The sequence below is a fragment of the Chelonus insularis genome, unplaced genomic scaffold, assembly GCF_013357705.1.
Source record: "Chelonus insularis isolate UGA/USDA-ARS -01 unplaced genomic scaffold, ASM1335770v1 contig_117_pilon, whole genome shotgun sequence".
NCBI lineage: Eukaryota > Metazoa > Arthropoda > Insecta > Hymenoptera > Braconidae > Chelonus > Chelonus insularis.
In genome coordinates this window covers 134163-190641 of record NW_023276358.1, presented here as the reverse complement: position 1 = coordinate 190641, position 56479 = coordinate 134163, and the positions used below count along the sequence as shown (strand labels likewise).

Sequence of the window (56479 nt, the reverse complement as noted above, 5' to 3'; positions counted from 1 at the left end):
TCTCCATGGACGAGTGAATATCAAGATACTATTGGTGGAACAGCTGAAAAAATTCTTAAAATTCAATTACATTCACATAAAAGGCACAAGATGATTAATAATCATAAAGCTACATAAATTTACATTAGCTTTATACACATTATTGACACTCAGATTTCTTTAATTACAATTATTATTTATAACATGGTAATTAACTACTTTTTGAAATGTATATAAACTCATTCAGGTAAACACCAATATTCATGTAAATATTTCAAGATCCATCAATTTTGTTTCTGATGAATTAACAATCATATATAAAAATTATCCAAGTCAAAATATTGGTCCTACTTTTATTCTTGTATTTAGCTCTGTGCATCATATTTATACTTGTTAAATTCTCTTTTCATTCTACTTTCATTGAGTAACCTTTATAAACGATATCCGATAATTTTTCTGTGTTATAGATCTGCTTCAGACCTTGATGTTATAACAGAGGATTTTACGGTAGCACGAATATTGATATAGCAATTTTACCTGCTACATTGTATATTTGAATGTTCATCAATAAAATTATTAGTAAGATCATTCGTAAGAACATGACTTCTGCAGTATTTGATGGAAAATGATCAATTAGATATAGAAGGGTACCTTATGACCTAAAGTATTCAAGAAAATTTTCAATTAATCTATTATCCTAGTGTATTGGAGGACGGAGCACGAGACAAAGTAAGTGTAAAAGTAAAAAAGAGGTAAACTTAGCATGTGTGCTAACTGCTAGTTTTAGCACTTGATTAACTATGTAAATGGACAACAGGATATCATGATATTTTTTCAACAGATTACGATTGTAATTTCACTCGAAGTTCAAAGAAGATTGGATATTTATCAATAATCACAATTCTTTTGATATTTTTCTACAAGCTCTTTTCTTTACGACAAAAATTATCGAAAAAATGAGGCACAAATTAATAACAGCAATATGGAAATATTGTTCGTGAAACAAAGAGATACTATGTCAACTCAATATACAACACACTGGTAGCAAGCATAGAATTACACCCGTGTGATCTCTCGCTCTTATTTTCTTGCAACTAAATGTTGGAAGGACAGCAGTTTTAAAATAAGCCCCCACGGACGACACACACAGTGATAGCAATGCTAAAAGATTCTACTCATACACTCCCCCTTATTTACGACAGTCGTTGATTATGGATCGTACTTGTTAGATACGTTTGAGTGCGTCTTCTAATTTTAATTTTTAAATTTTACCCAATTAAACATGATTAATGTGATAATAATTTAAATACTCTTTAAGATGAGTTGTTTAGATTAATAAAAGTACAAATTGTGCCATAACACCGCCAACATCATGAAATCAGTGTATATATATAGAATCGTCATAATCATTTTCACTAACTTTTACATTTGATATCAATATGTCGATGAATTTTTACCGGTATATAAAATAACTTAACTTCTTCATGTTTTAGAATAATTAAATAGCATATCTAAGATGCTATTTACAAACATTATCGTGAAACTTTGATTGAATACTTAAAATGTTAGTGGAACATAATATGGTCATGAATGAATTCATCTCTTGGAATACCTTTCATGTTAAATGCAAGAAAAATTTCATTTTAACAGATGGTCGATCATCAGTATTGTGATAGAAAAATGATTATTAAATAATATTGAAGTATTTTCTGGAAAACATTGATAGTCTACCTCGACTTTGAAAATTTTTGATCTCAAAAAACTCTTGTCATCATGATTAATAACAGAATTTTTGAATATATTCAGTGAGACTAAAAATGAAAGTGAATAAGTTTTAGTAAGAAAGGTGAAAAATATAGATATTATTATTCAATCAATAGTGTTATTTATTACCTAGCATCACGTGCTCCAAATAAGCAATACCCTTTATGTACAAGCATAAAGTACTGGAAATAATTTTTTAAGTTCATGGGAATTCAAACGACTGAACAATTGATTGGGACGTGCCACCAGATTATCGGTAAGATTTGAAAACAGTTATCAATTATTTAACATTTAGGATAAAGAAAAATAAAGACATCCTGGAAGATAGTATTTGAAGATTGATGAAGAAGTTTCCAAGGATTTGATAAAACATGCAAATGAAGAATAATCTTTCTATTGAATCTATGAAGAGTATTAAAATAACCACAAATCACATTGATTTTTGTCAATTCGTTGCCGTCTTTCACGATACTTGTGCTCGAAATAAACTGCTGTCGAAAGAGTAAGATTGACTTCACTGAGGTTAGTTTTGAAATGCACCAACCGAAAATCAAATATATTTCTGTATTGACAAATTTATTGAAATCAAAATCGTGTTTCCTCTTAAAAATGTATAGAAGTCTTGAAATAGTAATTATTTATTCAGTACTATTATGTCTCAGGTTCGTTTTACAATATGAAACCATTCTTGCTGATGATTTCATCGTCTACGTTACATGAAGGAACATATACAGTAATATTTGGCTGGCCATGTATATAACTTAGGCATTTTATGGAATGTCTAGTTATTTTTTATGACATATAAAGTATCAAGTCATGATTTGCGTGAAAGTTTATAACCTTGCAAAATAATATTTATGTTTCAATTATTAATATAAACAGACCGTCACATTTTTTTCAATGCCCTGTGCAGAGCATGTTTTAAATCCAATATTGTCGTTTCTTCTTTGGTAATCTTGGTACAGGCATAATTATAGTGGTTTTTCGAATCTTTTACATATCACTTATTCTTCATAATTATTTCGCTTAATCATTATTTAATTCCACATTAATTCCAATGTCAAATCACTAAATTTGTCGATTTTTTTGTCAATAACTGTAGACATGATTGAGCTCGTACTCTACAGGTACTTTCCAATTCATTCAGTTTGCTTCTAAAGCTGAAATTCATTGTAAGATCTTAATTATTTCGGTTATTATAGGATTGTAAAGATATTGACTTCGCATATACATGAATTAGAAGTAAAGGAACTGAAGTTTAAGATTGATTGAAAGAAAGAAAATCAGAAAACTTACCAGGTTATTTGGTAAAATAGATAGACAGTTGTTGATTAATTTCATCCAAGTCCTGTGATAGTAATTTTTTAATGTATTGATGAAGTCTTTTAGATAATACACCTGTCTTCTACCAGGTCTAATTCATGAATCTTCATGGCTAGATTTTAACAAAGAACTATCGTCAGGTAATTAGTTGAATTCATTTGGTAGAATTTTTTTGTCAGGAGAAGAATAGTCATTACTGTCTAGCTTGATGCTCAAACGAATTTCGAGTCTTTTCCTAAGATTTCTGTAAGAGTCAGAATCCGGCTCCACTTGGATAACTTTTTTAACGATATTAAATGTTAAAACAGCTCTAGAATAAGGAAGATCAAGCTTATCTTCAGGATAAGCAGGATTTTTAGCTTCTCTCAATAAGGATTAATCGAAGGATTCCTTCTTTACATCCATAGGTTGAATAGTTCTTAGTTCAATCAATTTTGGGTATTTTCTATCAGTAGTTCCATGATGATTTCAAAACTTTACACATTTCGGTGAGCCTTTCTTGCAATTCTTTTTGATGTTATCATTGTCTCTTCATTGTTTATATCTCGTATTAACCTTTGCATTGTTTAAGCTTACGTCTAAATTTGTGACATTGGTAATCAATTTTAACTGGACGAATATGTATCCATACATTGTATCTACAGAAGTATAAAATGATATGGCCTGGTGTTAATTGAGCTTTCAATATAACTAAAACATTATTGGAAGGTACTTACTCAAATTCTCTATCCTCATCTTGAACTTTTTTATTTAATCTTATAGTATTAATTGTCTTGGTTCAATTCCTTGGAGTAGGTGAGTCAGTTTGCAAGCTTAGCATTATCTTAGATGGTTTTGAATTCAACTTTACCAAGGAGGTAAACTTCCTTAGCATTTTTTGTGATCGTCACTACCCTAATAGCTACAGGGATATAAACTACTGTAAGTCTGACTTTTCTTTAGCAGACTTACATTGAACTACTAGGATAGCTTCTTTTACATCAGCTGGCATGTTTCCTTGGTTACCCTGAAACATCTACTTCGCCAGCAGTCAACTTAAATTCATTTTGGAGTTTTTTTTTTGGAAAATAAGCTTTACAAACATTTTCATTGGTGTAAACGAAGTTCACGAATGATTTATGATTGATTAAGTATCATGTGTACGCATACTTTAAAATCAATTTTAAAAAAATGCTATTCGTATGAGGGTAACGACATTAGTATCATACCTAAAAAGAATTAAATTTTCATTTTTTTACTACTTTTGATTTCGTCATATTTTACAATATTATTAATGATGGCAGATTATTCATTATTATTCAAAAAAGATTATAAAAAATAGAGAAAATCGCAAGAATAAACTTTAATCAACTGTCGATAAAATATCAATCTGTCTGACTAAAACGACTGGATGCTGAAGGTGTGTTTTACTCTTTGAGGTTAGTAAGAATTGCTGTACGTTTTTCATTCGATAGAGAAGTAAAGTTTGCTGTGAAGAGGGATATATTTTTAGATCTTGAACATCTCGAATGAACTTGATCAAAGAATAATTTTTATCATAGATTTCATGGTAATTAAAAGTAAAATTAAATAAAGGAATTGAGCTAGAGATGAACTTACGGGATCTTGATGTCTTTTTAGGTTTACTCAGTTAGAATTTTTACCCGGGTATTAAAAATATTTAAAAAGTTTGTCAAAATATATTTTTTTCAACCTTTATCTTCAAGTAAACATGTAGCTTTTTTAGAAAGTTAGTCTTTATAAAGGGATACATATGTAAATATACTCTCTTAAACTTAATCAATGAAAACTATTGCAAATCAGTGAATATTCATTGATATCCAGTGCCAATCCAATGACTGATTCTTTCAGTGATAGGATTGGCACTAGCAATCTGTGAATTGATTGAATATTCACTGATTCACAGTAGTTTTCACTATTGTTACAAGTTTGAAAACAAATGACATTTTTTTCATTTGAGTAAATAAAATGATTTTAATCAAATCTTTATAATTTCAAAGAAATATTCCATTGCCACTATTTGAAATTTTGATAATCGAATGAAATATTTTTTGTATGAAGTACATTTTTTTCTCAGTGTAGAATTGTCATAAATTATAGAGTGTGTTTTGCAATTTATAGAATTTATTCAATGATATTCAAGAAATTTGTATAACAATAGTTCTACCAGAAGAATAAAAAGGAAATAAATTTGAGTAGAGAATGGAGTTTTACCCATCAACTCAGAGAAATGTCAATCTCAATCAAAGAATTTATTTGACACTTAAAAATAAAAATTTAGCAAAAAATACAATCATTTCATAATATATTGCAATATTTTGTAATTATTAAATTTAATTTCAAATAATGTAATGATTTATAATGGTTGATGTCCATTTTACAATCAATTCAAGATTCTATCATTTTGTGGAACTGAAAATTTATGCTATAATTAGTGTATTCATTGCATTGTAAATATTTAATGATATTAAAAATATGTTTATTAGAATAGAAAAAATTTCATGATTAGAAAAAAATTTATTTTTCAATGAGAAATGTAAAATTCTTACTATTTTTGAATCAGTCATGCACTTTTGCACCAATGTTTCATTATAAGATAAGTTTATTCGAAAAGTGGCAGTAGAATACGATAGAAATGAAAATGAAAAAAAATCCAGACTTAGAATTAGAAGTAGATTCTAATAGTCTATTTTTATTTATACAACCATTGAGCGTTGTGAAAGAATCGTTGGGTGGATGGACGCCGTATTGTCTGGCAGAAAAGCTTTATGTTATCGAAATATACGCATGCTTGATTCTATCCACGTCAAATTCAAGGGAATTGCTTTCAGAATCTCGAATCTTTTTAGTTGAAGGATATTACTCACCTTTTTTTTTATCAGAAATCTCGATAAGAATTTGAAAAATTTATAGCAATTTGTGTCACCGAAGGATTACATTAAAAGTGGTCTTGAATGTTGATAATTCTAAAGTTAAGCCAAATTTTGTTGTAATATAGAAATAAAAAATTTCATATAATTTTTTTTCTATATATTATCATATTTATTTTCTTCTTTTATTTAGAAATGCAAAGCTATTTTTATTCATTGTTTTTTACTTTTGAATTAATTCAAATATTATTCAATCTTCATGAAATCTTCTTACACTTTATGAATTGTCCTTAAAGCTTATTATACTCTCATTTTAATATTCAATTTTCAATAAGATAATATTTCTCTAAAGACTTTGGAAAAAATTCCTCCACAAAATTAAACTTTTTTTTCTCTTAGAAAACTTTTATATTAATATTAAAAATGTCTGACAATAAGTATTAAAAATTATACATTGAATATTTTATAAAATATTTATATTAATTATTACATCAGTGACTTATAAATAAATGTATCTTTAAGTTTAAGATTAAAATTGAGTCAAGCTTTTTATTTAAATATAAATCTAAATAAAATTTATTTACTAGAATAAAAATTAATATAGTAAATAATATTCATTGCTCATGGTATTATTATTATTGAAAAATTTTTAATTTATAAATCAATAATTTATTAATTAAAATTCTAATGAGTAATTAAAATTCTTGTTACACATCTAAATGTGTTACATATGATGTCATCCATTTGATTAAAATTATAGTCACTATTTACACATTTAAATGTGTAACAACAACAATGCACTTGGATTTACAGTGAACTTGATAAAAATTTGTTACTTCGTGATATGTCAGAAACAATATTTCGAGTTTTATTTGTATTTATCGTGAATTTTTATTCACATTCTGTATTTATTTTGTCATTATTTTCTAGGAAAATTTATATTTGTTAATCAAAATAATTTAAGTCCATCGAAGAAGATGAAATTTTCTATGATGGATGTATTTATATACAAAAATTAAAAATAAATAACACTTCAATTAAAAGTTATTATTTAATATATTTTAATCCTAAATTAAATTGTCCATGAAATGACAATCTTAATTAATCTGTTCTTACACTAATTAAAATAATATCATTATTTCTTTCCAAGTATTTGAAACCTTCTATTTATCTTCACTCAACTAAACCTCAATATTATGAATAACAGTTTTGTCATTGCTAAATCAAGTCCTCTTTAGAACCATTTTAGACTTTTTGAGCTGGTGTGTATGCTCCACTTGAACACTTTATTCCTTCTTACCCAAAGAGCTGATAAGAGTCAAAAGAGAAGCAACAGCATTGTCGATGACGACGTAAATGTTGACGACTACGGAACCAAAGTAATGGTACGCGGGATGAGGCATGAGAGCAGAAAGAATAATTTTAGATACAGCGTCTACGAAGTCGAGACGCCCTGAAAGCAGTAGTCGCGTACCTTAGGCAGCTTCCACCTTGCCGGCTCGCGAGAAAAAGACGCGATAAATTTTTATTGACTTTTCTATAGTGACTATTCTTTTATTGAAATATTTCTATTTATATTCGAACTCAAATCATCATCATTCTTTTGTGAGAAAGTGAAAATTCCAAACCAAATTACCAAAGTAGTGTAAATTATATTTTTGGATCATAAATATTTATTGCAGTGAATTTTGGGCAACGATGAACTGATAATCTTGAAAAAAAGAAAACGTTGTAAGAATATTTCAATGATTACAGATTGACGTCAGCTGAAATTTATAATTGCTTCATACCAATTAATCAGTCTAATTAAAATACTTGAAGAAAAAAATCTCTCTCCAATCTTTGGTACAGTTACTTTAGTTACAGGAATCGCGTGGATAATCAGATCGATGCCTGATACAAAAATAGATATTTGAAGAATCACTGTTTAAGTCTTTCCTCCTCCAACTTTTCAGACTGATCTCAACGCATAAAAATAAAAAATAAAGTATTGCCTCCAGCAAGTAGCTCAGAACCAACTGTCGACTCATGTCGTAGTGATCACGTTGGATAATCTGGGCTTGTTCACAGTATTTTAAGTAAACTTTGGTGCTACATCGAGTGTCACGTAGTAAGTTGTCACGTGGGATTAGTATCAACAGATGCATGAGTGAAACACGTGATTGTTCAAATATTTGGCACGTTGATAGTAGCGTTTGCCGGTTCATGGTATTGTTTATTATTACGTGGTTGCGGCAGAAGAACCGCGAAAGTGGTGCGCGTGATGAAAAAGGACAGGGACGCCGCTATGGCGGAACGTTCTAGTGGTGCAAAACGTAGATCACGGCGTGATAGCAGTGACACTAGCTCACGTCGTGAAACACCGGCTTCATCTCGAGAACGTCGAAAGCGTTCAAATAAACCCATCAAGGAACGATGGCTTCTCACTCGGAAGACATGGAGATACATGACAGATGCTGGACGTCGTCTAATTCCAGATGGTGCTTGTAATCGTTTAGAGGATATTCCAAAGATCGAACAATATTTTCAAGAAGTTTGTCAGAAAGAGCCAAAATTTCTCTTATGGAGAAAAGCATCGTACCCTGGTACTTTAGGTTTTAGAACTCACAGGCATAGAAGGATCATCAAAGGAGGTAGTTGTAAAATAAAAGCAAGCTCTGCAGATGAAGCAGATGAGTCCAAAAGTTCCAGTTATTTGTTTTATCCAACAGCATCTGGAGGTCGTTTTGATATTTGTAAAGCCAAAAGAGATTGGTTTCTATCATCTGGAAGTACACCAACAACACCTGTAGCACGAAAAAAAACTACTCAAGAAGATTTTGAAACTAAAATCCTAGCTGATATGTTGCAGAAATATTTGAATATGCAATCAGAAACTGTCACAACGTCGGAAAATGCTAAAGTAAAAAATACATCTGATCAAACAGCTTCAAAACTTCCATTTGATTATGAAAATTTAGTAAAAAAATTACAACAGCATCTAGAATTAATCATGATCGAAGACAAGCCGGAAGCATCAAGAAATGTTGCGAAAGATCCGAATAAATTGGGAGAAAACTCTGCATCAAGTATGCTTCCTTATCGTGGAGATTACGTTCATAAATCACTTGTGGAAACTTTAAGTCGTCACTATGCTAAATCATCGAATCGAGAACATGCGATATCTTCAATTCTAACTGATAGGAAACTTTTAGAAAAGCTGTATTTTGACTTGAGATGTACTAGAGGATTCAGAGGAACCAGGACAACTGGTGCTTATACATCACCACCTCATTCATGGAATCTTCGTAGTCATTATAATCAAAAAGAAATTGATCATGATTGGTTACCTTCAAAACGTGATATTGTTTCTCCACCACCATTAATAGCAGTTCAAAAACCGAGCACTGATAGAAGTTTTGCTGATGTTATTGTCCAAACAGACCCGTTGACGAAACAAATATTAGACTTATTTTCAACAGAAAAAGAAAAAGAAGAAAGTGGTTCTAAAGACAGCGGAAAAAGTTCAAGACGGCGAAGTAGTGTTGAAATTGATGATGTATCACCATCTGTCAGTGATACTATTAAGAGATATTTGAGAATGGCTCGGAAGAAGTCTGTTGACATTGATAAAACTGATAGATTCAAGAGAGTCAATTATGATCGAAATTTGAGATACATTAAAGCTAAAGGAGAAATCGATGTACCTGGAGAAACTTGTGATAATAATAAAGCTTCTCAAACTGATGATAATTGGATCCATAGTTTAAGGGAATCTGCTTTAATTTCTAATGAAGGATTCGATAATTTATCGGATGCTGATACAACCTCTCCTATAAGTAGAAACGCCAGCTCAAGAAGTAGTATTGATGCAGGTCTTGGTTATGAAGAACCTCCTAGTACTCCAAAACATCATCAATCCTTTCTTTCCCAACTTCTTCATGGTACTAATCCCCATAAGGATAAACCTCATTCTGCTCCTGCATCACCTGCACTTAACTCTTCAAATTCCGCAGGTGGAACAGCAATGCAGAAGAGCAAGTCTTCAAGCAGTGTTGTCCATCATGGTAGTCGATTGGTTGCTAAAAAAATCTGGAGGTCCAGGAGTAAAAGTACATCTAGAGTTAATCAGCCTTCGGTATGGACACCCCAGGTAAGAAAAGCTATTCTAATATTTATTATCAGAAAGTGATCTTAAATTAACAAGATTAGAATGACTTGCATGCTTAGGTATAGAGTAAGAAAATAATTTACTAATAACAGTAGAATATTTTACTTTGTTTGTGCAGTGTACTTTAGATATTCTAAATTACAGGGTAATTATTATTCAATCTTTCTTTCTGTATAGAGAAGATAATTAATTACAACTACTAAATAAAATAATTAATTGCCTTCAATTCTATCAGCAGTTAAGCTGACAAAAAAAATTATTAACCCAAAGAAAAACAATTTTTTCAATCACCCCATTATTGCGACCCTAAAATGTTTTATCACTTGAGAGGTATTCATGTATGCTCGTCAGGGAAAGTGTCTTTTATCTTCTGAAATTCTTCTCTTCATCTTGTCATGTTGAATGATGGCAACCAATTTACTCTTCCAAAAAATTACTTTCTTACTGACTAACTTTAACTTATCATTCTTTTCTCTTTCATTAAAATTTTTTGCAATAAATATCTCAAATTTTAGAGTAAATTGGGATATTTATAAAAATAAAATGAATGAAAACAATATTGCACAATATTGAAATAGACATACATATGTAGGAGTGATGATTAATAAAAAATTTTATTTCAACAGGGAAAATGCACGTGGGCTGGAACAGGTGGACGTCGTGTCACTCTCCAAGATATTCCTCTACGAGTGTTATCTGAAGTTGAGCAAAAAGTACTTTGCAAGGTTGCTGTAGCCAAACTTCAAGCTCTCAATCTTGGCGTTCATATAAGACCACCAAGTGGTAAATAAATTAAAGAGTTCATTTATAATATCATTCATATTAATAATTTTATCACTTTCATCATCAATTATTTTATATTTAATAATCAAAAACTTACACCAACATATCATACTCAATTTTTGACCTAATGTTTAAACTTTTAAAAATATCTTCACTAAATTTACATAAGAAATAGACTTTAAATACATTTATTTTCCAGAAACATTAGGCTCAAGCTCAGTATCTAATAAACCTAAAAGAAGAGCGTATCTACTCAAAAGGAAAGCATTGACAACAGGATTTTTTGAGAATAAGACGAAAGAAGATAAATATAAGGGTAAGTGTTATTGCGATCATATATTATGTGACATATATGGATTCTGTTGAGTATTTCTGTGTCAAGCACCAAAAATTAGGAATTAAGTTGAAGATGTAATAATAATGACGATATGATAATTGATTATTTTTAATCAATCATTCCACTGCATATTACTTGGAACACAAATTATAGAAAATATTATTAATACTGGTGTGATAAAAAAAAATAGTAGGAATGCTTAACAGGGGTCATATAATGAACAATTGAATTTCTTTACATCATGTGTATGTGGATATGATATATTTCTTATAAGTAACACCCAATTTATTTGTATTCGAGTGGGATAGTATTAGTTAGCGCATATGCAGCGTATTTTGTAGCATTCTAATGTCTAGTAATAGCTTCTGATACTATTTATACGTTGTATTCTTACAAATAGTCTAAAATCATAACGATAATAGTTATTTTAAGCGTTTCATGGATAAACATAAAGTTTTTTACAGTCACAGTATTTTTTTTATTCAAAATTATTTATTGAAAATAAATAAATAATATATTTTTCAAGCTTTAGTTAAGTAATACACGGCATATTGTCATCTGATCTTATTTATACTAGACCAAAAATTTCTAAGATAAGTTTATTTTGAGATTTATACTCATTTTGATTGTTTTCATTAATTGCATAATTTATACAAGTTGGCTTATGTTTTTTTTTTGTTTATCAAATAATGAGCTTACTCTCGATATTATTATCATCATTAATCATTATTTATTAATCTTATTAAATCATATAAATCTTCAATATGTTTGATTTAGTGTTTATTTTACTTGAAATAAAATTTTTAATAATACAGTCGACTCTCATTAATTCGAAACTCGAGGGACTCTTAAAATATTACGAATTATCGAGTGTTTGAAATATCAAATGGTTTGAAATATAAAAGAATTTTGTAGGGAACTTGTGATAACTTTGAATTATAGAGAGGTTTGAATTAATGAGAGTCGACTGTTTAAATAACTATTTGCTGAAAACTTAAATTCACTTGTGTAAGTTTTTAGCAATTTTTATTTTTAAAATTAATAATTATTTAATTAAAAAATGTTGACATTGATTTTATAACAAAAGTTTTTTTACTCCAAAAAGTGTACTGCAAGATATTTTGCTTCCTAGAACTAAAAATTATGTTTCGTATTAAATTTTTTTATTTTTAATAAAATATTGACTCAATAAATTTGATAAAATCTTGATTTATAAAAATGTAATAACAAATTATTAATGGAATCAATTTTAACTAGCCTTTTTCCTAATTTACTAGTCAAATTGATTGAAAAAATTATCTTCACACTTTTAAATAATAATGATCACTATCTTTGAGTGAAGTCACAATTAATCTTTAATATTTTCAATATTTTAATTATGAAAACAACTAATTATTAAGCAACTAATATATTTTGTAGTGAAATACATCTAACAATGAAACATGGTCATCAGATGTTCCACTAGAAAAATAAAGAATTATCTGTTACCAATCATTGCTAATTAAGATCAAAGCATAAACTTCTATTCTAACAATATTCCAATCATTGATGTGAAGCTGATGGTGAAAAGTAAATACCTATTATCAAAAAAAAAAGAATTTTATACAAAATAAAATAAAGCAATTCCTATTGGCTGGGTGCAAGTTGTTGAAAGGAAGAATTAGTGCTAAGTGTCACTTAAATACATAATCTTATGGGAACTTTTAATATTCCTGCTGACCAATTCAACTAATTTCGCTCCATAAGATCCAACATAGAGAGTCCAACAAAATGAGGACAGCATCAATCTTGCACCCAGCAAATAAGAGTACCAAGTAAAAGTATTTTCAAATTTACTGTCGTCATGTCTATTTCTACTCACTACAATAACCAAAAAGCTTATATAGAAGCAATTATTGAGAGCTTACTTAACAATTAAGAGTTTATCTGGTACTGAAGAATATAACTTCTGATCATTAAAAATATTAACAATTATTTTTTTTTTTTAGTTTAAATGATAATATATCTAATGTTTTGAAGTTTTCAAAGTCACTTGCAATCATTTGTGAGCCATCGTCTATGTGTGTACGTAGACATTGTTTTGGAATGATTACTTAAAAACAAGTTGAGACATTACTTCGAGAAACTTTGAAGGTCGATGTGGATAGACGATGATTTCGTCAAGCTGCTATTTTATTTAACCCTTTGAAATTGTATTGCTAAAGGAATTTTCCTATGCCATATAATTTTTTTTTATTGAATATATTTAACTTTAATTGAGATAGTATAAATAGGATGTGTCTAAAGAATTTTACATATAAAATTAAAGTTTTTTTACTCTAAAATTTATTTAGCAATCATTGTTTGATAAAGAATAGATAGAAAACAATTGTTTGATAATTTTTTTTAATAAAATAAATTAAAGTAAAATGAAAAATATACTATTAGGTGGGTGCAAGATAAAATCTTGCATTATTAATTAATAAAATAAAAAAAGAGTTATTATAGTAAGACAATGGTAAATCTTTGGTTCTTTTTATTTATTTATTTATTTCTTATTATTATAAACAAAGCCAACAGTTAGTAATCATTAATAGGATCACATAGCACCAAACGGTAATGTAAAATAAAAAGTAAAATATTCAAACAAATGCATTGTGTGTGACGAGAACTTAATAACAGAAATTAAAAAAAAATTGAATAATAAAAGGAAACATGTCATTTATTAAGCAATATTTTTGCTTGCCATAATTAAATATTATATATTGGAATTAAAAATTCTTAATAATAATTTAAAACAATTAATCATGATTACATACATACTATTGATAGTAATCAGTTAAGATTATTAATAATAATAAAATATGATTTAATTAAATCCTGTTGTTACTTTGATTGACAAGTAAGATAAAAATGTAATGAAAATCAGAATTTAATCTTTTAAATTAAATTTATATAATAAAAATTTTCAAATATGCGTTAAATTATTTAAAGAAAATTTTATTGAAGAATTTTCTGCAATAAATGTAGTTCGTAAATTGACGACATTCATAATAATTGAATATAGTTAACTCTAATTCCTTGACGTGAGCGAAATAATTTTTCATATGTGTAGAATGCAACTACGTTTCTTTCGGCCCTGAGAAATTTTCGTTAACATCATCGTTCGGACTGGTATGAGACACAATTACGTAGTCTAAATTTAGTAACGGGGTAGTCGGTGGCGTTGCATATTTCCGCATATACTGGGTTTATTTGCGATCGAAGTGCCCGGGTATGCACCCTCAAATTCTATTTTTTGCATACCCCCTTCCTCTTTTCAACATAAAAGTGGGAAGCACTTCTCTAATACCCTACGTCAATCGAAGTATCTTTGCCAAGAGGTCACTCACTTTGCAGATTTTCGTAACAGAAACTGAAAAGAATACTTTTCTATATTTAAAAATTATAATTAACTACAATCATATAAAATAATATTATTTAATTAGTTATTTTTGTCATGTCTTTATTTTATCACCATTTTCATTATTATTTTTACTATTAATACTAGCAAATAGTAGGGGGAGTATCAGCATTGTGATTTCTATTAGTAATCTGGAATAAAACTTTTCTCTTTTTCCTTTCAAGCTATGGAGCCTTTCAAGCCATTCGTAATACTACATGGTGTATATCAAGTTAAACATATAAGAAATACTCATTCACGTGGCCCAGATCGAGTTCTATAATCGGATCTAAGTACACGGAGAAAAAATTCCGTTAATTTTTATTTAAAAATCCATACAAAAATTACCGTGCTGCTCAAGAATGTGAGTTCAAACTTACTGAAAAGTAAAAAGTAATGATCAACATACAAAAATTATAAGTTACATAAGAAAATGTATCATTCAGTTTTTTGAAAATTACTTTGGCAGCACCAGAAAATTTAGTGTTCCACAGCACCTGAAAATTTAGTAACGTTAGCTGTGATAACTACGTAACCGACAAACAATTTTATTTAAGTTTAGTGATAATTTTTTTGGTTATATAAACAAATAAATAAATAAATTAGGTTCATTGATAATTAACTTTCTTAACTAATTAATTCGTTGGAATGAAATACGGCACACGTTTTACAATACTGCCCCCCCCTATCCCTACGATCGGGATCTTACGCAGAAAACCTGTGTCGTCGATACAACCACCCGGCTCTCCGAAGAGATCTTCCTCTCCCGCTCACGGTGGCCCGAGAAAAATCATATAAATGACTTTTGTCTCGGCCGGGACTCGAACCCGCGACCCATCGTGTGTCAAGCTGACGCTTACCCATGAGTCCACCGCGTCAATCCGTTTAAGCTTATCATAAATTGTTAAGATATAACGTGTTGCCGCCAATATTGAATCGTAACGAAAAATATGAATGTCATCTTTGTTTACAATATGGAAAAAGTAACTATAGCACTGAGGGTGTTCACACAATCAAAAACAAAAGCCGTAAGATGTACGCATGCGTACAAACCAATTTTTAACTTATTATGATGTTAGTATGCACGCGTACGTCTTAAATTGTACGTTTTACGGCTTATGTTTTTGATTGTGTGAACGGTCTTACAATACAAAGAAAGATTGTGTTGGACCGATAATTCGAAGATTCCCGACCCAGCACGGAAACTCTCGAGAATAGAAAAAATTATAGGAGAGCACCCGAATTTTTCCTACCACACGGATCATAATAAATTATATACAGATTCTCATTTTTTTCTAGTCACTTACTAATTTTTGTTTAAAGTTTGAATAAAAATTAATATTTATCGAATATTACCGTGCTGCATAAGAATTTTTACTTTTACTCTTCTTAATAAATATTGAATCTATAATAAAAATTTTAAAAGGATTACTAATTTTTCTTTGAAGGTTGTCTTAATTTTTTAGGGAATTGACATTTGCGCGTGGATTGTTGTGCTGAGCACGGTAATTTTTATTGGAATTTTTTCTCCGTGTAGGGACATCGTTATCCGTAAACCCAAGCTCTTGTAGGCCTATATTCTATCATTTATTTACTTAAATTTACCATTATTTCTTCTAATAAGAAATTGCCAAGATTATTTTAGCAGACGCTTTTATTGGCAAATGAGGAATAATATCATTTAGCGTGGTATTGTATGATATTTGGTGATATTAACAAATAAAATGATGATTTTAAAGTAAAGAAAGAAATAGAATAATATTTTTTTGACTTTTACTTATAGAAATATGTAGAATATTTAATATATTATTTAATATTTTTCTGTATGCAATATAATGGCATTTGAATACTTTACAATTTTTTATGCTATCATTTTAAAGAACAAAAAAAAATTTTCAATTTTAACGTTTTTTTTCTATAAAGAAAATCAAATTATATGTTTAATTTACTAACAGAGTAGTTTCGATATTTTTAAAGATTACAAAATGATTGTATATCATATATATTTATACATGCTATTTTTTCTTAGATCATGTAATTTTAACTGATCTCTAAAATCACGTTGACTGGAGCAAAAAAAAAATGTAAAGATAATGGAATCTCAGTTGTAAACCAAGTGGTATGTGATAATCATTCCATGTTCAAAAGTTGTAATTTTCCAAAATGAGTAAATATTATGATATTTATTATAGATGACATATTTTCATTTCAACAATAATGGATAAGGTAATGGAAAAGGTAATTCCATAGCAATATAAAATGATGCATTTCATAGATGATCCGGTTATCATTGGGATCGTTGTCTGAATTGTATTCAATCACTGAATCAGTGAAAATTACTGCGAATCAGTGAATATTCACTGATTGCCAGTGCCAATCTTATCACTGAGTGAATCAGTCATTGGATTGGCACTGGATATCAGTGAATATTCACTGATTCGCAATAGTTTTTAATGATTCAGTTTAAGAAAGTAGGAACACGGTATTGGAGTTCCAGTTACTATTGAACATATCTTGAACTCTAGTCATTAATTCCCTCATCAAGAGAGTCAGAATCCTTCTTAAATAAACTGTCTGTCGTATAAAGACGAAAGTGGATTCATGGACCTGAGGTCTGTCCATCTAGAAAAAAAAATCCATTTATGAAAAAATAATATTAACGGTCGATTCAGCTTAAGAGAGTACACAATTTACTAAACAAGTGGTTTTATAAACAACACACTCGTGATTTGTAAATTCAAAAATAAACATAATTAATCGACAATCACTGCTGATTATGTATGAGCAATCACCTAGGTAAAAGTCTATTTAGTACAACCTAGCACCCGTATATAAAATCTATCCAAAATATAAAAACTAGCCGAGTCTAACTTTATTCCAGATAAATTTCTACCTGGACAACCATTCTTGTTTAGATTCTTGAAACAGTATCATAATTTTTCAAAGATTTGTCTTATGCTAGTCTAGAGATACATCTTGATCTCTCTGACTTCGAAAAACTGTACACATCAATTATCAGAGTAATCATATTTCATACAATCATACATACAGTCTAAATGTCTGACCTGATTCACATGACCTAGCACAGATTTTTATCATAAGTCATTCGATTCCTAGCAAGACTTGATTTGGGATCATTATTTTATCAGCAGAAAAATAAGGATTTATAGAAACTGCGTTGACAATAGTTATAAAACTTGTAAGGTGTTGATAACTTATAATATTTGAAAGAAATAAATATATAAAAATTGCAGATTCCTTGGGAGGCCTTGTTTTTGGGATTCCAATATCACAATGCCTAGAGAATGACAGATTAGCCAGAATAGCCGCTGGAGATGTAGCTGACATAGGCAGTTTATCTAGAAGCAGTAGACATGGCAGTAGAACTAGCTTTTCTAGTCTTATTGAAACGCCTACCGCAGCTGTTTCCAAAATAGATGATGTAAGTATTGTCTCATATTTTCTTACTAATTAATTATTATTGTACACTTGTGCTCCAGGAATAATCGTATTCGTTACAATAGGCAATAACTGATTAATGTTCAGACAATATGTCTGCTAAAATTCGATTAGAGACATTAAACCAGCCTTATGTTTGATTTAATATAATAAATTTGATAAGTATGGAAATTTTACTGTTATTTGCAAAATCATTAAATAGAAAATTTCTAATTAATTGGTAAGTTAAATATATGTTGAAAAACTTCGATGATTAAATATCCATCGTATGAAAATGAGAATAATAAAAATATATAATCAAAATATTTGCACTGAGATATGCTTAGATACTTTGACATAATAGTTTGATCAAAGATAATTTTTCTGAGCTGGGCTTCAGAAATATCTCATGCTTATTGGATTGAACGTCATCTGGAATAAGGAATTTCATGTAAATTTATCAAATATGTATAACTTATTTTATCTTATGGTTCAAAATTTGGACTATTATTTAAATTCCCACTGAAATAACCAGACATTTTTGCATAGATATAGAAAAACAAAAATAAAAATTGGAAATAAATTGAGTCTAGTAAAAAATATGAAGGATATTGAAAAACACTTCTAGAGACAAATATATAAATAAATAGCATGGTGGGTCTGAGACTACTAATATAAAAACAGCTGAATCCCTCAACTGTTTTAGTATGTCTACGCCTAAACTACGTCAACTATCGTGGAATGATCCTAAGATATTTAATACTTTGTAATAACACGAAAACTACTAGGAAAGGTCAGGGTTTATGATATTACAAAATTATAAAACGTCAGCAATATATACATATGTAATTAATGACCTACTATTTGAAAAGCTTAATCTAGAATAAGAACCGTTCGAATGGTATGGATTATAACATATTTGGTAATTATTTAGTTTAGGTTGCATACGTCTGATTTTCTTGGAATTTTAGCATGTTGTAGAGAAAATTATGCTGATTAATTTGATATGTATTGTAAAATATTTGTATGTCGCCATCTAATGACTATTAGACTAACGACAGTTTGTTAGTTAACGACGATTGCTTGACGATTAGATTGTTTATAGCAACGAGGGGAGAGTTTGTTTATCTCCAGTTTTTGACTGAGACTTGAGTGAACCGCACGGATTCTTTCTTTCTAATTAATTGCTGTCAATCTTTAATAAACATTTTTCTTTATTCATTAATTTTCCGAAGTTGTTATTTGGTCTTATTTTACAATATATAGGGCGCGGAAAATATTCCTTCACATACTTTTTCAAGGTTTGAAAGTTAGATAAAAACATGCATTAGATTTTATCTCAGTAGCACTTTATTCGATCATAATGATGTCATCACGCAAGAATTTGCACAACACATCGATTTCTTTGTTTACATTTCTTTGTTATTGTCTGCTTCTATGATTTGTTTCAAAATTTTAGTCAAAAATTTCGAAATATGATAAATATTTCATCAGTTGAAATATTGAAGCGAATATGATCACACAATATCAATTTTTGGAGCTCGCTGGTGATCGTAATAAATTAATCGATTTTTTAATTGATCAAAAAGTGCTAAGAGGTGAAATTTTTTTATTTAAAGGATATTATTCATATTCAAATAGAATTGAAGCATTTATGAAAGAAATTTCACGAATGTATCCGATAGAAATTGATGATTATTTGTACTACTAAATAAATTATTATTGTTGGAAAATAATTTGTGTCATTATATTAGTCGTAACTAATTATATTTAATGTTGGAGAGGATTGAGGGTGAGGCGGGGGTGTTAAAAAGCTGGTCTAAATTTTTAACAGCCCCCACCCTCAATCCTCTCCAACATCAAGTATTTGCAAAATACCAACTATTCAAGATAGTGTACATTTCCCAATTTTCAAACCTCAAAAACTATGTGAAGGAATGTTTTCCGCGCCCAACATATATATATATATATATATATATTCTTATTCAGCATAAAAAACTGTATAACATACTAAAATTTCAAGGAAATCGGGCATATGAAACCTAAACTAAATAATTACCGCATTCTCAATGCACTGTAAATCCCAGTTTTCCAAAATGCATTATTTTAATGCGGATAAGTGTGTTAAATATGACGGCACCCATTTGATTAACATTGTAGTCACTTTTTACACACTTAGAAATGTGTTAAAAGTGACTACAACAGTTTTCCAGTGGACGTCTGTGTGTGCATACGTGCGTTCGGAATTATTTTTCACCTTGATTATCTCGAGAACAAAAAATGATATCGACGTGGGACCAATTGCATTCGACCCATAACGTCAACTATTTCAGAATTGCTGAGGTGTTTTAATAGGGCAATAACACATGATGGTAAATACAACTATGTCGATTTTTCTCAGTGCACACACACACACACACGCACAAGAATTCTCCTAAAAACCATAACATCCGACCCCAAGGATTTGCACTTTGATAAATTGAGCCCATTACAATAATTTCCTACTGATAAGTTAACAATGAAAATTATGAAATGAAGATAATCAAGTTGAAATTTTATTACAATTTATTATACTACATAAAATGAAATTATAAAATTACAGCATAATTACGATGCAAGATTCATTTTCTAAATATCATCCTGACACAATAGAGTTAAATTTAGAAATTAAATTGTACTGTAATTTAAAAAAAAAATTGAGGAAATAAGTAATGAAATTGGAGTCGGTGTAAAAATTATTTTTTTATGAATTATGAATTCTTCATCAATATCTTTCTCTTTGTCTATCAATGAAGAAGAATCTTCTTCAAAAGATTACTTAATAAAATAAAATACCAAGATCATAAGAAGATTATCTTCTCTGCATTATCATAAATCATCTTGATCTGAAAAAGAACTTTTAAATGACATATTTGACGTCAAAAATGCCTTCTTTTTTGTAATGTCATTAACATGACGTCAACGATATGGTTCGGTAAATTTTATTAATGCAATCCTCTTATTCTGACAAATTATTTTTCTTTATATTTTGATGTATTAATAATGCATAAAACTAATCAGTATATTCAATTATGAAAGAAGTTAATACCACTTATAACTAATTGAGTAAAATCAATTCTTTCGAATTCATCAAAGTCATTTATACTGATAAAAAGAAATTAAAAAAAAAGAGTTGTTTATATTTATTTTTTGTTGATTGATTTAATCAAATGGAATAAAGTGTAATGAATGAAATCGTTAAAAAAGTGAAGACTTACGTGGAATAGTTGATAGAATAAAAAGAATTTTACGTCATTTCTGACGTGACTGAAATCAAATTAAAACCCAGCTGTAACGAAAACGTCACGTGAGTAATAAGGGAAATAGACGAGTTCATAAATGACGTCATACATCGGCTAAATTAAGAATAGAATAGGGTCGAAAAGAAGCTATCATGATTTGTTGAATTAATTTATCTTTACTTTTGTAATGGCTTTGATTTTGTGCGAAAATTAATTGTGTTTGATAACTTTATTAAAAATAGGATATATGTCAAAATATAGGCCAATTTAATAATTAATTTATTTATAAAAAATTAATTTATATTTATATAAATTATTCATTTATTTATATTTAAAAGCTATTCTTAAATTAGAAGATGAACCACAATAAACTATATAGCATTAAATATATTTGTATATGCAGCAAGATTACTTTTGTCTCCTTAACATTTTCTCGTTCTTTATCAATTGTAATTTTAATTCTTAACATTTTTTTATTTGTAATATAAACTAAATCTCGAAATTTTTTTAATCTCATTTCACTTGTATTTATAGAAAGAAATAATTTATTAACTTATAAATTTTTTTTGTATTTAATAAATAATCAGATTAATTTAAATCTTTACTCTTAAGTTCTTAAAAAATCTAATCTCCTTTAATGGATGATAATGGGGTGTGATTAGAAAACATTTTATTATTGGATAATAATTTTTGATAGAAATAATGTACTTTACATAAGAGAGTTTTATAAAAATGATAAAACAACAGCAGAGGAAATGTTTTATTATGATAAATATTTTTTATTTCGAAAGCCAAATGTAATGTACTGAGATGATAGGACACTTTGCTCAGAGATTCAGAATAAAAATGCAAATAATTCTCTATCTCTTTCTCGGGAAAAGTCTAATCTATTGACATAGTATGAATTTTTTTTTAAAAGTGAATTATCTTAAAGAAGTTATTAAATTCACATTTAAACAAGTTAGATAATAAAAAAAGCATATTTTCATTAAGAGTATTTTTTTATTCCAAAAACCACTAGTTTTATTTATTAATATCAACAATTATTTTACTATCAATGAATATTTTTTTTTTATTTTACTAACTCAATAATTTCTTGATCATAAATAAATATTTCTTTCATAATAAACCAATTTTATTTATATTAAAAAGAATTATTATTTACTACTTTTATAGTATTCCCACCTTGAAACGTGTGGAAATACTAGAAAATGATTTGTGCCACTGTGAACTATATGCTAAAGAGCACATATCACTTCTAAAAAATTTAAATAAACTTAAAGTGTCGAACCAACTAAATGTTCAACTTTTGTTAAAGGCACCCAACATTCTTGCTTGGGTAAACATTGCTAAATACCTCAATGATTGTAAAATTCGTTTGTAACTACTGATTCATTTGTTAATATGGTCTAATTACAATATCTATATATTTAAGTTAAGGCTAAATATATGAATGTATGTACTTGTTAATATCGTACAGGTGAAATAAACCTATTAGGTAAAGTGCAAGTTATTTATCTCAATTTTCTTTTCAATTTTAGAATGGATCGTGTGAATCTCTGTCATCGAAGGGTGGTATTCTATCAAATACTGACCCGGGTGGGTCAGAGTTGAGTGACAGTGGTGATGGAAGACCTCCAAACGAGTGGGATGCTGTACCTGTGATTGTCCGACAATGTATAAAACACCTAGAACTCAAGGGCTTGAGAACATTAGGAATTTTTCGAGTTTCACCTTCAAAAAAAAGAGTTAGACAAGTGAGTCATTATACTATCTATTACATAATTGTGTTAACCTTGACATCGTTATCACCAATAAATTCCCATCTAATGTGTTCATTTTCCAATTGCTTTCTCTTTTTGGAGTAAATTATACGGTTCCAGCTACTTTCGTGAGTATTATCTATAATAATTATTATCATTTTATCAGTTATTCAAAAGTTGTGTCATTGATTTTGAGACATTCAAATTATTGATAAAATTATATAATCCTAGGCAATTGAAGAAATATAAAACAAAAGATTTTTAGTAAATATTATTATTATTATTATTATTATTATTACAGTTGAAACAATTACTTTTTATTTTGCAATTTTGAAAATAAAGTTATTTTTTTCAATGGAAAGAAAATAATCAATAAAAAGTATCATTTGTGGTCATAAATTTTACTGGCAATTACAGTAATGAAGCATTGTATAACATCAATATTTTTTATCATCATTATACCTTAAAATTGTTAAAACTAATTACTGCACTGATGTTCAATAATCCATTTTTTTTTCTTTCTTTTAAATATCTTCATAATTTTTTGCAGCATGTATGTTCAGCTCTGCTTAATAAGTAAAGGAAAAATTAATAATTTATGAATGAAAAATTTCACATATTATCTAATTTTTTCTCAAAAGAAGATTTGACTTAAATTCATTAAGCAGAATTACAAATCTTATTAAAAAATTTTCAACAAAATCTTAATCAGCTTAATGAGTTCAGGATTATCTTATGTCCTATATTGATCGTTTTGTACATACGTACCTTTTTCTGTTGAAACGAACTCTCAAAACTCCCACGCATTATTACATCTACAGTTTCAAAGTGTGTTGAAAGTATTTACAATATTAATCAAATAAATAATTTCATATTTACACATACTAACTGTGTTAACATAAAATAGCTTCAAAAGTCGAAGTTTGCAATGTAGAGTTCATTTTTTAGTATTCAAACAAACAAATCCTATAATTTCGCATAATAGCATCTGTAGAAAATTAAAATTCATAAACTAGGTTCAGTAAATCAAAATCAGATTAAAGGTTCTACTCTGATAGCTATTAAAGCAACAGCATAAGTCAGCCGGTTTGTGTTCTATAAGCTTCTCAATGGTCTGATCCTTGTTGAAAAGATAAGCAGCAAGTACGTTTGAATGATTGTTGATTTTATGTTTAGAATCAATGCTTAGTTGGTTTATTACACTCTTGACTGTATATCTCTGGAACATATCCACATGTAGATCGTTGAGTATAGTGATGCTAGAAGTATAGCTTGGAGAACAATGACCAATACCTTGAATAACTTTGATTAATAACTTTAGATAATTCTGATGTATGAATTGTTGATGATGGCTCATAGCAGGATTTCATAGGTTTAAATTGATTTTATTGAATATTAAAGATTTGAAAATAACATAAACCTTCTTAATGAATGGCAAATCAATGTTAATAATTATCATTATTTATATTTATAATTTACTGAAATGTATGTTTAAAAAATTGATTTTCAGTTGAGAGAAAACTTTGATTGTGGACGAGAAAGAAAAATCGAACCCGACCAATGTCCTCATGATGTAGCAACACTTCTTAAGGAATATTTTCGAGATCTTCCAGACCCTCTTCTCTGCCGAGATTTATATCAAGCTTTTGTACATACTCAGAGTAAGGAAATAAACGATATTTTTGTGTAATTTTTAAAAGTTAATAATCAACATTCAAATCAGGTATTCAATTTAATAGAAATACGTAACAGAAGATTACAACAAGAAGCACTTCAACATCTTATTCAATTGCTTCCGACTCCAAACCGAGAAACTCTTTGGGCTTTGTTGAACTTCTTATCTGAAGTTGCTGCTAATAGTGATGATGTAAGAACTGAAACTGGTGAATGGCTTCCTGGCAATAAAATGGATGCGACTAATTTAGCCACGGTATAAAAAAATTAATATTTATGCATGATGTTATGTTATTGGAAAATTAATGGGAATTATTTCATGGAAATATGTTAATAGACTTAAGAAACTCATGAACCAAGTTTCAAGTTTATATCAAATAATATTTGATGCATTGGTCATTTATTGAGCATTTCACTCTATGAGGTATCACACTCAGGATGACACAATGCATAATACTTTATTTTTTACGAATATATATTGTTATAATTATAATCTAAAATTGATTCAATACGTCACATATTAATTAACTACTCATTAGGGTGTTATTTGTTTCATGAAATAATTTTAATAATTGTGCCCTATCACACTTGAATAAGTTATTATGTTTTCAGTCATACGAAAATAAATTTATTCAACATTAAATTAATTGTATATATTCAATAATATAATTTAAATTATTGACTTTTGACATATACATATTTGATAAATATTCTTCATTAATAATGATTACCTGCAGGTAAAATTATGATGAAAAATCATAATTTTCTAATGATTTTTCTTAAATAATTTGGTTAAATATTATGAGATTTATTGAAAAAGATGACAATATTAGAAGTTAAAATGAAACTTTCTTTTATATCAAGGTATTCGCTCCAAATATTCTTCACTGTGTCAAGCCAGGACAAACAAGATCTGAAGTATCAGCAGACAGAGCAGAGGAAAGAATTGACGTGATAAATGTAGTCCGTGCATTATTAGAAAACTCATCAAGTTTATTCATGATCCCAGCTGCACTTCTTGATGAACTTTATCTCCACATGATGGATACTCATCCAGTAGAACTTGACCTTGCTCTTTCTCGACGAGCTGAAGAGTGAGTATTGATGATTACTTTTTCATTTAATAATTATTTAATTCTTTTTTTTAATTCTAATTACAAGGTTATGACCTCGTTCGATTCATTTTTAATTGTTACTGTTTATATAAAAAAAAAATATATATTTCTGGTGAAAAATATGCCATGATTATATTTTTACCATCCCTAGTAGAAAGAGTGGCTTATATCTGGCTCAACATGCCAATTTTGATTTTTACTGGGAATGTGAGATATTTAACAAAAAAATAGAGACAATAAACATTGTTTATTTTCTCATTGTCAAGTTAAACATTACTAAAAGATATGAATTATAGTTGAGGCTCAGATAAAAACATAGGCATTTTAAAATTTCTAGTTTCCACAGAAAGAAAAAAAATCTCAAGTCTATCTCATGGGTTACTATTTGATTTTAAAATCATAAATATTAATAAATAGATAACAAATTGAAATTTTTTCATCCATAAATCATCTTCACAATTTTTCGAAATTGATTGTATTATTTTTCTTCTTTATATCATTTATTGAGATTTTTGTTTTTGTAGAAAATAATATCATTCAGTTTAAAAAAAAATACCAATTAAATGAGAAATATTAGATGCAATATTTTCTATCAGAGATAGAGATTGAATAAGAAATTTAAAAATAAAATTGAATCCGCAGGCAATGTGTAGACGAGGCTGATCCATTCAGTGAACCAGAAATATTTTCCGAAGAATCTAATGTTTCATCGATTCCTCAAACAACAAAAAAAATATGGTCACGTGAGGAATGTTTACATCAGATGGCAGGTATAGGTGGTGATATAGGGCCAAAGCCAAGAAGACCAAAAAGGCCGGGATCTAGACGAAAAGAGGATGGAAGAAGTAATAGTGTAGATAGTGGATCAAGTGAAGATCCAACTGACTCACGGAGGAGATCATCTCCAATGGTTATCACAGCTAGTCTCACAATCCCTATGTCTGGAGCATTCACGCTAAATCTCGATGATCCAGATATTCCTTACATTGAAGAACAGCCTAAACAGCCAGCTGCACCTCCAAGAAGACAAAGACAAAGATCTATTTCTGGATGTAGTGAAGGTAAGGCATATTATTTTCTACATAAATAAACAACTACTAGTTAGACCTGTACAAAAACTTTACGAAAAAAAATAAATATCAAGAACTAACTGTTATAATTGTCGAGAAAATCAATTTGAAAATAGATTGTACAGTCATAAATATAAAAAAAAAATATATAAAATGTATTTATTTTCTATAAAACTTCTTGGTAAACAATATTGGAGGTCAAAATAATTTTATCTATCACAACTTGTTTTTCTGTTTTTCTGATCGAAATAGTTAAATTTTCAAATCTTCTCTCTTGACAAAGCTATGTATAACTGTCCCTAAGTAAAGACTAAGGTTGACCAAAAGCTGATGTTTGTTCTAACATTGGCCATTGAGTCTTGTTGATGGTCATAGAAAATACTATAGTTATTGTTAAAATGGCACTTAGGTGGAAGACATGGCAGTGACAGTGCAGTTGGTTCATCTGCTACCCTTTCCGGAGATCAACCCCCCAGTTCTCCTCCTTCATGGGCATCATCACCACCAGCGAGTCCTGATAGCGCTGTCACCGCAGTTTCATATATTCCTGACCAGCAAGCTGTTCTTCAACGTGTGCTATTTACAACTTCTAGTGAAATTCGAGAAATATCGAGATCAATGAGTCAAGAAGCACCAAAAGCAACTTTATCATCAGCTTATACTCCAAGTATAACTAGCATAGGCAATGCTGTATTAAGGTACGAAGTGATAAGACAACTCGCATGAAAAAATTTCGTTCCCCAAAGGTTCCCCAGCTTTCCCTTCGTGAGATTATGGGGATCGTTGGGAAACGAAATTTTTTTTTTTGAAAATTTTTTCTACTTGCAAGAACAATATACATAATGGAAAAAATAAAAAATAATGATATGTTGGCGAAAAACTGTAAGATATAAAAATGGGGATAACTTCTATGCTAATGATGCTACGGGGTTGATCGAGGGCTCAAATGAAAGATCTGGACGAGAGGAAAGGAGCCGATATAGTGAAAATCATAATTGGAGCATAATTTATGCTAAAATTAAAGCAATTTCCCATTTTACCCCATTTTAAGAGTGAAATAATGGATTTTTCATATTTTGGACTGGATTCCGCATTTCTAGGCATTGAGAGGAAGAGAATGAGTGGTCAAACTTGAAAATCGGACAACTTTGATTTTTCGACCCCAAAAAATGGCAAGTGGTACCCCTTTCCATTTTTTTAGGCCAAAAAATAAAAGTACTCCGATTTTCAAGTTTGACCACTCATTCTCTTCCTCTCAATGCCTAGAAATGCGAAATCGGGACACAGCCCGGGAAAATTCAGTTTAACACCCTCAAAAAGGGGTAAAATTGGATACACATTACGAATCATCATCCCCTTGATTTTAAACCCTTATAACTCATGAACGGACTGTCCAATAACCATTTTTAGGGATGTTTTAGAAACATTAAAATCTGAGCTATCTAACGATATCCATAGATTTATCGAAAAAAATTTCTTTCACCCTTAAAATTGCTAAAATATAAAAAAAAACACATTTTTTTAGGAGTTTGCCTACTATTTTGGCAATTTTGAGGGTGAAATAAATTTTTTAAACATTTTTTATGAATATGTATTTTTAGCTTAGATTCTGAAGTTTCCAAATACCTCCTTAGAATCATCGCTCGATAACTTGTATGCGAGTTACAGAGGTCTAAAGTCGAAGTAAGAGCAAAAAAATCATCTACTTTCGACTTTGGATCCTTATAACTCATGGAAAAATAATCCGACAATGAATTTCGACAGGTATTAGGTAGAAACTTCAGAATCTAAGCTAAAAATACATATTCATAAAAAATGTTTAAAAAATTTATTTCACCCTCAAAATTGCCAAAATAGTAGGCAAACTCCTAAAAAAATGTGTTTTTTTTTATATTTTAGCAATTTTAAGGGTGAAAGAAATTTTTTTCGATAAATCTATGGATATCGTTAGATAGCTCAGATTTTAATGTTTCTAAAACATCCCTAAAAATGGTTATTGGACAGTCCGTTCATGAGTTATAAGGGTTTAAAATCAAGGGGATGATGATTCGTAATGTGTATCCAATTTTACCCCTTTTTGAGGGTGTTAAACTGAATTTTCCCGGGCTGTGTCTCGATTTCGCATTTCTAGGCATTGAGAGGAAGAGAATGAGTGGTCAAACTTGAAAATCGGAGTACTTTTATTTTTTGGCCTAAAAAAATGGAAAGGGGTACCACTTGCCATTTTTTGGGGTCGAAAAATCAAAGTTGTCCGATTTTCAAGTTTGACCACTCATTCTCTTCCTCTCAATGCCTAGAAATGCGGAATCTAGTCCAAAATATGAAAAATCCATTATTTCACTCTTAAAATGGGGTAAAATGGGAAATTGCTTTAATTTTAGCATAAATTATGCTCCAATTATGATTTTCACTATATCGGCTCCTTTCCTCTCGTCCAGATCTTTCATTTGAGCCCTCGATCAACCCCGTAGCATCATTAGCATAGAAGTTATCCCCATTTTTATATCTTACAGTTTTTCGTCAATATAGTTCAAAATAGTTTTGAATCATTCATCCATCAGGCAAGAAGAACTTAGAATAGGATAAAATTGAATAAAATTCAAAACTAAATATTAAATCATTTTTAGATCCAAAACAGCTGACATAGAGAGGATGTTACGCATTTCTAAAGCTGATAATAATCGGCAAAAGAATAGTGGATCATCATCATCAACAACAACACCAACAACATCATCAACAACTTCTAGTGATAATAAAAAATATACTAAACGAAGATATACCGACTCGAGGCATCAAACTCGCCATATTCCAGATGCTGAAAGCTTAGTGAATAAATCGTCAGCAGTCTCATCGAGTTCTTCAGTAGTATCGAATTCTTCAAGTCAGCGAAGTAGCACAGCTGCAGCAACAGCACCAGTTTGGAAACGTCGAGAAATCATTTCCTCAGCACCCAAAGAACAACAACGTTATTTTTAACAGTTACCTATTACAAAATTAACATGAAATTCGTGAATACACTATAAAAAAAAATATTGCTGCAGTAACAAAACATTTTATTATTACAAATAAAGGCTTTTAACCACACCTCACTTTTATCATAATACAAAATGTGATACTGTAGATGCGCTTATAACAATACTTTGTATAATTACAACAGCAATATTTTTCTTTCAGTGTAATTTATCCATGAAGAAAAGTTCGAAATTACTAGATAACCGTCCTTGTACTTTAATAATTGAAGAAATACCTATAGGTTTGTTGATCTCTTCGTCATTGTGACGAACTTTCAAATTTTAGACTTTTAAGCTATAAAATTATGAATAATAGATCACTAAAAAAAATACAATCAAAACAATCAATGAACTTTTGGGTTCATTTATTACTGTAAAGCAATATTTGAATCTCCTCCAGGTGAGGAGCTATTTATTGTGTGCCAAAGAGATATCTTTATCTAATTAAGTTTTTAATGCGTAAAATAAAAAAAATAAATAATTTTTATATCAACAATTATATTTGTCGTTTCTTTCTTACCTTAAATATTCTTAAAGTTTTATTAATTACTTTGTTATTGATACCAATTATTGACACCTTTCAGTGAAAGAAGAAGGAGAGAAAGATAATTTCAAAATATTGGTATGCTTCATACTTACACTTACAATCTTAATCTATTGATGAGAGTATTAATAATAAAGTTTACATTATGTTTAATTACAAGTATCATAAAAAAATTGTGCAATTGAAAAATATTTCCCTAAATAATTATGATAGTACATGGAAACAAAAGTTAATAACATTACATATAACATCATTCTTTTTATTAATTATTTCAGTTTATATTTAAATATACTGCATTCACTTTTATCTACATAAATTAATGAAAAAAATAGACATTAATATAAACGATATCGATAAAATTATATAATGTTAGATCAAGTTCTTAATTTTTTTATCCAGAATCGTCTTAAAAATAACAAAAAATACATAAGTATCAATTCGTACACTTAAAAGAATAAAACATCATCAAAGTACATTTTTTCAATTGAATTATGATACAACACGTGCAATACTTGTTCCTAAATATTTTTCAAATGATTTTTTATTTATATTTACGTATCTTCAAATTATAATGATCTCTTTTTATCATTTCTGTTAAAAAAATATAATTTTGTTTACAAACTCATCTATAATTCCATGAATTACTCATTAATTATTAATGATAAATTCAAAAATAAACACCAATAAATATCGATATGTTTGTATTACAAGCTAATCTTCATTAATTTTTGAAATAACAGCAACAATTAAATTTTGGATGCATTTAAAAAAATTTATTAATTAAAGAAATCTTTTAAATATTTAACAATATTGGAAATATTTAAAGTAAATTCGCTTTAGACAATGATATTTAAACTTTTTATTGATAATTATATAAACCTACATTCATTAAAAAGTACTAACGAGACCTGCTCCAATAATCCCCGATAATAGAAAAGCAAAATACTGGCTATACTGTAACAAATAATCGGGATTGACTGATATAAGAGATTTATTATAAACGATTATGATAAAGTTATTGATCCATTGATAACAAGAACAACTCTTTATACCTATCACGATAATTATAATATAAATTAACATTTATATTCATCACTTGATTTACAATTATTTAAACAATTGAGAAATAATTTATTTTCCTAATCTTTGTGCACACGAATAAAATAATATAAGCTTTGATAGACATTATTTATTCAGTATTTTTTATTTAAACACAAAAGACATACAAAACAATTTCATATATATATATATATTTATCTTTTACACTATTTCATACTTAGCTGCCTGAGGGCTGGACGGATAATTGTTTTAATATCAATAATAATTGATGCCCTACATTTCTACAGTTTTCCTATATTTTATAAGATAGAAAATTGGTCTATAAAAAGAAAAATAATTTCAAAAATGATTCCTACTAATATTTGGAATATTCTCTCATTAATAACAAAGTGTGAGTACTTTTTGAGTCAACTTATATAAATTTCTAAATAATTTTTTCATAATTTCTTTTTCTTTAGTATTTTGTCGTAATTTATATAAGATTTGATTCAAATAAATATATCCTATCATATAATACAGTGTCAGTAAAGAATAGAAACTTTTAAACTATGTTTACAAATTTTCTTGATTATATCTTTTATAGACTCACACTGTATTACAATATATAATCTTTTAATTTGCAATAAAATTTGTTATTTTTTGCATTCATATTTATTTATATTCTATTTATATATATGATGAATTGTAATGTCATTGACAAGTATTAATTGTTGAATGCCAACAAATAAAATATAGAAATTATCCTGCTTTTTTTTTTATCACAACGTTTTGATTAGTTCCATCTTCAATACATTCTGTTCAGATGTATTGACAATTTTTTTATGCAAAGTTGGTAAAATATTTAAAAAAAAAAAACACACTATTATCATTATTTTTAAATATAACAATGTGTTCTATAATATTTATCATATAGATGTATATAAAAAAATAATATCATTTTTATACTTCTGTAGAATGCGTTTGAATCCTGACTTTTTTTTGTGATCCATTTCTTGATAGAGTAGGACTGTGCGATGAAAAACCTGGATTCTGAATACCTAAAGGTTTTGGCTTCTTTAATGAACTTCTTAAAGGTGATGTGGTGCTTCCAATACTTCCAGACGTTGTTACTGATGCCATGGAACCATTCCTAATACTGCTAGCATATGGCTTTCCACTTGCATCAGTCATAGATATGTTGCCACCTTTAAAGAATAATTTATTCAATTAATATTTTATAGCTATGAACAATTATTAGCTTTAAAACTAAACTATTAAATCCAAATTCGTTGATTTTTTGTAAACTGTTTCTATCAACAATTATTCCTATCTGTGCTGTTTTAATGTACTTCAATTTGTAGTTAACATTGATACTTAAATAGTAGGAAATAGTATTATAGAAAGATGCAGTAGTATATCATGTACATCTTCTTTCTTGCCTTTCTTAATTTTTTTAACCTAGTAAACTCCTTTTTAATATTATAAGTGTAGCATGAAGTCATATTTATTTAGTATCTATTATCTTAGCATTTATTTCGATAACACCCAATTGTACTCTTCAGAGAGGCAACTCTTTCTTTTTAATTCAGTATTGGACTAGCTATTTTCAATAAAACCAGCTATTTTTTAAGCATCATACTAATAAAGCAAATCACTTTTTTTTAAATTGCTTTGATAATTATTCTTAAAAGTGATTTTTCTTTTATCCCCAACATACAGAGCTATTTATTTAAAAGATAAAACAAAATGGACTATACTTAGTACAATTATATAAAGTAGCATTAAAAAAAATTGTTGGTAAAAATGATTCCAATTTGAGTAATTTGATGGCAATTTAAAACTGCGATAAAAAATTATCCTACTTGAAAGGTACAAATTGCTTCTGAAAAGAATACCAAATTTTATCCTGTTAAGAAGTGATTTTCTTCTCAAGTAGGGTGATTTCTGCCAAATACTTAACTAGCCTTCATTTTTATATTACTCAAACCAAAGCAATTTTCTTTTGGTTTCTAGATCAATAATTTCCCTCTAATTCTTTCAGTATGTCCACGGGGTAATTATAAAAATCCATATTATGAAATATATTCGTCATGACGATCCGATAATGCAGTATGTAAATAATCTTGTAACTAACCAAAGTGATTCTGACAGCTCCTGAGTGCTGCTTCAATTCTGTTTTAGGTGTTTAGTGTGTAAACTTATGAAGACGTAATAATACACTGATTTCCGATGTGCTTTTGAATTATGCCGCAAATTGAAGCTACTACTTTAGTTTTAAATGAGTTAAATAAAAATTTAAAGTAGCATTTTGATGCGAAAAATGTTGATAATTAATCAACATATTCATGGAAATGAGTTACGCAAGAAGATTTTCAGTTCATTTAAATTGGTTCATGACCATTATATAATGTTCGTTAAAGGACATTATTTTAAAATATGATTTTACGAGTTTTGATACAATAGTCTTGAATTATTATGAATAAAATAATTTTACCATCACAAATTTAATCTAAATAATCACAAACTTATGGCATTGAAGCATAACTAGAACTTGATGTTTATAGTTGGTATAACATATTTAACTTAAAACAAATTCAATATATTTTTTTTTAAAACATCTAGGATAGCACATAGTTGTATAGTATTTTCCATTTGGCTCAATAAGTATGTAAGAATAAAAAAGAAAACTTTTTACCATTGGTAGGATTATGCTCTCGATAGCCTGGGTTGTTGATTGTTGCTGAACGAACATCAATAACTTCTCTCAGTCTTGTTGGGTCACCACCTTTCCTGGCATAAATACCCTCATAAATAGAAGACACAAGGACACCAAAGTTAAGGACAATAGCAGCCAACTGAAATAAATATAATCTAAATATAGAAAAGAGATTTTAATTGAACAAGGAAGAGATCTTAGAGACTACCAAACTGAGAAATATTTATCTTGTTTAGTCTTTCCAACTATTCGCATTTATTCATTCGGATCTTTAGATGAAAATGTAATTCCCATGTTGCTTTTCAGAGTAAAAAGAAATAAACATTGGTCAGAGATAATATAAAGAGAAATGAAAATGATACAAAGTAGTGGAAGGAGTAAACCATTAAGGTCCAGGTTTGATTTGGAGCAGGTTGTCGTTGTAAGAGTGATGTATTAAAAGATTGAAAACCAAGACCTATAAGCCTTTGCATTGAGGAACCATGATAGATCATGTTTTATAAATACTTTCATGGCTTGTAACCTTCAAAATACTGAAAATTAAGTGAAAATGGTCATGATGAAAATTGTTCTTTTTGACTCAAGGAATATTTTTTATTTGAACAATTTTTTCCGATCTATTATAGTTTAGCTGGAAAATGAATTTAATTAATCCGAATGTAAGATACTAGTTTGAAGATTAAGTTGACATTAATGTGGGTATCTAACACAGATTTCATTGAAAAAGTATATAAGATATTATAGTGTTAAATGAAAAACGGTTGTTTTACTACCAGACACAATGACATTTTAACAGCATCTTTTTATGCTGGCTAATCATTAAAGAAATTGAATAGAACACCTGCGAATCATGAACATCTGCAAGTGTCCCTTAGGTGTTTCAATAAGCTTCCTTACAAAAATAAGCCTGTGCTTCTTTTGTAGACTTTATAAACCCTTAAGTGAACATATTATCTTAGTCCATTTTTCATTACGATTTATATTAAAAACTTTACTCGATATAGATCCACTTATTCGAGTAATAACCACTTTATTTACAGCATTGAAAAAAGAAGTTGGATAATTACAGGCCATGAAAATAACTTATAAAGGTAAAATGTGATGAAAAAAAATTGAAACAAATTTTCTTCTTGAGTGTTCTGAGTTTGAAATGATGTAAGACTTTTTCTCAGCAATTAAACGATTTGTAAATTTTTCAGACCTGTATTTAAATGAAATTAATACCGATAGTTAATTAAAGAAAATTAACATAGTTTTTATAGCAAGCTAATGAGCTGTAATTTTTTTTTGCGTCAGCATCTTGCCTTTGTTTCTCACCGATTAACTTCTAACATTATGTATTTCATTTAGCACCTTTTCACGGAAGTAACAATTGAGAAGAATAGGTGAAAAAAGAAAGTAGTTATGCTGATTATCGATAACTGAATGAAATAAGAAGCATCAATTTCACAACTCAAGGAGCAACCATGGAGATCTACATGATTTTTGTCAATTAGCTTTTCAGAATTAGTTCATGTAGACTACCTGTATCACATCAATACCAATAATAGGAATTTGATCATGCAGGAATTTTAAATGTGTCAACTTCAACAATCAGATTCATTATCATCACTTCTGAATAAAAAGTTAGTTAAAGGAATCACTAAATTCGATTTTATTGAATTTAATTAAGGTAATAGCTTTAATTTTTTGGAATAATTATGTAATACAAATAACAAATGAATATTATTAATTGCTAACAATTGATAGCATGATGAGACCAATTAGGAGAAGTGTTCAGAAATCAAACAATATGTATCATAACTGGATGTCTTCATTATTATGAGAGTATAATGAATGATAATCGACTATTGTTTATCATCAATCTATTGATGTTTATCATCAACAATTGGCTATTGTTACCAAAAAAAAATGGTAAGCATCTTCTAATTCAAACATTCAGCTATCATCATCGTTTGTTGATCAGGTGATGTTAGATCGATCGTGAAGAAGTTTCTGATCGCATTTACACCACCGTCTTTTTTCTTTAAAACTTATATCGTTTTGATCAAAATGTAAATCAAGACGTGTGTTGAAATATCTTACCTGCATATAAAAAGCTTCGCCTCTAGTAATCACATAACTGTTCGCTTGATCATCAGTCTGCAATGCAAATAAACCAGCCGCTGCTATGGATAGGCATGCTAAAACAGTCAAATCAAGTCCATAATAATTATTAATTTAATACTTTACAATAGAATACATTATATTTTATTTACAATGCTAATAATGAAATAATTATATATCCATTTTTGTTCAATCTAAATCATCTCGAGGCATATGTACCTAGAATTTGGTTGAATCAGTGTTAGCACCAGTACCCAAGTAACAATGAAATATGGCCATGTTTTGGCTTGATTACGTTTTCTTAATGGTCTCATTGTCTTTTCTGGGTCTGAATTTATTCTCTTATAAGTGCTATATTAGGCCAAGTGTCTCGAAAATTTGGTGGGCCATGTTCAAGACTCCAGAATAGGACCAGATTTAAATTTCTATCAAGTTAATTACGAAACTTATCACTAACAAATGGATTGATTCAAAGAAATGATTAGAAAAGGTTCAGGATGTAATCAAAATGTTATCAAAGATACATAGCTTTTAGACAGTAGCAGAGAGCATGCATTATCCTTGGACCTTAAGAAAAAAAGGAACCAATTCCTTTCTTTTATTCACCCGAGAGATAACTCACTTAAGTCCATACAATAAATTCACTTGGGAAATAAAAGAAGAATTTCTCCATTTCATGCTAGCAGAACAACTTGCACTGGACATGCACGAGAACACTGATCTGATAACTTTTCTCTGATGGAGTTCCAACATCAAACTCAAATAATCGTAACGAACGCGGAAAAGCACTAGGAGACCAGAGTGATGGTTGTTATTTCAATGGAAGAAACGAAGAAATTAATAGATATTCTTTGATCTGAGCTAATCTAGTCTTTGATGAGCTCACTTGACAGTATAATTTTTAGCTTAGAATATAAATTTGCTTGTAGTGTAAGAAAAGAAGACTGGTATCAAAGTGTACACTGTTTTTTTTATACACATTATCAGTAATAGCCCAGATAATATTATGCCTTCTTTTATATTTCCTTACTTGCTGGTGAAGTCCCATTGGAATTAGTTCAACCGTTTTCAAGATCAAAACCCGGAAAGATGAATAGATGAACAATCATACAGAAAATTTAAAAAAATAGCTGGTTATATTCTGATGGCATGCAAATAACCCTGTGAGCTCAATAAAAGGCAGGTAGAAGGCATCTTGAAGTTATAGAGACTTCAATTTTATTCATACTAGAATATTATGAGTACAAAGTGCATATCGATGAATGTATTAATATTTAAATTTTTCAAGAAATAGGGAAACATTTATTCAATTATTCGATGATTTGATTGTTGACTGATATTACACATTCATGTAAATTCAAGAGAAAAAAGTATGTAAAGATGTAACTTACTAGCTAATGTTCCAAGCGCTACTTTGCCAATTACAGCTGTACTATATGATATGACAACTCGTTTCGCTGAAGAGGCCATTGCAAGCTGGAAAACTGTCAACACCACGAGAATCGCCAGGAGTCCAGATGCGATCGCTGCTGCTATTCCCGCAACCCAAACTGCCACTAAAAATTTATCTTTTGTTACTTCAAATGCATTTTTTCTTTCTACATTTGATTATTTAATGAAAAGTTATAATCTGTTGCATTTAATTAATTGGAAAAATATAAAAACAATGACAAAATGGCAAAAATTAAAATAGATAAAATAACAGACAACTTACAGACTGGTTGAAATCTGGACACACTGGTACCACATCTTTCTCGATTGTACAACAGAAGTTTGCATTGTCTCCAAGGACCAAAGTATCCCTTTTCAGCCGTCAGACCAGCTAGAACAAAATTCATTATATTTAATTTTATATTTTTTGTTCTCAGTTGAAGTCATTTTGTACGAAGAAGTTAAACAATTTCTCTTTTACATAACAATAATAATAAAATTCTATTTGATGGAATGTCTATGATTACAATTAGAATTAATATATAATTAGTAAATAACCATCGCGGTTTAAACTGTACGTGGAAAACTGAGAGTTTCAAAATATTTTGGTAGAAGTCATTAGAAAGGTAATTACGCCTCGCTGGTGACGTCGGTAAATACCAGTGGAATTCAGTACTTAAGTCACTTACAGGCTAATGTGTCATCAGAGTTAGTCTGAAAGTGATATGTGACCGAAAAGTGTTGATCAAATCAGTAAAATAGATAAGACAAAAATATGAAAAGTTTAATTAGTTTTAGCTTTTCCTACTCTTGATTATGTCAACGACTTTTTTGATCATTGATTGAACTCATGTATAAATCCAATAGCTAATTGTAAAATCGCGTTACCCAAACAGATAAATATTATTAAACTTGCTTATGCTCAATTTCAAAAATGATTGACTATTTTAAATTTAATTTTATTCCCAATATTCAATTGGTAATTATTTTTTCTATTTCCTGTAGTTCATATGATCATGGAAAATTCGATTTCCGGTAGTTTCTCGGCAATATTACCCCTTAACCAGGTCAAGACCACTGTCTTATCTACTACTATAAGATGCATAAAAAGTAACATCAATGTTAAATCAAATGGCTGACGTCACATAGAAACACTTTCAGTGCATTGAAATAAAACACCAATATTCGAAGTGAAGCCTCTGTCAAATCAAACAATATTGAATTGATAGCACAGGTTTGCTTCCACAAGAACTCTAATTGTCCAAATAAATATGAGTATGGCTTTTATCACAATCTATAGTGTAATGCAGTTCTATTCCAACAAGCAGTCTGATCAAATCAACAAGAGCAGTAATTCATTCGTTCAATTCCCTAGCTTTCTAGTACATAACATCAACGCCCAAATCAATCCGAATTGAATTGCACCACTTTAGCAAGCGAAATACGATACTCTATCAACAAGATGCTTGGGAATTTGTGTCTCACGGCGATCAATCTTCTTCTGGAGACTTGCTAGCGTAAATTACTCACAGCTTCTGAATTACATTTATGATAGTCTAAAATTTCCAATTTTCATAAAATTCTCGTATTTTTTAGTTTACTTCATAGTAGATAAAGATTATATAAAAGATATTAACTTATTTTTGTAGAACAGTAACACTATATTTTCTCATGAAGTCTAAAAGCTTTATTTTGGAGAAACTAAATAGGAAATGCTATCTCTAAATGAAGAAATTGAATTCGAATACTATTTCCGTTATGAAACTCAGTGATGATATATTCTTTTAGTCTAATTGAGTGTAGATGTTATAAGTTAAGTTTATAGATACATCTATGTGTGAATACAAAATAAATAAAAACATTTTTTTACATAACTATAGATTTAATTAATTCATTAGATAAGTTTATTATGAACATCAAAATAAGAACGATGCAATAAAAAAGCTCACTTTACACTTTACCACTAACTTGTAGATATAGATATTTTATACCTTACCGAGGTACTTTCTGTGAGAGAAAAATAAATTTTCTCTTTTTGCTTGTGCGCTCAATATAAACTTGATGTGACGCTGTACGGATCACTTACTCGTTACGTTCCGTTTGTTTATTCGTATTTCTCAGTGTTCATTCGAGTATACATGTTAAAGAATAAATGTTATGCAATGGACAAGAAATTATCGAGGATCAGAATAAGTAGTTAGACAAAAAAAAAGACGATTTAAAATTTTATATCCAACATTTATAACATCAAGTGATCAAACAAGATCAAATGAGAAATAATTAAATACTCTACTATTAATTTCAATTATTTCTCTACAAAGTTCAGTTGACTTTAATTGATATCAAAAAGTTCAATAGAAAATAGAAAGTAAGGCAAGAAAACATGATTAGTTCCAACTATTTCAATACCAGAACTTCCAACGGAAGATGAATAAACACATGATTGTTACTGTAAGAATGTAAACTTCATTTCATTTGAGAGTAGTTTTTATGTCTGTGAAAGTAAATGACAGTCTGTAATAAGTATACACAGGTGAAGCAGATGGAAGGTAAAGTGATTATCACATACCTGCATGTTACAACATCAGGTTTATTTACAAAGCATGATATCCTAGTTGTAAAATGACTGTTACGATTACATTGATGATTCCAAGACTTGCTGATGTTAAAATAGCAACTATCTATTTCTTCAACATCTAGCTTTTTGTAGCAATAAATTTTTCAATGCTATTTTCTGATTCATAAAGCATCAGCTAATGGAATAATAATTACAGATTGTTATGCCAGCTTTACTATTGTTGACCTGATGTTGATAGATCTAGTGTAATAAAATTTTTTATAATTAAGGATGAATTATTTTCAGAACAATATGTTTATGATAAATAATTCAAGGTTGAAGCAAAGAGCAAGCTAGTATAATGGTAAAATGAAGAATGGAAGTGTGTTACAGTTGACAAATTATAATTATAAATAAAATAAACTAGAAGATAAATAGGTTACATTTTCCTATATATTTCATAATGAATAATTGTTTGATATGATGATTTATTCAACATTATTCATCGGTCTTTTATGTATGCATAATGAAGTGAAGGTTATTAAAATTATAATAATCACGAATATTAAAAACAATATAAATTAATAATTAAATTATGCAAAAATTATTTTTCTATTGATTTCAATGATGAGATGATAACACATTTGAAGAAAAGGAAACTTTTTTTGAAATTCTTTTAGAAATTTCATTAGAGTTCTGTTTATTCTTATCAGTAGAATGTTCATTGCCTGAATTTATTTTGAAATACCATTGGAATGAGCTTTTTTTACCCAGACAATTGAAATTCTGGTTAGACACTCAAGCATGTAAAAACAACCATAAGTATATAAAGCCTCAAACTCCTGATCAAACGTTTTTTACACCAACTTCTTTATGCCACAACTCTATTCAAATTCTTGAAATGCTCAGTAAGACATTCAGGAATACTTCACAAGTGATTTTTCTACTTGAATAAATATTCAAAAAAGTTTTATTCAATTGTATGTTTAGATCTTTTAGCATATAATTAATTCCAAATTATTATTTCATTCACTTACATGAATAATTTTCTATATTTATGATAAATTGATTTAAAATTGTGATAAAAAACGAAAGTAAATCTGATGAAATCAGATTACAATGGTGTGACGTTCATTTGTGTGGTTGTCTGACAGAGAAAAAAGTAGAGGTAAGCCCACAGAACATCCGGTGAGCACTATGCAGCCGGAACATTAAATTACTCAGGCGTACATACTATCAGCTCAAAAAAATAACTATACAGAATGAAAAATTATTCAAAATCGCTGAGAAAATTGTTCAACATTGTTTCAAAAACCTTTTATTCTAAAATTAATCGAAACAATGAATTTTCACTCAAAAAATTTTCATTTCAAATCGTTGTTAAAATAGAAATGATTTTAAACTCATTGAAATTCATTTGAATGATATTGAATCACTGTGTTAAGTGATTTTTATTATTTATCTTCCAAGAGGGATGGACGAGGTATGAAGCATAAGATGTTTGTAATGAAGACTTGACTATGAAAAGAATGACAATAAGACGTTTTAGTGATTACCCCTTCTAATAGACCTGATAAATGTTAAACGCAAACTATTATCAGCATGACATCCTGTCAGCATCACAGATAAATTCAATACACGCAAGCCTGTCTCGTAATTCTCTCATTTCGTTGCGAAGTCAAAGTATTTCCGACTACGTTGATTCCCATAATTTATTTCTATAAAATAATTCCACCATGTTCAGAGATTGTTGCTAGTTATGTGATAATATCCAATAGATTATCATTATATTACAAAAGAGAATTTAAATTAAGTAAATTAAGCCCTTTTTTTCTAATCCAAGGTTATTTAGAAAAAGAAATGTCTTTATTTCTCTTTAAAAATGAATCAGTGAATAATGACTGTGAAAAATTTATTTATATAAAGAAAAAAGTCACTAGACTACTGAAACCATGTGAAATCTTTTATATTAGTTAATTATAAATTAAGATAAATGTAAGAAAAATAATAACAAGTTTTTGACTTTGAAAAAAAATAATTTTTCATTTTTATTAATTATAAATACTTTCTAGTGGAAATAATATCAGTCATAGTATCATAGTAATAAAGTTCAAGATTAATTATTGTCTTGTTTAGAAGTTCACTTAGAACTAATACTAACTTTTACTTTGATTCACTAGGATATCCTGTATAAAGTTCTTCCCACGGAAGTCTCTCGTATCTATGATGTATTTTGGAAATAAAAACTATGTATCACTTTTCGTTTTTACTCCATCACATTTTACTCTGTTAAATTACCACCAAAAATCACTTTTCAAAGTTTCTGTTTATTTTCAACAAGTTATTTTTCAATATATTGGTGGATTAGCTAATGGAAGACATAGCATGTTTGCAAAATAAATGAATGGACCATATAAAAAACTGGACCATAATCCTATCTTTTCATTCACACTTATATCTAAATATATTCAGGATATATAATTTTTAGCCAATCTTTATATTGTAAAATATGACGAAATAATAACTCCAAGAAATATTAGAAAAGACTTAAAACGTTTATTAAATCAATTGGAAGATCAGGGAAAATGTCTGGTCAGCTCAAGTCTGAGTCAGAAACTAAACATAAACAAATCGGTCAAGCGTTGTACTGAGGGAAAAAATTTTGTGTTTCAATGAAATACTTCTTTAAATAAAATCTATTAAATAATTAATTGATTTAAAGAAATATTTTTATCAACAATAAGCTGATATTGTACCGAATAAATCTAGTTTTGGAACAATATCAGCTTATTGTTGATAAAAAACATTTCTATAAATCAATTAATTATTTAATAGATTTTATTTAAAGAAGTATTTCATTGAAACACAAAATTTTTTCCCTCAGTGTGTTAGCAATAAATTCAGTCGTTTGTCAATTTATACATAGAGACATCTATTTATTTTACAATATATACAGAATTTATGTCCTGATAATAAAGAAAATACATTTCCAAAAAGACTAAAGGATACAATTGATTTTTAAATTAATCCATGTTCATCAATATTCTCTAAAAATGCATCAGTGAACATCATTGCAAAACATTGCATATTTACTGATTTGCAGTTATAAAACTATCACTGATTAAATTAGTCTTATCATTACCACGAAATATTCACTGATTTATTTTTAAATAATATTCATAATAAAATCTTATGAGGTTTTCCTTATTTTTAAAGACTCCAAAAGATCTTGATGTCCTTTAACGTAACCTGATCAGGATTTTTATTCAAGAATTCCCAGGAATCCATCTACACCCATTTCTTTTCGAGGTCTTCTTTATTGATGCTTTTAGTTGAGGTCAAATTTTTTTCATGAGAATCTTTATGAAGGAAATCTTGAGTATTACGAAATTTCCTTTAAATTTCTTACAGACACTTACATTGAGAGAAGACGACATAGTGAAATTTACTATAATATATTCATTTCCCATCTGACGTTCTTACACGTTAGCTCTTTTGTAACTATGAAAGAACTTGACATGAGATATTGAAGTGGAAATTACCACATGATAGTAAATCTAACTATTTCGATTTCTCACAGACTGTGTTGTAAATGTCTTCAGGGCATATAAAACCTTGGTTTATATTATGAAATATTGAATGACTTTTCATTGTTAATTTTATAAAAAAAAAAAACAAAAAGTTCATTCATGTATGTGACATTTTTCTTTCAAAGTAGAAATCATTGAATGAAAAAATTTATTTGCTGAAGAATATTAAAAGGTTGTTTCAAAATGATTTGATAATTACTACAACTTGTAATTAAAGAATATTCATTACAGGGAAAGTAAATGTAAAAGGCAACCAGACGAATCTTGAGATAAAATAACAAATGAAGGGTAACTGGGATAATTAGAGCGGGAGAAAAAGCCAAGACATAACGGACGCCGTTAGTCGCTTGCAGTCGTTCTAATTACAAGTAAATTGTTCGTAGGCGGAAAACATAGATAAATAGGAATGCAATTTATATGTTAACTCTTCTATAAAATTTTTCCATTCCGTGTATTTCATGTTTTGCTCGAATAAATCAACAGAAAATCTTGACAAAAAAAACTTCAACTATGAATACGTTTTTTTATCATCATTAAATTATTTTATGAATTTAAAAAAAAAAATATAATTTAGAAAAAATATCTAAAATAATATAGATCATTCTAATTTGCATGAGAGCTTGGTTTAATAAGAATAAATTACAGACAAAAAATAATATTAATTCCTCGCTTTCTAATTCTTTGTTTCTGATATTTTTCTTGGGCCATATTTATTTTTATACAATATAAATGCATGTATAAATTTTTTGTAAAATTTAAATTAAACTTATAAGAATCGCTGTTTAATAAATTATAACTGTACTTTGTTAGAACATAAATTAATCATATATTATATTATTTTATAAAAAATTAATTTTGTATAACAATTATAACTAATTAATGATATAGCTGTGTAAATCCATAAGGGCTTGGGTAAATTTAAATAAAAAAAAAAAAATTATTAATACATGTGTTAAAATGTATTAAAGAATTCTTTTGAGAGTAATAAAATATATTTTGTAATTTAAAAATTAAATTTGCGATCTTTGAAGTATCAGTCGATCATGCTACCCACTCAAAAAAATTTCGATTCAACGGCTTTGTTACAATTATTCCGGTCATCACTCTCTAGCATCATGCAATTCATACAAAGTGGAATTGTAAGCAATGTAGGACTCGTCATCACTCTGAAATCCACCTGCCCAAGTCTCAAGAAGCCAACTTTAAACCATCGACGACTTCTTTTCATAAAACAACTCAATGAGGAAGTGTCGTGTTATTTTGTGAGATAACTCAGATCACTTAACAGTTTGCTTCAGAAAAATCAAAGACATTAACAGACGAGTCGCCTGGTTTAGCTTCAGTTAACTCAGTAGCTGATTATTTTTCATGTAGAGAATTTTTTAAGATGATTCAGTATTTGATGTACAATAGTTGATGTATCTACACTGAGAAAAAAATTTGCTGTGAATCAGTAATGTTTTTTTTTAACTAATGAAATAAAAATTTTAAATAGTCGCAATGAAATATTTTTTTTAATTTACATTTTTATTCAGCTCTGATGGTAACTTAAAATAACAGAATAAAATCTATTGTTTTATTCATTTATTAAAATTATTATTTAAATTATAGAATTTAACACACCTTAAAGTGTGTAAAGAATGACTACAAAATGTTATAATTTATTACGCAATATTTTAATTCACATGGATTTACAGTGCAGTAATGAATTATTGATATTGATTAATGTGTTATTAAAAAAAGAGGTTGGGTGTGACTGGTCCACCCACACTGCCAACTTCCTTGGAACCCTGACCCTTAAAAGCTAAAGATCACTCTCTTTATCCCATATTTGAATCATACAGTTTTTTTGTTATAAGAAAAATTAATTCAACTTTTTCGCAAACCTTATCAATTGTTTATTATGCAAATAATGTATCAAATAAATTTAATTCAAAACCAATATCAATTTTTATTCTCAAGATATTTAAAACAAAGTTACGTGTATTCATGCACACACTGATATTTCTTCCTGAATATGATTCTAAATAATTCTTGTAGTGATAATAAAACTTTGATTTTGCATGGTAATTAAAAAAAAAAAGCATTTATCAACGACATGAGTTATATGAGGGCTTAACGAGGGTCTAATGAAAGTTTTTATGACTTAATCAGGCTTAAAATTACCTTATCAGGTCCTAACAAGGCCAACTTTAGGTTTATCGTAGGATAAAAATGGAAAAAAACCATATGAAGTCCTGATTAGACCCTAATCAAAGAAGCTTCCTTCAGGTTGGTCTTATTAAAACCTTCTTAAAGCCTAATAGAAGATCAAACTAATATTTGTACGAATAGCACATACTAGTTTCGACAAAAAATTAAGATCTACTTTATGTAAATCGCTTTCTATTTTTATACAAAAATTTCTTGTCGACCTTCACCGTAAATTTTCCATATGTACACTTTTTTTTTTAAAATTATGATAATTATTATAATCATATAATATGCACATACAAATAGTAAGCGAAATCGCGGAGTCACAGGTATGTCTCTTATTACTTCTAAAAGGCCGTTGCACTCGTCGACTTAACAACTCGTGAGTGTACGTATATAGCGGTATTCTCCTTTCTCTCTCTTTTTCTGCTTATAATTCACATGTGAACTAACACATTGTAATATGGTACATGTCTATGATTACGAGTATAACTCGTGAGACGATGAGAATAAGTTAGTCGTTCTTCGTTTATTTTTCAGAAAAATAAACTTATTTTATATGTTATAATATTTATCAGATTTTCTTTAACTTATTTAGCTAAAATGTTGCTATTAAATGTGCCATAATAAAAAATATTGTGAAAAATAATGAGCTCTCATCCATATTATGTATGTAAAATCAAGCTATAAAAGAATGTGACCATGAACTTCTACACCAGTAACCTCTCAATACTGATTATGAATAATTTTTTATTATTAAATAATAAATCAGTTACGTATCAGATGATTCAGATCTAAATTCATTATACAAACAGTTAAATTATGCAAATTATTGTGTAAAAAAAATTGTTCCCACGTACACACATGCATCCATATACATCTGAAAAATAGTGTTAATGAACTCTAGCACTTTTTTTAATGCCTAAATGCAGGATATGAAAATTTTAACAGTCTTTTTGAATCAAATAAAATCGTTTTATCAACAATTAAATGAAATAAGAAACGAGGTCCGTACGAACATACTCTCTTAAATTGAATCAGTGAACACTACTGCGAATCAGTTAATATTCACTGATATCCAGTGCCAATTCAATCACTGATTCAGATTAAGAGAGTAGGAATCGAATATTCCGAAATATTGAAGTTGCTAATGATTGATGGTGATTTTCGTGATTTTGTGAACGGCCAATTGTTCCCACATTGATTGATGCACATTGTGGAAGCAATCGGCCCTTCATAAGTGGAAATCATAACATGATAAGAATAAATGGACAATAAAATCACTTATTCAGTAGTTTCTACCTGCGAGAACCCGGACTGGCTGACGCCACCCAGGAGTACTCGCGCGAACTAAAATCTAGGGTACGGACTATATGTCCTAATGGTTTTATATTTTAATTTCATTAAAATAAACAGTTTGTGAGGGAGCCCTCACAGTATATAATTGTTCTTTTTTGAAATCTAAATCTTAGATGTCACATTGAAATGGTCAAGTGAAATTCATCCAAGTTTGTATTGTTGTGCAAAAAAAATATTTAAATGATAAAAATAATCCAGAAGACGAGATGTAATAAGGAAGTTGAATTAATCACAATATTTTATCAAGAAAAATGCTAAATTTTCATCCAAAGTCAAGTCCTTTTAACTTCCCTTATTTTATGTGAGTATCCTAGTAGAAATTTAATCGAGAAACTATCAAGGACCAAAGTAATTTGAAACTTTCTTGGATGCTATTTTGATTTACATTAATACAATAAGACTCTTTAACATACAACATGTGGTGAAAATTGACAACAATCATACGACACGAGGGTGAATAATTATAATAATTAAACAACCTGGTCTGAGAAGTAAAACACCCTGAGATGAACTTTCTTCTTGCTTAAAATTCCCCAATTCTGATTAATCATTCACCATATTAATGCAATGTCTCCATATGATCATGTACTTGTGAACTCAAGTCTACTTTAATTTCCTAGCTCTATAGTGACTGTCTGAAATCAGCAGAAGAGTCCAATGAGGTTTAAAACATCTAATAGAAAACAGTTTAGATCCTTTTCAATCCTGCAAGTATTTTTAAATAAATAAAATAGTACTAATACGAATTTGAACATTTTTGTATCAAACTAATTTAGTTGGAGTCTCCAAATCCTAGTAGCTAACAGAGTGATTGGTTCTTCTCTAGATCTACATGAAGAAAAGTGTTGAGTAAAAATGATCCTGAAGGAGAATATAATTTGTCCTTCCACTTTGTAAAAATCCCTGTCTTGTAAGATGAATTTTACTATTTTTGTGAAATGGTATACTAAGATTATACTACCTAGAAATATAAATCCTATTCTAAATAAGTTTTTTAACTTGTACTACAAAATACTTAGCAAATGTAAATTTTGTTATTGAAATCTTAATAGTTTTTCTTACCAACTAAATTAATGCATAAAAATAAAAATCAGCATTTTCTAACAAGCTTCTGTTAAACATTTTTACGTAATAAAATTAATGTATATGACTAAGACACAGAAAATTATACCTAAGCTGCTAATAAAAAAAAAACATGCGAATGTAAAGTAATTTTTGTTGCCTGATGTGACTTAAGTGTTATTAATAACTTGACTAAAAAAAAAAAAAAAGAAATGTTAAATAAAATAATAACTTGGTACTTATGTGCTGATGCTAAATTTGAATTAACTCCAACTCATTTGTATAATTTTATACATTACGCTCTAGAAGTATTATTTTTAAGTAGTCTTTACTCAGACTATCTCTTTAAACTGGTCTTTTTTCGTTTATTATTTGTTTCTTCGTCTCCAATGTATACTTCCATCGCACTCTGATGTCCTACACTATAAGCAATCTATTCTCTTTTCATATAAGAAGCCCCGTTATGTATCTGTGAAAACGTAACAGTATACTTCCAGCACCTGTTAGACAGCCTATCTGCTGAAGACTTTCTGACTTATTATCTGAGATCTGAACCTGATGAAGTTTCCATTTGGAATTTTTTTTAATCCAGTTCAAAAATAAATGTGCTCATTTTCCAGAAGTATAAATAAGTATGCATGTAAAATCATTTATTACTCATTAGTGAATGAATTAGTTTTAAATCACTCAATCATAATAAATATTCACCAATTTACTGTTATGAAACCTTCATTGTTTCCTTCAGTATATTTAAAATAGCAAACAATGAATATTCACTCATTTATTTTTAGAGAGTACGATGTTGCAGAATTCTTATTATAAAACGAGGAAAATTTTATAAAGAACCTGAACTGTGTGATTTAAATAGATCAGTAAAAATCAGTGTGTTCACTGATTTGTAGTTATAAAATTATTACTGTCTGAATTAGTACTATTATTATCACTCCAAGCAGCGAATTTTCACTTATCAATCTTTAAAGAGTAACATTATTAAATTTAGTTTGTCTATAGTTAGAATTGGAAGATTTCTATTCTAAAAATGTCTGATCTAAATTTCGTGTGCTTATAATTCGCTCAAAAAATGCAAATGAAATTTATCATAATTATAATGTAAAAAATTTTATTAAAGGAATTTTTTTTTAATTATCAAACTGCAAACGTATCAACTAATAATACATAAACTTCAAAGTTTTAAAGAATATTTTTAATTTTATAAATATCAGGAGATTATGCACAACATCTAGGGAAAGGGAAGGCAAAGTTAAAAACGTGGGAGAACTAATAAAAAGCATTTTTAAGCTTATTTTAATAAAAAATGAATTTTTTTAAAGCACTCTACTGTACCCTTTTTTTTCTTATGTAGACAAATAATTAAAAGTCTTTAGCTAAAAAGAAATAATATAAATTATTATTGTCTGCTATTTAAAATTGAAATTTATTTAAATGGTTTAATTTTGTTTAATATTAATGAAAATTTATGAGATAAGTTATTAAACTTTATCGTGAATTATTGATAATAAAAAAAACAAAAAACTTCAATATGATTTAAAACTTGATATTTGTAATAAAAAGTTTGTCAACAATACAAGTAAAGTGTTGAAAGTTTTATTTGAGATTCATTCAGAAAATTCATTGAATATCAATGTACATTGTTTGTTACTCTTTCAATAAACGTTGAATATGTTATTTAAATTTACAAATGCATCATAAAAGTAAAAACTTTTCAACCTTTCCCACACATAGAATCAACTGAAATTCTCATCAATATATGTATAGTCATAAAAAAAAAAATTCCTACATTTATTTTATAGTGTATTTATATAAAGTAACATTTTAGCAAATTTATTCTATTCTTAAGTGTTATCATTGGAAAAAAATAGAACAATGTAAAAAATGAATGTACGTGGGTAAATAAAAGAGAGTAAAAATAAAATAATTCTTAACAATCGCCAAGTACATGATGTATTATGAAATATTCTAATAATAATACAAACTTTGAGAAAATACAAAAAAAAAAAAAAAAATAGTTATAAGTGGTGGTAAGCGAATCACTCACAAGGGAATTCTGTGAAATATCTCACGTGTAAATAAAATGATAAAAGCAAAGTGGGAAAGGTAATAAAAAAAAATTAATCATAAAAAAACTTTAATACTATCAAGAGAAACAGAGAAAAAGTTGATGAAATAGCAGAGAGAAACAAATTAAAACAGGTCATGGTCAACAAAACTAAGTCAAACGACAAACAATGCTTTTTACATTGTATAATTTTGCTTGTTATATAAGAAGAAATGTGATAACATAATTAATGATAAAATATTATATTACAGTACTGAATAATATATGTACATCAAAAATCTTCATCTAATCTAAAAAATTCTAGCATGAATATTCATTCTCTGCTATGATTTAGAATTTTATCACATTTTATATTCGACATACTTTTCATAAATTGTTTAAAATATTTGTCATGTTTCTGCCTAAAAAATTGGATTATTCTGACCAACGAATGCTACCAGCCTGATGAAACATTTATTAGCTAACATTGGTATATTTTTGACAAAAACAATTGGGCTTTTTTTTTATTCAAATTCCTTGATATTGTTGATGGCATGTTCAGGTTAGGAGATTATTATTACATTATTACATAGCAATAATGTACTATATGTTTATCAACAAAAATCAAATAGCTAGGCTACATGTATATTTAGCATCAATAGGGAAGTAACTGTATTGCAATGTAGAGTAAAGTAAGGTAATTAGATGATAGACTCTTAAAAGTCTTTCAAAACGTTTCCTATGCATGCAGTAATGCAAAATGATGCAACCAGTTTGCCACAAAGGTCGACAAGACGTAGTGACACATCATTGCTTGACATTGCATGGATAAGTAACATCTTGGAAGACTTTTAAGAGTCTATCATCACATTGCCTGTTTCCCCTAACAACCTTACTTTATCCTACATAATATATCAGTTGGGAATGAATATTATTGATGACTTCAATTAAATTTAATACAGATGTGATAATTACACATGAGATATAGTATAATTGGGTATTTTATTCAGTAAGTCTCAACATGTGAGATTTGTTGGAAAAAGTCTGTGTTTTTGAAATCTCGATGCAAAAAGGGACGTTACAGAAAATTTGAAACCTTTGTCTGTCTGTGTATTTGCCTGTGGCATCGTAGCTCCAGTAATTTCATATGCACTCATCCAACATATGAGTCCTACTTTACTGATAAATCAGTTTACAAATGTCAAATATTAACTATTTAGTGGAATTAAAGTTTATTAGAAAACTCAGTAGCATAAAATCATGATGAATAATAGGAAAATACATATTTATTTTGAACCACACTGATTTTTTTGTTGCTTTCAGAAAACCCCACTTCTTTGGAAAGTCCTAGACTATTTTGATCTATTGTATTCATCAGATAGTTATGTCGATACATGTTGAAAGAAGTTATTGGTACTTTTTATTACACAATTAAAAATTATAAAAAAGTTATTTATTGAGTAATGAATTGAACTTCATTTGTTGAGTAATATAATTGTTGAGAAAATATTTTTAAAAACGCAAAAATAGTTACAGAATAAAATGAAATGTAAATTTAAAAGAACAAAACCCTTATGCACTATGTATTCAAGTAGTTTATTTTTCAAATAAAAATGATGGCAGGTGCTTTTGTATTTTTTTGGAGTTATATCAACGGTATTTTATCCTTATTAACATATAACGAATTTTTTTTTGCTCACTTGACCATTAATTTTCATAAGAATTTTCTATCTTTTATTCCAAGAGTACCAAAACAAATATTTATTTAAATAAAATCAAAACATTGAAATATATATTCTAACTTTATATTCTATTTTTTCTTGACAAAAGAAATAAAAATTGAGAACAATCAATAATTGATATTTAATATCACATTGAGTTCATCAAATAATCATAAAGATTCAATAAACATTATTATTACCGTGTGATTGAAAAATTAATTACCTTCATCTACAGAGGAATTTTGTTTTTGTAACTTCCAATAGATAAGTTTAATTAACTCTCAAAGATTCTTCATGAACAATTTATTCGTAATTAAAATGTCATAAAAAATACCAAGTCATTCTATTTTCTACTTCCAACAGACCTTTTCGAAGGTCATATTTAGGATGAACAAATCCCAAGTCCATATGTAATATGCAACAAATAGGATTACTTTAGAACAAAAACTTCAATCTCATCCTATTTTTATTTTACATCCATTTTATTTTTTCTAATTAATTTTCTATAATCAATTTCAATGAGTGCTCTAGATAGATTAACTTCATCTACTGCAAATTGTTCATACATAGCCAATATCATTTACAATTCATACAAGACTTTTATAACAATCAGTATTTATTATTTCATATGGAGAATGTTTGATGTTAATATCCTTTAAATTCAGACAAATAGATATGCATCAAACAATAAGATGTTTTTGATGTGTACTAGAGATCCATAATCTGATAAACGATTTCTCTTGGCAATCAATACACAAATGAATGATAGTCATGATTAACGGTAAAATCTGACATTTTCAACTAAGAAAGTACAACTTACCATCGGGAGTAGTGAAGTATCCCCAAGCTGGAGTTGCAGTTGCTGCAGATTGAAGTACAACAGCAAGTACTCCAAGTAAAAGTGCGCCTGCAGCACCTCGAGCTGCCAGTGCACGTTGTTTTCCTCGTTGAGGATCACTTGGAATCGTAATCCCACGTACATCTTGACGGTTTCTCGGATCTGCCATTCTTCATGCCTTTGTCTTCAATTATTGTCTTTTTTGTTCACTGTAAAACACTAGCCCAACCAAAAATTTAAATTCCTGATCAAAAAACCAGTGATTAGCTTAACGTTGCCTTCAGGTCTCCAAGATCAAAATAAAAAACTTTCTCTTAACCGACCTCGCCAATAGCCACAACAATCTTCCTCATTCCATTGAACTCAATTACACAATAAACTTCTTTTCTCTGTTAATATTTTTTGAGATTTTATTAAAAGTCATTTATTATCTTCAAAATAAATAAGCTGGTATAATCATATTACATTTAATTATACTTTGTATTTTTTTTTTTTGTTAAAGTTACTCCAATAGAAGGAGTTGTCACAATTCTGAATTCCTTTGTAACTATTAACACAACTGTGTTAATAAATTATCACAGAGAAATAATTTAATGAACTTTTGGAGAATAAATAATATTCTGATTCTTAAGTATTCATAATTTATATTTTGGTAAATATTTGTAAGGCATTACTTAGTTTATAAATAATTTTATTTAATTTTCCCATTGATTTAGAATATTGTGGTTGAATTTGATAATTTTTTTTAGCTAACATGCTTTTTAACTCTTTAAAATCCTCTGAAAAATGTTGAAGAGCGAATCCTCTTCCAGGACGTTCGAAACCGGTTTATACTGGAGAAGAGTAACTGCTAAAAATACTCTCTTTTTCTTCCCGTCAGTTAGTCCTTCCGTACTTTACGTTTATTTTCCGGGATTTCTCAGTACTTTCTAGGATAAATAAAATATTCCGAGATCTCTTGAATGTGTCAATGATACCATCAATTTCATACAATGTGTTAAAACAGCTGTTGATTTTTATTATTTATTAAAACACTCTTCAATTCAAATGACTGTGAATCTATAACATTTATATGTTTGCATTACAGCTGGAATTTTTGATCAATTTCTTTCTCGTTCATAAAATATTTTATACATTTGGTCATAATATATAAATAAATAAAAATAATGTTTATTATTAGATGATTTTTAATAATAATTCTAAAAGCCGAAAAACTTTTTTTTTTTTTTTCTTTTTCCTTTAAACGAGAAGAATCTTTTTAGATATCCATTTTCAAATATATTCTCTTTTCTTTCGTCTTGTTGCTCAATTTTTTTTTCACTGTCGTTGCATTTCTATGGGCAGCATATATTGCACTATGTAGGTCGTTCAGGTATGGTTAATGTACACGAAGAACACACACGGGAGTACGCGCCTTCCTTCCTCGCAACTCTCCCTTCACTTCGTCTCTTCGTTTTCCTCCTTCTTTACCACCACCTCCTCCTACTACTATTCACTTTAACATCAATGCAGTATCGTTCAAATATATGTACAGTGTATGTTCACATTTATCGATTACCATTTCTCTTTAACTTCGTTTCCACATGTCAACTATTAATTTTACCGTCTACATCATTTCTTATCTAATCTCAATTCAATTTTTTGTTAATTGTTCCTCTGTTGAACATTATGATTTAATATACACTTTATAAGGATGTCGAACAAAAAAAAATTCCAAAAAAAAACAATTGATTCGTATAACTTCCAAGAATAATATCAAATTAATCCAATTTTTTTTTATGCTTTTTACGTAACTTGTTTTCTTTTATAAAATAACCTGTACATCTTTTTGTTTCAAATAATTCTTGTATTGATTATTCATATTAGGCACACCCGAATAATGTTAAGTATCAAATTCAACTGGGTATTATCCGCATAATTATTTGAATTTTTAATCCCGCGAATAATTGAAGAATACATTAATTTGTTTGAACAGATAGCACACTATTTTCTTTGTTGATGAATTTCTTTGTTGACACTTTTGATGTGATAAAGATTCCCAATATGAAACACTAGTTGAAATAATAAACAATTATGTAAACACTTTGGTATTAGGCGAATCCACACTCGGTATGTATCGAGTGTGGAATGTTTGTACCTGCGTAGTCGAGAGCAGCAAAGAGACGCGTGTTCTCGAGTCTGCGCGTTACGCTGTACTGAAGTCTGAACGTGAATAAAAGTTGAAATAAAGCTTGAACAACAGTGAGCTATGAAACCTGAGTCTACTGGCATTCTCACTCGCGCACCTTCACTTTGTCTATCAAATAAATATAAGGATCAAACTAAATATTCATACCCGAGTCAGAATTTCACTATTATTTTGCTGCTGAACCCCCTAGTAATTTATATTTTCTCACTGAACCCCCTGAAAAAATTTATTTTGCTGCCGAACCCCCTAGTAATTTATATTTTCCCACTAAACCCCCTGAAAAAATTTATTTTGCCGCTGAACCTGCTTACAATACTTTATTTAAAATAAAAATTTTTGTCTTCATCCAGAATATCTACGCGTTTTCCATAATTATTATGAATTTATTAATGAAATCTATATTATTAAATTAGTTTTATCAACATTTGACGATTAAAACTTATTTGTAGTGATTTAAAATAATTTGTAATAGTTAGTAACGATGAGGAAATATTTTCTATAATATTTAATTGTTTATAACAATACATTATTATATTTAATATGATTATTTTATTACTACCGAGTACAGGATGTTTTTATAAACTATTTTTAATAGTATTCAGTTCTTTTGATTAATATTTATTTAAAAAAAATTATTAAGTTACTTTTAATAATCAGTGATTATTAATTGCAAGTTTTAAATATTTTTTTTTATTATTTTGTATATTTTAATTAATTTTTCATTATAAGATTAAGTTACCATCAATAGTATTTCATTTATAGTATTAATTATTGTGGATTTAAATAAGTAGAAAAAATAAAAAATTTATAAATTCGACACAGCGCAATGGATGTAACTTATGAGTTAATCTTATGTATTATCAATATTTTAAATAATTATTATTACAATTAATGATGTTTAATGACTTTTACATATTGTTATGAATCGTAATCATTATAAATATTATTATTAAACGAAATTTGGCGGTATGCCAAATATGCCGTGTAAATAATTTTTACTCCAAAATTGTTATTTTGGTTTTTTTTTTATTTAATTAAATTATTTAATTATTGACAAATGAAGCTAATGATAAACAAGGATAATAATGTGGCGAAGAAAGA

At 28.5% G+C, this 56479-nt stretch overlaps 3 protein-coding genes across 5 annotated transcripts in view; 2 read left to right on the top strand and 1 right to left on the bottom strand.

Moving 5' to 3' along the window:
- Positions 1-477, top strand: part of LOC118064903 (uncharacterized) — a 1996-nt gene extending 1519 nt beyond the window's left edge. The window contains exons 3-4 of one of the 2 annotated variants that reach the window (XR_004690115.1): positions 1-186; positions 447-477. The exon at positions 1-186 is cut by the window's left edge and continues 527 nt beyond it. Coding sequence is in view for 1 of the 2 variants with exons in the window: in XM_035079832.1 (XP_034935723.1) it covers positions 1-117 (117 nt within the window). In the remaining variant the exon portion in view is untranslated. Of the gene's footprint in view, positions 213-446 lie in introns of those variants that run through there. The other variant, XM_035079832.1, reaches the window with a different exon arrangement.
- A 6938-nt stretch (positions 478-7415) lies between these two features.
- Positions 7416-30460, top strand: LOC118064889 (Rho GTPase activating protein at 102A). Of its 2 annotated transcripts, XM_035079817.1 has the most exons (12): positions 7416-9859; positions 9932-10068; positions 10713-10869; positions 11069-11185; positions 17882-18069; positions 22888-23103; positions 24620-24770; positions 24849-25039; positions 25648-25877; positions 26541-26959; positions 27378-27666; positions 29596-30460. In XM_035079817.1, the coding sequence occupies exons 1-12, from the start codon at positions 8200-8202 to the stop codon at positions 29942-29944; spliced, it is 4104 nt and encodes a 1367-aa protein (XP_034935708.1). In that variant the 5' UTR covers positions 7416-8199; the 3' UTR covers positions 29945-30460. The 2 variants fall into 2 exon arrangements, with proteins under 2 accessions (XP_034935708.1, XP_034935702.1); XM_035079811.1 differs by having other exon boundaries at positions 7416-10068.
- A 907-nt stretch (positions 30461-31367) lies between these two features.
- LOC118064800 (uncharacterized) lies at positions 31368-55378 on the bottom strand. Its single transcript, XM_035079671.1, has 6 exons — positions 53173-55378; positions 38098-38205; positions 37775-37939; positions 36363-36460; positions 34257-34416; positions 31368-32766 (listed from the first exon to the last, which is right to left on the bottom strand). Exons 1-6 carry the CDS (start codon positions 53357-53359, stop codon positions 32522-32524), a joined length of 963 nt encoding a protein of 320 aa, XP_034935562.1. The 5' UTR covers positions 53360-55378; the 3' UTR covers positions 31368-32521.
- Positions 55379-56479: the final 1101 nt, after the last annotated feature.

Bases quoted from the DNA above. Each gene is read 5' to 3' on its own strand.
- LOC118064889 (XM_035079811.1), top strand. From the start codon at position 8,200: ATGAAAAAGGACAGGGACGCCGCTATGGCGGAACGTTCTAGTGGTGCA. The intron at 10,870-11,068 runs GTAAATAAATTA...TTTATTTTCCAG, and splicing joins TCATATAAGACCACCAAGTG to AAACATTAGGCTCAAGCTCA. The intron at 18,070-22,887 runs GTAAGTATTGTC...TTTCAATTTTAG, and splicing joins CTGTTTCCAAAATAGATGAT to AATGGATCGTGTGAATCTCT.
- LOC118064800 (XM_035079671.1), bottom strand. From the start codon at position 53,359: ATGGCAGATCCGAGAAACCGTCAAGATGTACGTGGGATTACGATTCCA. The intron at 36,461-37,774 runs GTAAGTTACATC...TGACTGTTTTAG, and splicing joins AGCGCTTGGAACATTAGCTA to CATGCCTATCCATAGCAGCG. The intron at 32,767-34,256 runs GTAAAAAGTTTT...TATTCTTTAAAG, and splicing joins AGAGCATAATCCTACCAATG to GTGGCAACATATCTATGACT.